The sequence below is a fragment of the Monodon monoceros genome, unplaced genomic scaffold (genome assembly GCF_005190385.1).
Source record: "Monodon monoceros isolate NGI ecotype Baffin Bay Population unplaced genomic scaffold, NGI_Narwhal_1 Super_Scaffold_18, whole genome shotgun sequence".
NCBI lineage: Eukaryota > Metazoa > Chordata > Mammalia > Artiodactyla > Monodontidae > Monodon > Monodon monoceros.
This window is the reverse complement of record NW_021703774.1, coordinates 74,015,165-74,086,919: the sequence shown is the minus strand read 5'-3', so window position 1 is coordinate 74,086,919 and position 71,755 is coordinate 74,015,165. Positions and strand designations below refer to the sequence as shown.

Genomic DNA, 71,755 nt, shown 5'->3' with positions numbered 1-71,755 from the left:
TTTGCCCATTGACTAATGATTTTGAAGATCTTTTCATGTGCCTATTGACCATCCAAATATCTTTGGAAAAGTGAGTGTTCACCTATTTTATCCATTTTAAAGTTGAGTTGTTTGTTTTCTTATTATTGAGTCTTGAGAGTTCTTTATATTTCTGGATGCAATTCATTATCAGATATTTGATTTGTCAATATTTTCTCGCGGTCTGTGGCTTATCTTTTCATTCTCTTAACTCCGTTTCAGAGAGAAGAATTTCTTAATTTTGATGAAGTCCATCTTATGGATCATAAGTTTGTAGTTCTATCTAAGAACTCTTTGCCTAAAACAAGGTTCTTTGCCTTTCCATGTAGATTTTACAATCAGCTTGTCATTATCTATTTAAATCCTGTTGGGATTTTGAGTGTCATTGCTTTAAATCTATGAAAAGTTTGAGGAGAATGGACATTTTTAATAATATTGAGTTTTCTAATTAATGATCATAGTGCCTTTCATCAAGTTGAGCTATTGTTTGTTTTCTTTTATTTATCCGTATTTCAATGAACAAACAAACCTTCTACTTATTGTCTTATGATGGCGACTGCGGACATCAGAGAAGAAACTATGTCTCCTAACACAAACATGAGCAGGCACGGTACAGCTGAATAAACCTTTCAACTTATTTAAGGAAGTTCCTCTTTGTTCCTTATTTGCTGAGAGTTTTATTTTGAATTGATGTTGAGTTCTGTCAAATGCTTTTCGTTCCTCTGTTGAGATGATTATATATATATATATATATATATTTTTTTTTAGAGGTACGTGGGCCTCTCACTGCTGTGGCCTCTCCCGTTGCGGAGCACAGGCTCTGGAAGCGCAGGCTCAGCGGCCATGGCTCATGGGCCCAGCCGCTCCGCAGCATGTGGGATCTTCCCGGACCGGGTCACGAACCCACATCCCCCGCATCGGCAGGCAGACTCTCAACCACTGCGCCACCAGGGAAGCCCCCAGATTATATGTTTTCATTATGTTGAGTACTTTTAGATTGTACTGTGGACATTTTGAATATTATATTGTGAGACACTGGGTCCTGTTAAAGTCCTCTGAAAATTATTTCCTAGCGGGCAATCAACCCCTTCTAGGTTCAGACTGCAAGTTCTGTCTCACCTTCTATGGGCAGTAGTTCCAATGTCAGTTTAGTGTTCAGGGCCTTTGATGTGTTGTTTGGGTCAGTCCAGCAACTATGTCACTAGGTTTAGTTTGCACTAGCTAGTGTTTTATATGGTAATTCAGATCTCTAATCCTTTGCCATGATTCCTTGGGTCTGTTCCACACATGTTCAGTTTGGGGATGAGCCCTGGGATTTTTGACAGTTTGTAGACAGCTTTCCAGCCTCTCCCCTCTCTGGCATTTCTTCCCTACTTTCCAGTTCCCAAGTGTCCTTTTTCCAAGTCCCTCTGTTCAGAAAGATTGGGTTCTCCCAGTCGTTTCTCCTGTCTCACTGTCTTGCAGTTCCACACGACTGGGGCTACTTTAAGAGCAAGGAGGCAAGAAAATTGAGAAAGAAAAAAAAAGAGGTGACACTCTTCACACTTTTTAGACGAGAGGTCCCTTTTGGACTAGAGAGCTAGATTCTCGTTTGTGGTTAAGGTCCCTGCTCAGCTGCCTCGACAATACGGTTCTGCAACTGGGCTGGTCTCTGGGCAGGGTCAGGAGAGAAAAAAAAAGAGAAACAGAAAAGAAGGGAAGATTCTCTTTACAGTCATCAGCATGCAGAGGTCCCCTGGTCCAGTCAGGTGCTTAGAAACAGGTGGTTTCTTCTAAAGTATTTACTCCTCAGTGGCTGCTGCAGGGTCTGTGTGAGAGGAATAATGGGACTCACAGCCATGGTCCATCAACCAAGCTTGTGGGGGAAATGAAGGTTACAGCTGAAGAAGTATAGAATACAGCCGGGCAAGTATCCTGTGTGCTGGGGAACAGGACGCATCATGGGGACAATTCACCACACCAGCAACAGTGTTCATTGTTGCTCAGGAAAGCCTGCCAGGCTACTCCTCTAAAGACACGACCTGAGCCCTCCTGGAAAAATTCTTTCAGAGCGTTATGAACAAACATGTAGGTATAAAAAAATAAATAAAATTCTAAAATTCTAAATAAATAAATAAAGTAACCCCCCCCAAAAAAAACAAACATGTAGGGTATTATGGCTCTGTCAGATAGGCCCTTGTATTTGTAAGGCATGAAATGGGACCTGCTCAATTTCCTACTAGCCGTCTCTATTTTTGGTTCACAGGAAATCATCATGATAGGAAGGATGAAGACAGACAGGAACCACTGGCACCCAGGTAACTCTGAATGATGAAAGGGCTGATAATGGAATGGTGAAATCTAGGGAGGATTCCAGAAGCAAGAGACCCAGAGGCCAAAGGTCCCAGATCCAGGAGAAACCAGAAACTGCTGATTGTACCTATTTCATTCGTTCATCATACAATGATACGTCCTATTAATCCATGTTTTCTGTTCTCTTTGCAGTTCTTGTATTAGTTACCATTTCTTAGTAATTCCTCAAGCTGGGTTAACTAGAGTCATTCTGACCTAAAGGTAAACCAGCCAGAGATCTCTGGTTTCTATTTTCTAAAAACCTGCATGGTTAAAAGCTAAAGTGAGATGCCTATCTGGTTTCTGCACAGTTTCCTGAGATATGTTGGCAGATGTTTCATAGCCAGAAATATCTTGAAAAATAAAGTCAATCATATCAAACATTTAGAGAGAGAGAGAGAGAGGTCTAAAAGCTGCAAGAGCCCTAGGAGGTTACATTGCCTCAGCAGCCATTATTCAATGGACTCCTTCATATACTATTACATAAAATTTGTCCACAGCATTTTAAAGCCAATATTATAGGTCTCTGTGTGTTCGATGTGTCAGAGTGTATTTTAGAGGAGTCGTTGAGTCTACTTCCTCATCCGCGTTATGAGGTCAGTACACTGAACACTTGCTGCTCTCTCTCCTACCCCAACTCCAGGCACACTATAACCCCAGTCAGAAGTGGATTGTTATGCTTTCTCTCTCTGAGAGGATGGCCCCTTTGGTTTCTGGTGCCTCTTCCATGAGCTTCAGATCAGGACCAGCTGTGAGGCTGTGGTTCCAGGTTGCCTTAGTTTAATCTCCTGTCTTGCCTGCCCTCCACCCTCCTTCCTCTCCATCCCCCACCCAGGCTCAGCAGGGGGCTCCAGGAGGAAGAAGTGAATGAAGTCCTGGAGGACTCACTGGATGAAAGGTATCTGACTCATTCCAGTCTCCACGACTCCCACCAGCCTCCCAGCAGCAATGCCTTTGTGTGTGATGTGCAGGAGGCGACCTCTGCTGTGGATGTAGCCAGTGAGTACTCCCAGTTAAAGAGAATAACCCCCAAAAACCAGAAGACTGAATAATAAAGCTCTGGTAGCTTTTACATGCTCACCACCTCTGTCTACGCTGATTGAGATCATCTCTGCAGGCAGTCCCTAAAAACTAACTTTGAAAAAGTGATTAGGCTGAACACAGTTCTGGGTCCAAGGTTTAAGTACAAAAACTTACTCCTTGGTGAGTCTGGTCATTTGCATTGTTCCTGGTCCACTCCTCACCTCCGTCCCTCTGTCCCCCACTGGCATATGCAAGCTGAGGAACCCCAGGCAAACCAGAGCGCAGAGTGAAGGGATAATGGCAAACTCTCTGCCACCCTTCAACACATGCACGGAATCTCTCTAATAAACTTCCTTCTTTAAGATGAAGCATCTTAGCTTTTCTGAATTGTTCTTGCTATTTATAGTTCCGGAACGGTGTCCCTTAGGCTTTTCTAGCTGTCCAAGAATATTGGCAGTCTTGCCCATATTTGGGGCCCACTTATCATGGTTCCTGAGTTCAAGCACCAGTGTCCATCTCCCCTCAGGTGGCTTGTCTCCCCATGAGGTTCCATCTTAGTACTAGAATATCAGTGGTGTCCCTAAGGCCAAGGCTCTGATCTTGGCAACACTTGGGTAAATGGCCAGGGTTCCCATTCTTTGTGCAACACAAGATTTGGTGGGGTTATTTTTGTTTGTTTGTGGGTTTAGTCTCAGTGCAGTATTCTAATCTAAACCAACAACTGGCATTATCTACTAGAGAAATGGCTGAATCTAGCAGCAATGCCACTAGCATGCCCCTTTCCAAAAAACCCACCCAAACTAGCCAGTGAAGCTCCTCCATGAGTAAGAGGCCCTGGGTTAACAGACTCATTGGTGTATGTGTGCACACTAAGACCTCAACTTTCATCTCCTTTCCCCTACTTGAATGACTTTCCTTTGGGGACAAAAGTTTGGATTTTTAGAGGACAATACATTTTATATTCTCTTCTAGGCATGAGAAAGAAACTATCTTAATTTGCTCACTGTTAACTGAGTTTTTCATAGTGATATAAACCACATCAGGTTTTGTCTTTTTGCCAGAGATGGGTATAAGTACGTGTCTTTTGTTACTCAGTCCATTCCCTTACAAAGGTATCTTCACTCCTGCTTCCCATTTCACCCTGTGGTGCAGACGGAGGTCTTTGCCATCTCTTAAAGATGTTCAGTCATAAATCAGATGGGAGAGGTATTTAGGAGAGAGGAATACCTTCCTAGTACCCACAAAGTCATACTGAAGAGGGGGCCACTCCTTTCCCAGTGCTAGACAAGACCTACTCAGAGGCCTTCAGTGTTTTCCCACCTTGTGTCAACCTCCCTTATACTTCCCAGATCCTTGTGTAGGAGGTGGCTGTATGGAGTGAGCTTGGCCCTGAGCCACGCTTTGTTTGAAAGCCTAAGGGCTCTTAAAGGAAGCTACCTGGTGTTCCCTGATGAGAAGATGAATTGGCAGAAGAATGGTGAAAGGCAGGGATCTTGCTGAGAGGCCCCAGCCACCCCATTACTGATAAGGATTTTCCACCTTCTACATCATTCCGTGTCCTGGGGGAATGGCTGCAGTAGATGAGATCCAGAACCTGTGCCAGCACCTGAAGGAAATCCTTTTCATCAATGCCAGCCTTCCAGAAAAGTTGGAACATCATCTCAGCATTCCTGACCAAAGAAATGGTAGGGGAGGCCCAAGTTTGCCTCCTTCTGGCCATGTGTATCTCTCTAAGGACCAGTCTCCTGTGCAGGGCTTCACAGACTTCAAGAGCTTTGATATACCTTACTTCACTTACTTCTTATAAATGGCCCAGCTAGGCAGATGGGGCAGGTCCTATTAATCTTACTTGATAGGTAAGTAGATTTAAGTAAGTAAAATCTGATAGATTTGCCCCAAGGCTGAGCTATGCCTCCATCCTAGAGCTGTCTGACCTCCAAAGCCATTCTTGTGACTCCTGTGCTGTATACTTTCTGCTCTTCTCCTCTTGTGTGATCGTCATTCAGCAGAACTCAGGTTTCTGAGCTCTTTTTCCAGCAGAGTGAGGGTCTCCACGGCTGCCATGCTCACCCCCTCCCTTTTGTCGTGGTCACTCTTCATGGTCCCCAAGGTGGTTCTTGTTCCCACATCCTCCTCTTAGATTGCATTCACACAGAGGCCATCATTCCACAGTCTTGTGCTGGGACAGTGACCTGGCCCCTTCCCACACCAAAGGTTTCTTTCTAATTGCAGCCGCTAGGTGTGATAATACGTATGAACATTCTGGCATTTGTTAAGGGCCATGTGAAAGTTAAGCTTCTGCCCCATCACGCTGCAGTCCCAACCCTTGAGTGCCAATTTTGTTCTGAGCCGAGACAGAAGCACAGGACAAGGAACTGCAGAGAGCATCCTCTTAAGCAAATGTATGTAACTTGTCTAAACTGTGATTATTTCCTGGAACAGGATGCACTTCTCACTTCTACAGGCAGGTCTTGGAGTCCACTGCCCAGCTGTACAATGAAAACAGACATCAGGAAAGAAAATCAGAGCCTTCTGGCTCACCTGAGTCATATTCCAGAGTTAAGTGGTCAAAACCCACAGGGTGAGATCACTCTCAGATCACTCTTTTCTCTTGCCACATCTGGGTATCGAAACAAAAGATGATGGGGAGACCAAAACTATTTCACAACCGAGAATTCTCATAGTTTTTTCAACCTAGAAAGGTGCTCCCTCTACAGGTCCCCAAGACTCCAGGCTCCAGGAATGAGTAGCTCTGGGAAATCCACCACTTAGTTACAAAATTCACCCTATTATTGAAGCCTGGATTCCAGTCCCAGGTTTCTCAATTTACAGGTCATGTGGCTTTAGTTACTACTTAACCTCTTGACCTACTGTTTCCTCATGGGCAAAGGAACTGTACCTGAATGGTATATAGGTTCTGGTACCAATTCCAACGTGGTAAGGGAGATTTCCCCTTCCACAGGTTAAGGGTTAAGCATTCAGGCCTTCAGGCCTGCCTCACACCCCCATACCCTGTCCATTTCTGAGGGCAGTTGAAAGCCCATGTTGTTACCTGTACTTCTGACTGACTGGCTAGAAATCAGAGGATAGCACCACCCACTCCTCAGGTTCAATTAATTTCCTAGAATTGTTTCTCACAGAACTCAGAGAAACATTTTACTTACTATCAATAGATTACTGGTTTATTATCAAAGGATATAACTCAGGAACAGCAAATGGAAGTGATGCATAGGGCAAGGCAGTGGGGAAGGGTGTGGAGCTTCCACGCCCTCTCAGAGCAAGCCACTCTCCCAGCACCTCCATGTGTTCACTAACCCGGAAGCTCTCACAACACTAAAAACCCTCCCAGGAGGTGAGGAGCTGGGACTGGAAATTCCAACCCTCTAATCACAAGGTGGACCTTCCTGGCAACAAGCCCCCCACATTCCTTGCTTTCCAAAAGTTACCTCATTAACATAACACAATAACCTTTATCCCTCCATCACTTAGGAAATTCCAAGGGTTTTAGGAGCTCTATGCCAGAAACAGAGATGAAGACCAAATATACATTTCTTATTATAAATTACATTACACAGGTGGTGTCTGAGAGCCTCCTGGTTTCACATTCCAGGGCTGTTCCCTTGGCACCACCCTCCTATTTAAAAGGAATCGGACATGGATTTAGGAGCCAGATTTCCATTCAAAATATCCTCTCTTTCCTGTTTCTGAATGTGCATGCTTGAAGCTAGGCACATCTCTCCTGAGAGGTGTGAAAGGCCTTCATTTTTCTCCACAAGAGTAGAATGGAGAGTAAACTGATACTGAGGAGGAGGTGGTAGGGATCTAGCTAAAAGCTGCTTAAAGCTAAAAGCTGCTTAAAGGTGCAGCAGCTTTGAGCAGGGCTATCAGTATTTTGAGCTGGTGGGGGCCTAAGTTCCACACCACAGTGCAGACAGTATCTTTCAGAGGACTTTCCCTCTAATCTGCTAGCACAACTTTCTCTTTACAGACTGTAGGCTTACCGCCATAGCTTATCCACTCAACTGCATTCAGGTGGCACGTGGACTCTTTCCTCTCTTAGCTCTCAATCAAACCTCAGTTTGGTATCAGCAGAACCTGATAGAAAATTCTCAGTTTTTGTTTCCGTTTTCTGTTTCAGGTAACAACTAATGCTGGAACTATGAAACGTTCCGTCTTATTTCAACAAAGCATAGTCACAAACATTTCCCCAATTGATGAGAAAAACAACAAAACAAGCAAAATTCCAAATCTGAAAGGAAGAGCAAGATTTCACAGCCACTCCAGACTTTTACTCCAAATGGATAGTTTGATTACAGAAATCACAGCCCTTCAGCCTGCAAATGTGATAACTGCCTAAGGAACACCAATACCTAGATTCTCAGATAATCTTGAGAAGCCCTAACCCTTTTTCCTTCCCACCCCCATCCTGTGGATAACTGGAGTCAGCAGCAGCTGGAAGAAAATGGCAAGGATTTGGGTGAAGAATAAGCCAGAATAGTGTCGCTGCAGACCATTCATGAGCTCTTCAGCACATGTCCTTTTTCCTTGAAGGTTGGGGGTTTATAAAGATCCTAGAATAGAGTCTATTTTATATACATTCTGTTGGCTATCATCTTTTTGTGCAAATCAAAATTATAAAGCTTTCTTTCTTCAGCTTAAAGCAGGAAACTCAAACTTTAAAGTGCCCACTGCATTTATACCCCAGAGTGATAGAAACCAGGTCTGAGTGCATCATTTCATTCCAAAATTAAATATTATTGTACACCTGCTATTACAAAGAAAATATTCATTGTGTCTCACCCTCTGGGAACCAAGATACTCAGACAAAAAGTTCTGCCCCCACAGTTGGGCATCTGTAAGCAGAGCCGCGGTCTCGTACATATCCACCTAACGGGGGACCCAAGGACACAGTGATAGAATCTCTGCCAGAGAAGGATCCTGAGAGCTTACTGTTCACTGTTGTATTTCCGATACACTCTAACAAAAGTTCCATCCTAGAGGTCTCTGTTTAGGGCCCACAGAGAGAGAGATAACATACCTAGATGGAACTGGTAGCTTTCAAATATCTCCACTCTCATTTGGATTTTTTTTTCTAAAAATAAATTCCTCGTACCCTCTGTCTGTCTTTTGCTATCAAATATAACTTCAGGACATCTCATTCAGAAGCTTTGAAACATATAAAGTAGCCTCCAACTTACCAGACTTCTGGGTTAGAAGGCTGATTCATGTAAGGAGGACAAATCCTAGGTGGCAGGAAGGGATCCTTTAGATGGGTTTGTACAGCACACTTCTGACTTACATTTTTTTGTATGAGTGGATGGCATTGAGCACTGACACCCTTCTGCAAGGGAGAGAGACATTGAGAGCCAATTTTTAGTCCAGGACTCAGCTCTTCACAGCCTCCTGTGTTTTACAATCATTTCCCCCCACAATTATTTACTTTGAAAAATTTCAAACCTACAGAAAATTTGAAAGAACCATACAATGAACACCTCTATTCTGTTCATCTAAATACAACAATTAACATTCATTTACTCCTTTTCTCTGTCTGCACTCACCCACCCACCCATTCATGTTGCTTTAATAAATGCAGACAAAATGCCCACTTCTAAATACTTCAGCATGTATTTCCTGGTGTTAAGGGCATCATTCTATGTAACCATAATACAATTCAATTACCAAATCATAGGACATTAATACTAATTCAATACTATTATCTAATATATGCTCCAGGTATAAATTTTACAATTGTTTAAAAATGTCATATGCATGTGCATGTATGTAGATACAGATGCATTTAACATATGCATCTATATTATACATATATATGAGCAAGAGATTAAGAAGTGTGTGTGTTGTGATACTGGTATCTTCCCCTGTTCTAATTAATGTTTCTAAATTACACTTTGGTCCTTATTACCTGGAACTCTCTCCTGATGTCTTTGTTTTTGTTGTTTCTGATGGCATTGAATTTCTGAAGAGGACAGGCTAATTATCTTGTTCCGTGTCCTACATTCTGATCAAACTAAACATTTTTGGAAAGATCAGCAGTAGTATTTGTGCTTCCTGCTGCATCCTGTCAGGAAGCAAGTTGTCGAAGAACAAAGCAACAAAATAGTGTGAATACTTTTCGTCGAAAATATTAAAGGAAACACACCATCTGCCAGCAAGGTTAAGTCTGTATTGTGCCTGTAGTCCTTCAATCCAAACCACAGTGTCTGCCATCTATCTTGACAGGAACTGAGTCTTTAGGTTTGCTTTTAACCCCAGCACTGACTGCGACCGTTATTTGCAGCCACAGAGCAGGATTTACTGAAGACTTACCAGCGCAACACGATCCGAAGAAGGGAAGGAAAACCCACAGTGAACAAACCTACAGCCAGGCCACTGGGAACCTTGGACGGGCCCCATGTCTGAGCATGCTCAGAAGCTACTCCCAAATGTGAAATGCCTGCTCTCAAGCAGTCTGTAGCTTCCACTAAGGAATCATGCCATCATAGACATTTTTTCTAGTTGAGATATTTTAAATATTAGTGGGGCTTCTAGGGAGAAATTAGCTTAGTGCATTTAAAATAAAATCAAACTCCTTGCCCTAGTCTATACCGGCTTATCTCCATCGCCCATACTTCTGTTTTTGTGGTTTGTCAGGGTTTTTCTTTTTATTGCAGTATAGTTGATTTACAATGTTGTGTTAGCTTCAGGTGTACAGCATAGTGACTTAGTATATTTGCAGATTATACTCCATTATAGGTTATTACAAGATGATGGATATGATTCCCTGTGCTATACAGTATACCTTTGTTGCTTAACTATTTTATATAGTAGTTTGTATCTGTTAATCCCATACCCCTAATTTGTACATCTCTTCTTCCCACTCTCCTTTGGAAACCACAAATTTGTTTTCTATGTCTGTGTGTGTTTCTGTTTTGCATATGCATTTGTTTTGCTTTTTTAGATTTCACATATAAGTGATATCATATAGTGTTCATGTTTTTCTGTCTGACTTATTTCACTAAGCATCATATTCTCTAGGTCCATCCACATTGCTGCAAATGGCAGTTTCATTCTTTTTAAAGTCTGAGTGATACTCCATTGTGTGTATACACACACACACACACACACACACACACATTACATCTTCTTAATCTAACACTCTGTTGATGCATACCTGGGTTGCTTCCATGTCTTGGCTACTGTGGGGGTGCTGTGAACATGGGGGTGCACATATCTTTTCAAAGTAATGTTTTCATTTTTACTGGACATATACCCAGGAGTGGAATTGTTGGATCATCTGGTAGTTCTATTTTTAGTTTTTTAAGGAACCTCTATACTGTTTTCCATAGTGGCTGCACCAATTTACATTCCCACCAACAGGACACAAGGATTTCTTTTTCTCCATATCCTCACCAGCACTTGTTATTTCTTGTCTTTTTGATAATAGCCATCCTAACAGGTGTGAAGTGATAGCTCATTGTGATTTTGATTTGCATTTCTCTGATAATTAGTGATATTGAGCACGTTTTCATGTACCTCTTGGCCATCTACATGTCTTCTTTGGCAAAATGTCCATTCAGATTCTCTGCCCATTATTACCTGGAATTTTTTGCTATTGAGTTATATAAGTTCTTTGTGAATTTTGGCTGTTAATCTCTCAACAGATATATGATTTTCAAATATTTGGTAAGTTAACTTTTCATTTTATTGATGGTTTCCTTGGCTGTGCAGAAGCTTTTTAGTTTAATGTAGTTTCACTTGTTATTTTTGCTTGCGTTCCCATTGCTTTTTGTGTCAAATTCAAAAAATCATTGCCAAGGTCAATGTCAAGGAGCTTACCATCTGTGTTTTTTTAAAGGAGTTTTATGGTTTAGGGTCTTACTTTTAAGTCTTTAATCCATTTTGAATTAATTTTTGTGTATGGTGTAAGATAGTGGTCCAGTTTCATTCTTTTGCATGTGGCTCTCTAGTTTTCCTAACACCATTTTTGAAGAGACTGTCCTTTCTCTGTTGTATATTCTGGGCTCCTTTGTCATAAATTAATTGTGTGCTTATTTCTGGGCTCTCTATTCTGTTTCATTGATTTAGGTGTCTGTTTTTATGCTGATAACATACTGTTTGATTACTATAACTTTGTAATATAGTTTGAAATCAGAAGGCATGATACCTCCAGCTTTGTTCTTCTTTCTCAAGATTGATTTGACTATTTGGGAGCTTTCGTGGTTCCATACAAATTTTAGGTTTGTTTGTTCTATTTCTGTAAAACATGCCACTGAAATTTTTATAGGGTTTGCATTGAATCTGTAGATTTCTTTGGGTAGTATGGATATATTAACAATGTAAATTCTTCCAACCCATGAGCATGGAGTATCTTTTCATTTATTTTGTGTCTTCTTCAGTTTTTCTCATCAGTGTCTTATAGTTTTCAGTATACAGGTCTTTCATCTCTTTGGTTAAATCTATTCCTAGGTATTTTATTATATTTGATACAGTTGTAAATGGGATTGTTTTCTTAATTTCTCCTTGTGATTTTTTGCTATTAGTGTATAGAAACAGCAGATTTTTGTATTATTTGTATTGTGATTATATCCTGCAACTTTACTGAATTCATTGATTAGTTCTAACAGTTTTTTGTGGAATCTTTAGGGTTTTTTATATAAAATATCATTTGATCTGCAAATAATGACAGTATTACGTTTTCCTTTCCAATTTGGATTTCTTTTCTTTCTTTTCCTTACCTAATTGCTCTGGCTAGGACTTCCAATGTTATGTTGAGTAAAAGTAGTAGAGTGGACATCCTTGTCTTTTTCCTAATCTTAGAGAAGAAGATTTCATCTTTTCCCCATTGAGTATGATAATAGCTATGAGCATTTAAACTATTTTCTTCTTTGACTATTGGGCCTACCTTTTATCTCTGGTGTAAACCCCACTTGGTTATGGTGTGTAATTCTTTGTACATATTGCTGAATTCTATTTGTTAAGATTTTGTTAAGATTTTCCATCTATATTCATGAGGGAAATTTGTAGGATATTAGAATATTTATATATTTATGTAAGATAGCTATAGTTTTCTTTTTGAACTTTTCCCCCCTGGTTTTGGTGTCAGGGTAATACAGGCTTCATAGAATGAATTGAGAAGTGTTTTGTACTCTCCTATTTTCTGGAAGAGATTGTATAGGATTGATATTAATTCTTCTTTAATCTTTTGGTAGAATTCTCCAGCACAACCATCTGGGTCTGGGATTTCTTTCCTTGGAATATTTAAATTACAAATTGACTTTCCTGAACAGTTATAGAGCTATACAAACGATCAGTTTCATATTGAGTGAGTTGTAGTAGTTTGTACTTATGAGGAATTTGTCCATTTCATCTACGTGGTCAAATTTATCTGTGTAGAGTTTTCCATGATATTCCCTTATTATCCTTTTGATATCTGCAAAATCTGTAGTGATTGTAGTCTCTATTCATTCCTGATACAAGGTACTTGTCTTCTCTCTTCTTCCTTTGTCAAGTTTATTGATCTCTTCAAAGAATCAGCTTTCATTTTATCTATTGCTATTTTGTTTTTAATGTCATTGATTTCTGTATTTTCTTCCTTCTGTTTGCTTGATTTCTTTTACTTTTTCTTGTTTCTTGATGTGGGACCTTAGGTTATTGATTTCATACCTCTTTTCTTTTCACATAAATTTCACTTTATTTAAAACATATGAAAGGGAGTATTTCAAACCACACTAAACATAATAAATATATAACTTGCTTTTTTGAAAATCTGCAGTATACATTCAAGGAAAGGCTAAACTTCCAATGCCAACTGTATATGAGACAAAATTAAACGTTTACAATCATCAGTTTCCTAAAAGTGCTATTTTTAATACCTATAAGAGGAAACTCATTCTAGTGCTTTGTTTCCATCCAAACATCTATATACCTCTTTTCTAATGTAACTTTTAGGGCCTTAAATTTCCCTTTCAGCACTGATTTAAGCTGTTTCCCACAAGTTTTGATATGTTATATGTTCATTCCATGTTTTAAAACTGCCAAATGCCCTAAGGCATAGCCTTTGCTACGTAGTGGCTAAAACATAAATGCGTGATTAAAATATTGAACTTAAAGTGAATTGAAAGAATTAAGCGACAGAGATAGAAACCGGAGGAATCCCTTTCGCCTGGAGGATACCGGAGAGATCACCTTTGATAACCCGAGAAGCGCGCTGAGGCAAAAGGGCTTGAGAGGAAAGAGCGGGAAGATCCGGAGCATCTGAGCAGAGGAGAGGGCGGGGAGAGACGTTCCTACGGTTCCCTGAATTCCAAGCACGGTTCATTTCCAAGAGCCGAGAGCGCTGACCGCTGGCTCCGTGAAAAGAACCACCGAAGCTCGAGTCCGCAGCCCGGGAATCAGGCGTGCACACTGCTGGGCGGCGCCTGAGGCTCAGAGGCACCTAGCCCGCGGCTCCTGCGGCTTCCGGGAGCTGAGGAGTCAGCGTAGGCGACCCCTGCACCCGGGGGCATAGCTGTGGAACTGGAGACCCTACGTTGGATGCAGCATCCCAAAGTCAAACTTGTGTGTGGGGGTGCGGTGTCCCATGGTCCTCGCTTCCGGAAAGGCGAGGAACCTTAACCAGGGCCTGTCTGGAGCCGCAGTCTCCTTGCTTGAGGGACCACTGGTGCTTCCAGGTTTATTCTTCAGTTTAAAAGGTTGGTGGCCAGAACAGTGGTGGCAGGACCTACAGTTTTCACAGATGTATCGTTAAACTCACGCATTTGGCTTGTTTCCGCAGTGTAGTGATTATCACGTTCGCCTTATACGCGAAAGGTCCCCGATTCCAAACCGGGTGGAAACAGTTTGATTTTTCCGAGTTACATTCACATTTTAAAAACAAAAAGGAGGCTAGGGGTATGGGGTGAGGCAGCAGACGCAGCTGCATTTTCAATCCCCAAGAAACATGGGAGGCATTCCGTTACCACCTGAAAGCCTACTCAGGACTACGAACAAGGCCTCCTTTGTCTGAGTCACTTTGGAGACCAAGCCACAAACAGTTTCTCTAAGGACAGCACAGGACAAAGCCAACTTCAGGTTACCTTTATGTCCAGAAATCCCCTCATCTCATCTGGCGCCTAAATCTCCTCTACACACTGACACGTCTCTGAAAACCAAGGAGTTCATCCCCGTGAAGCACACTTGGCTTTCCCACAGCTCAGCACACTTGTGGAACAATATGATTTGAGTGACAGAACAAAAGAGACCGAACCCAACTCTGCACCGGGGGCTGGAGCCAAAGATGGGTAGATAAAGAACTTCAGACTCCACGAATTGAGTTGTCGTGGCACAAAAAGGAGCCGGTATACGTGCCATTATCAGGAGAGGCCCCGGAGCCAGGTCAGAGATAAGGAAGTAGACAGAATCGCTCATCACCCGCGGAAAACCAAGTCAGCACCTGACTCATAAGGAAACTGAGGTTCAGAAAGAGAGCATGACCTTGGCTCTGCCGCACACAGCGCTAAAGCTAGACCAGGATGGAACCCAGCCAGTTACCTTGCGGCCTGGCCTCAGTGCCCAAAGCGTCGCCCAGCACAGGACAGGTAAAAGGTGATGAGCAGTGGGGCAAGGGCTGGGAGGCTTGCAGACCTGCCTTCAGCCTTGGGCCCTGGGAACCCCCAATTCTGCATCTCTGAAACCTAACCTCTACTTTCATAGTTATCACCTGGAGAGGCGAAATTCGGGCTCCAGTGTGGCTCCCTGATGGTCTAGTGGCTAGGACTCTGCAATTTCACAGCTCCAGCCCGGGTTCGATTCCCGGTCAGGGAAGCTCTTTTCTCAGCGTCTCCACTCAAAGGAGTCTTCCTCTTCAACCCCACAGGTGTGTTTTGCCACAAGGTCCAGATGCAGAAGTGCTTCTGCACTGAGCCCCTAAACTCCAGTGAGGTCCTGCCTCAGGATTCTTGGCATCGCCCAGGCTGGAGGAGGTGAGATGTGATGAACAGCCAGGGCTGAGCTGCCTCGCCTTCATTCTCCCTTCATCTCAGGAATTTAATGTCTTGCTTTCAGAGTTTTTCATCCAAAGAGGACCTGGAACTTGAGTTCCCAAAACAGTAAAAAACATAAAACATTTGAAACATACCAAAAAATTGAAATACTAACATCGTATATTCTGTACCTAACCGTGCAGAGTTAACATTTTCCCACGTTTGCTTTCTCATTCTCTCTCCATATATATGAACTGCGACACCTTTTGGAGTAACTTGCAGACATTGCAACTCAAGATCACTGGTGCGGCTGCTGTTGCTCCTTTCCTTCGGCATCTCCCTCAAAACCAGCTTCTGCGGGACATGTCCTCCAAGACCAGGGGAAGCCTGTGTCCTCGCGAGGAGGCCCCTCTTGCCCCTTCAGGAACCTGGAGTCTGTTCTCTTCAGGCTGTAGAGAAGCTTCAGGTGGTGTTTGATTTGGCTCTCCCCCCGAACTGCAGGCCAGACACGTTCTGTGCTAGTAGGAATCCCCCCGGACCGGCTGCCCTCCAGTCTCCTCCCGGTTGCCTTGGCGGGCAGTAGGGTCTTGGGTCAGCCTGAGCGCTGGAACCGCCTACCTCGGGAAAGGCCCTTCAGGGAAGTGCAGCTGCCCCTTGGCTGTTGCCTGGCTCTCGGTGCCCTGTATGGAGCGAAAAGAGTTCTGACCAGACAGAAAGTTGAAGGATGTTTCCTCTAGTAGGAGGATGAGGGGAGCAGATGGGAAATGTGTTAAAGGGAGGGGAAGGTTTTGAAGAGCTTCCCAGAATTGACTGCATCAGTGCTGGCAGAGGGTGGGGGGAGGGGGGTGGTAGTGGCTGCTCTGTGACAACAATGGCACTTAGTCTTGTCTTGTCCTGGCCTTGATCTGGTCCCAGGTCCAGTCTGAGTCCAAGCAGACAGAGGCATCCTGGTTTGCAGAACATATTCCATTGTGCCTCTCTCCAAAATGGGTAGTCACTGAGCTTCTATTTCTAGGATCCCAGTGGATGGTGTCCATGTGGTTTCTTGAACTTTCTTTCTTGTCTGAAAAATTCTTTATCTCTACTTCAATTCTAAATGGTCATCTTGCTAGGTGGAGTATCCTGGATTGTAGATTTTCCCTTTCAGCACTTTTAAATGTATCATGCCTTTCCCTTCTAGCCTGCAAATATTCTGCAGAAATAGCTGATATGGGGCTTCCCTTGTGTATGACTCATTGTTTTTCTCTTGCTCCCTTTATAATTCTGTCTTTGTCTTTAACTTTTGCCATTTTAATTATGATATGTCTTGGTGTCGGTCTGTTTAGGTTCACCTTGCTTGGGACCCTCTGTGCTTCCTGTAACTAGATATCTGCTTTCTTCTTCAGGTTCGGGAAATTTTCAGTCATAATTTCTTCAAATACATTTTTGACCCTTTTCTCTCTCTTCTCCTTCACAGATCCCTGAACTTGCTTTCTTGCTGAAATGTAAATCAGGGGAAATTAAAAAGTAGATAAATTAGTGGCCTAGATAAATTAGTGGTCTCCATGCCAGGTATAAGAAAAAAAAATAAGTCGATAATAAAGATGAATCTCAAATACTTTTAAAGACTTTAAAGAATTCTAAAAATTGACATAATAGCATAGAAAATATTTATGTCATGTCATATTTCTAGAGATAACTCCTTTTATGCATCACACTGGTTTAATAATTTTGGTCTAAAAACTACTTTACTTTGTCTTTCAGATTTTCTAATAGTGTAGAAAATATTGGTAGCAGAGTATTCTAGTTTATACACACCTTGGATTTATGTTCTCTTCTAAATCCTCGTGACACTGAATTGCCTAATTTTCCTCTACTGGTTTTACTTGTCCAATAAGAGAACTTTAATTCCAATAAATATTTAAGTTTATAAAATTTAAAATTATGTGTTCCAGTAAATTAAATATACCATTTAATAACTTTTAAAAGGAGATTAACTCTTATAATTCTAGAAATCATTGTAACAATTATTCCACTTACAATTTGGGGGTAAATGTTTTTAGGTGTCATTCAATATATGATTCCAACATTCATTTCTCTATTATGATTCAGCTCAAGTTGTGTTTTTAAGATCTATCATGATCTTTAAGTGCCTAGACTGATATTAAATTAATTAAAGTATAATATTTGCCTGGAGAATTTTTAATTAAGATGGAAATAACAAAACCCCGTTTTTATATAATGCTGGTGTGTATTTTTATAGATTACAGAGTGGCCATAGGTTAACAGGTTAAGAGGATGTGGGGGTACCTTTAGAGTATGTTGGTGAGAACAGCCATCATGTCACTTGAAGAAATGTAAAACACATGAAGTATCTTCTCCAGGAAGTAAGGAGCTGTCACTGAAGACCAGCTGTTTTCATGAAGGGCTTGTTTATTTAAAAAAAATTTTTTTTTGGTTCTTGGTTACCTGCCTTCTAGATCTGGATTCATCTATTTTTCCATTCTTCTTTATGCTTCTTTTGTGTCGAACACCACTGGTGCCCCTAGGCCCAGGTGGGCAGAGGAGCCAGGAACTACAGGGCTTGAACACATTATGCTCCCACACTTTTTGATGCCTCCAGAAGGGGGCGCCACAGGCAGAGACCTTGGGTTTGCTCAGGATGCTGCATCTCTCCTGGACCAGGGCCTGACACTTCGTAACACCTAATAAGTGCTCAGTGATTGAAGGAATTCTAACACAAGGTCCTAGAAAGCTGAAGAGGAGGAAAAGAATGTGGGTGGATTGGGACAGTCTAGAGTATGAGGGCCAGAGTGAGACAGACAGACAAAAACACCCACAAAGAGAGTAGAGAGAATGTTCAAGAACTGGATTTAGAGTATAAAAGCCTAGGAGCTCATGTGTGCTCGTGAAATTCAACAGAAGAACCAAGAGAGGGTGAGCCAACAACTCTTGGTATCCAGGTCTGCACCAGAAGCATTGTCAGGTGCAGGATTCTGTTGCTTCCAACGTTCTGTCTCAAATGGAACATTTTTTTTTCAGAAATAGACACACACTGTCAAGGAATCATATAGAGACAGCTATTGGATTACTAACCCAACTTTGAGTAGGAAGGTGACCAGTCCACAGATTGTGAGTGTCCAAGAAGGCAAATAGCAATTCACAAAGGGAAGGGAAGATGAATAAATGTCTGGGACCAGTGGTTATTCCCCTCCAGTCGATCAGCTATTTGGCAGGAAGCAACCTGGGGTCATTCTGGTCAATCTTTTCTGGACCCAATTTAGTAGGTCACCACCAAAACCCATAACAACTACTGAAAGACTTTCTAAACATCTTGGAAGTTATCAGCTGAACATATGCAATATGGTACCTCTGGGTAATGTCCACATTGTCCTTCTGCCATATTCCCTGCTTAGTTGAGTCAGGAGTCCAACACCTGTTGTAAGAGTATCAGATAGATTTATAGAAAGTTTGCTGTACTAGAAAGACTATGAAGAAAAAGGATCTTTCACTGAGTTGTAAAAATACATTGGTCTATAAAGCGGCACACCTCCTATTGAAGTTAAACTAGGAACATGTGAAGAGCAGCCTTCAGCTTCTGGTAAAGGTGGAGTGACAGAAATGAGATTTACTTTTCTGCCTGAAACCTGACCCTACCCTTCTCCCCTGTCCCCAAAGAAAACAAAAAGACAAAAGGCATAAAATATTAGTTTTCAAGACACTGGAAATCAGGCAATAAAGGGTAGAAATCCCTGAGAGATGAGAAACAAATATGGTGAGCCCTGCCATTGGCCCAGCTTACTGTTTTCAGAGTCTCCAGGCTGAGCACAAGGAGGGGATCTGAGGCCAACTCCTTGGATTGTGGCGATGAAGCTGAGTATCAATGGGGAACAAGGGAGCTAGAGTTCATAGGACAGATTTAGTGATGAGAGAGATGAACAGAGAGAATCCAGGCATTTGGAAAGGGTTTCCTTCAAGTAGTGAGTGGAGTTCTGATACAAGCATGCTTGTGGAGATCTGCCTGAGACTAAAAAAAGAAACTTTGAAAAATATCATGAGACAGTGCCTGGTGTACAGGCAATTGTACTCTCTCCCCACAGCCAGACTGAACTACTCATAAGAGCCACGGAGAACGCTCAAAGAAGGTTGTGACTTACTAGTTGGATTAGTCAGCCTTAGACTGACCTACCTAAAAAATAATAAAACCAAGATTCAAAGGGATCAAACTGTTTACAAATCACTTAACTCTACCCCAGAACAAAACTCAAGAAGATTTATAGGAATACCAAAATAGCCAGTACACAAGAAAGTAAATTTTGGCTATGTCTGGTATCCAATCAAAGAATGTGAGGCATGCAAAGAGGCAGGAAAACATGATGAATAAGGAGAAGAATGAATAGTCAATGAATCAAAACTGAACGAGAACTGACATGATGGTAAAATCAACAGAGAGGACTTTACAACCTTTATCATGACTGTGTTACACATTCCAAAGAGTTGTAGAAACGTGGAACATATAAAAATAGCCAAGATAAAACTTTAAAGATGAAAAACGATAACTTATTCTTTTTAAATTTTTTAAACAGCTTTGTTGGAGTATAATTGCTTTACAATGGTGTGTTAGTTTCTGCTGTATAACAAAGTGAATCAGCTATACATAAACATATATCCCCACATCCCCTCTGTCTTGCTTCTCCGCCCCACCCTCCCTATCCCACCCCTAGGTGGACACAAAGCATCGAGCTGATCTCCCTGTGCTACGCGGCTGCTTTCCACTAGCTATCTATTTTACATTTGGTAGTGTATATGTGTCCATGCCACTCTCTCACTTCATCCCAGCTTACCCTTCCCTCTCCCCATGTCCTCAAGTCCATTCTCTACGTCTGCGTCTTTAATTCCTGTCCTGCCTCTAGGTTCTTCAAAACCTTTTTTTTTTTTTTAGATTCCATATATATGTGTTAGTATACAGTATTTGTTTTTCTTTTTCTGACTTACTTCACTGTATGACAGACTCTATGTCCAACCACCTCACTACAAATAACTCAATTCATTTCTTTTATTGGCTGAGTAATATTCCATTGTATATATGTGCCACATCTTCTTTATCCATTCATCTGTTGATGGACACTTAGGTTGCTTCCATGTCCTGGCTATTGTAAATAGAGCTGCAATGAACATTGTGGTACATGATTGTTTTTGAATTATGGTTTTCTCAGGGTATATGCCCAGTAGTGGGATTGCTCGGTTGTATGGTAACTCTATTGTTAGTTTTTTAAGGAACCTCCATACCGTTCTCCATAGTGGCTGTATCAATTTACATTCCCACCAACAGCGCAAGAGGGTCCCCTTTTCTCCACACCCTCTCCAGCATTTATTGTTTCCAGATTTTTTGATGATGGCCATTCTGACTGGTGTGAGGTGATACCTCACTGTAGTTTTGATTTGCATTTCTCTAATGATTAGTGATGTTGAGCATCCTTTCATGTGTTTGTTGGCAATCTGTATATCTTCTTTGGAGAAATGTCTATTTAGGTCTTCAGCCCATTTTTGGAGTGGGTTGTTTGTCTTTTTGATATTGAGCTGCATGAGCTACTTGTAAATTTTGGAGATTAATCCTTTGTCAGTTCCTTCATTTGCAAATATTTTCTCCCATGCTGAGGGTTGTCTTTTTGTCTTGTTTATGGTTTCCTTTGCTGTGCAAAAGCTTTTAAGTTTCATTAGTTCCCATTTGTTTATTTCTGTTTTTATTTCCACCTTCTCTAGGAGGTAGATCTTGCTATGAGTGATGTAATAGAGTGTTCTGCCTATGTTTTCCTCTAAGAGTTTGATAGTGTCTGGCATTACATTTAGGTCTTTAACCCATTTTGAGTTTATTTTTGTGTATGGTGTTAGGGAGTGTTCTAATTTCATACTTTTACATGTACCTGTCCAGCTTTCCCAGCACCACTTATTGAAGAGGCTGTCTTTTCTCCACTATATATTCTTGCCTCCTTTATCAAAGATAAGGTGACCATATATGCGTGGGTTTATCTCTGGGCTTTCTATCCTGGTCCATTGATCTATATTTCTGTTTTTGTGCCAGTACCATACTGTCTTGATTACTGTAGCTTTGTAGTATAGTCTGAAGTCAGGAAGCCTGATTCCTCCAGCTCCGTTTTTCATTCTCAAGATTGTTTTGGCTATTCGGGGTCTTTTGTGTTTCCATACAAATTGTGAAGTTTTTTGTTCTAGTTCTGTGAAAAATGCCAGTGGTAGTTTGATAGGGATTGCATTGAATCTTTAGATTGCTTTGGGTAGTAGAGTCATTTTCACAATGTTGATTCTTCCAATCCAAGAACATGGTATATCTCTCCATCTATTTGTATCATCTTTAATTTCTTTCATCAGTGTCTTATACTTTTCTGCACACAGGTCTTTTGTCTCCTTAGGTGGGTTTATTCCTAGATATTTTTTTCTTTTTGTTGCAATGGTAAATGGGAGTGTTTCCTTATTTTCTCTTTCAGATTTTTCATCATTAGTGTATAGGAATGCAAGAGATTTCTGTGCCTTAATTTTGTATCCTGCTACTTTACCAAATTCATTGATTAGCTCTAGTAGTTTTCTGGTGGCATCTTTAGGATTCTCTATGTGTAGTATCGTGTCATCTACAAACAGTGACAGCTTTTCTTCTTCCTTTCTGATTTGGATTCCTTTTATTTCCTTTTCTTCTCTGATTGCTGTGGCTAAATCTTCCAAAACTGTGTTGAATAATAGTGGTGAGAGTGGGCAATCTTGTCTTGTTCCTGATCTTAGTGAAAATGGTTTCAGTTTTTCACCATTGAGAACGATGTTGGCTGTGGGTTTGTCATATATGGCCTTTATTATGTTGAGGTAAGTTCCCTTTATGCATACTTTCTGGAGGGTTTTTATCATAAATGGGTGTTGAATTTTGTTGAAAGCTTTTTCTGCATCTATTGAGATGATCATATGGTTTTCCTCCTTCAATTTGTTAATATGGTTAATCGCACTGATGGATTTGTGTATATTGAAGAATCCTTGCATTCCTGGGATAAACCCCACTTGATCATGGTGTATGATCCTTTTACTGTGCTGTTGGATTCTGTTTGTTAGTATTTTTTTGAGGATTTTTGCATGTATGTTCATCAGTGATATTGGCCTGTAGTTTTCTTTCTTTGTGACATCTTTGTCTGGTTTTGGTATCAGGGTGATGGTGGCCTCATAGAATGAGTTTGGGAGTGTTCCTCCCCTGCTATATTTTGGAAGAGTTTGAGAAGGATAGGTGTTAGCTCTTCTCTAAATGTGTGGTAGAATTCACCTGTGAAGCCATCTGGTCCTGGCTTTCAGTGCTTGTGATTGGTCTGTTTATATTTTATATTTCTTTCTGGTTCAGTCTCGGAAGGTTGTGCTTTTCTAAGAATTTGTCCATTTCTTCCAGGTTGTCTATTTTATTGGCATATAGTTGCTTGCAGTAATCTCTCATGATCCTTTGTATTTCTGCAGAGTCAGTTGTTACTTCTGCTTTTTCATTTCTAATTTTATTGATTTGAGTCTTCTCCCTTTTTTTCTTGATGAGTCTGGCTAATGGTTTATCAATTTTATTTATCTTCTCAAAGAAGCAGCTTTTAGTTTTATTGATCTTTGCTATTGTTTCCTTCATTTCTTTTTCATTTATTTCTGATCTGATCTTTATGATTTCTTTCCTTCCGCTAACTTTGGGTTTTTTTTTTCCTCTTTCTCTTATTGCTTTAGGTGTAAGGTTAGGTTGTTTATTTGAGATATTTCTTGTTTCTTGAGGTAGGATTGTAGTGCTATAAACTTTCCTCTTAGAACTGCTTTTGTTGCATCCCATAGGTTTTGGGTCATCGTGTTTTCATTGTCATTTGTTTCTAGGTATTTTTTTGATTTCCTCTTTTATGTCTTCAGTGATCTCTTGGTTATTTAGTAGTGTATTGTTTAGCCTCCATGTGTTTGTGTTTTTTACAGATTTTTTTCCTGTACTTGATATCTAGTCTCATAGCATTGTGGTCAGAAACGATACTTGATATGATTTCAATTTTCTTAAATTTATCAAGGCTTGATTTGTGACCCAAGATATGTTCTATCCTGGAGAATGTTCCATGAGCACTTGAGAAGAAAGTGTATTCTGTTGTTTTTGGATAGAATGTCCTATAAATATTAATTAAATCCATCTTGTTTAATGTATCATTTAAAGCTTGTGTTTCCTTATTTATTTTCATTTTGCATGATCTTTCCATTGGTTAAAGTGGGGTGTTAAAGTCCCCTAGTATGATTGTGTTAGCTAGGACAATTTTAAAAGGCCTATCGTGGGAATGTTTGAAGTCCCTGAAATGACCTGCAGAAGTTTCTTGAAGAATAAAATTTTGAAGAAACTAGACAGAAAATATTCCAATTATAATGAAAATTATAAAGCCACCTATCCAAGGAGGCAAATGAACCCTGAGCACAAAGAATATGAAGAAAGCCACACCTAGCACATTACTATTAAACTGCTCAAATCCATAGGAAAAGGAAAAATCACTAAAGCAGCCAAAACAATAAGACATACTACATACAAAAAATAAAGGCAGTGGAGCAACATCTTTAAAGAACTGAGAGGGAAAAAAAAAGTCAGCATGGAATTCTATGTGTCTTCCCTCACAAAATATCTTTCAAAAATAAAAGTGAATAATGACATTTATAGACATACAGATGCTGAAAGACTTCATCACCAGGAGATCCACACCACAAGAAATGTTAAAGGAGTCCTCCAGGAAGAAGGAAATTCACACCAGATAGAATTCTGGGTGTACATAAAGGAATGAAGGACAAAAGATATGATATCTGCATGGAAAATATATAAGATCATTTCTTATCAATGAAATATCTTCAAAAACATGGGACAGTTTAAAGAAAAGTAAAAACCTTAGATTTGGGGTTTATAATATATGCAAAGTAAAATGCATAAGGGCAATAGCATAAAGGCAGGCAGGTGAGAAATGTGAAGAGGAATGACATCACTTGAAGGCAGGCTGTGATAAGGTAGAAATGTATGCTATAAAGCCTAAAGCAGTCGCTGAAATAACAAAAGAGTTATAGCTGATAAGCCAACGGAAGGTGAAAGAATGGAACCATATGTAAAACCATGTAAACTCTCTTATAGAACAGTTGCCCTTCTGGCACTCCACCCATACACATGTGTACAAGAATGATGAGTGCAGTATTGTTTGTAATAATAAAAGCATAGAAACAAATTAATTTCAAAGGTATATGTAAAGGGTTCAATAAATACTAGTACAAACAATGGATAAAACTTCACTGTTAAAAGGAACCCAGAGGGTAACGATGAGCTGACGACTCTACCCTCTTTCCAGGAATCCTGGATTCCAGGTGACCTGTGTCCTTCGGGGGTCTTCTGTGAGGATCAGAAGAGCAGCAGTGATCTTGGCTTAGGTTCTCTTGCTGTGGACAAGACACGGGTGACAAGAAAAGTAAAGGAGGCCTTCCTCTGAGTTTACGTAGAAATGATGTATGAGGCAGAAATAACTGCAAACCCTTAAATTACATATTGAAAAGGCCACGAAGTCGTCCCTGGGTGGGCTCGAACCACCAACCTTTCGGTTAACAGCCGAACGCGCTAACCGGTTGCGCCACAGAGACGCGGGGAAGCATCCTCTTTCATCTATGTAGAACGTAAGCAGTCCCAAGGTAGGCGGAGCCACCCGCCTTTCGCAGGACAGCGGCGACGGCTCCAAAGGCTCGGACAACGGGAGAGGAGGAGCCGACGCAGCGTGCTCCTTCCGGTGGGGGAGCCGTGCGTCGGGCTATCCCGAAGGCCCAAGGACAGCCGAGCGTCCCCGCCGCGCCTTGCTCCACACCCGCCGCAGATATCGGCGCCCCGGAGGCGCCCCCGGGCCTGAGCTGAGGGGGGCCGGAGGGAAGCTGCGTGCCCGATGGGTTCCTTGACAGCTCCCCGTTTGCTCCTCCTTCACTCGACCATCTCCCCAGCTGGGCAGCGGTTTAGTAGATGTGGTCGGCTTGGCTGCAGCGGGAAGGAGATCAGGTCCAAAGAGCAAATGTGAAAAGGAGCGAAAGAAAGCAGACGCATGGATGAGACAGACCTCCCAGGAAGCCTGTGAGGCACAGGCCGGATCTTGAGAGATTAAAATTGTTTTTATTAAGTAACTGAATAGGGAGGGAGAACCGGAGAAGGGCGTGAAAGAGAGAAAAGCACGAGCATGTGTGTCTAAGAATTAAACAGCAAAAATAATGTGAAAATATTTATGTCAAAGAAATTACCTGTTGGCCTCTGGTGCATCGTGACTGTACAGTGATTAGTGCTGTGTTGTGGCTGCATCAACCTCGGTTCAAATCAAAGTTACAGCAAGTTCGTGTCTATGACCTGTCTTTTGGTTTGCTTTTAATGCCAGCACCAGCTGCGCCCTTTAGCAGCGTTCAGAGAGCAGTTTACTGCTGGCCGCCGAGCGCGATGCGGTGAGAAGAGCAGTAAATCCCACAGTGCACAAACCCGCGGGCGCCGGTCAAAGCGAAACCTAGGACGGTTCCTTGTCTCACTGTTGAGCAGGACATATCCCCAAAGTTGAAATACCGCCTCTCAAGGATCCTTGTCTGTATCTTCCACTAATAAAATAGTGTGGTCATAGCCGTTTTACTGTTAAAGATAATTCAAACACAAGTGAGGGTTGTTACACTAAAGGAGAATGAGTTTTTAATGAGTTTATAGTAAAATGCGAACTAGTTGTTCATTGTCTACACCAGCTTGCCTTCGTTCACCAGTCACTAATTTTGAACTATAGTTCACGTAGAGTTAAAAGCACATATCTTCATGCAAGGCAGAAATAGAGACACAGATGTAGAGGACAAATGTATGGACACCAAGGGAGAAAAACCTGGGGGGGGGGAAATGGATGAACTTGAATATTGGGATTGACATATATACACTAATTTGTATAAAAAACTAACAAGTTGTGGAATTTTAGCAAACGTAATCATCACCCAGATCAAGTTATAGAAAATTGCCATGATCCCAGAAGTATACTCTGTCCCTTTCCAGGCAATTGTTACCCTATCTCATTTAGTTAATTACTATTGTGAGGTCTATTGCCGAAATTACTCTTGCCTGCTATTGAAATTCAAATGAATGAAAGCATTTTTTTGTATCTGGCTTTTTAAATACAACATTATGTTCATTAAACATAACCATATTATTGTGTATATCACTTCTTAATTTTGGTATTATTGGAGTAATTCTGGTGTTATTGTTTTCAATGAATATTCTTGGTGCATTGATAAATATTCTATACCAATCTTTTTGTATACTTATGCATTCATGGAAGTACTGCAACTGCTGGGTCGTGGAGTAGGTACAAGATTAACTTTATTAGAAACTGACAAACAATGCCCTAGAATGTTTTCAAACCAGCAACTACAGTTGCAGTTTCTGTGCATTCTTGTCAGCATTTGGTGTACTAATTCTTTTAGATATAGCCATGCTGGAGGGTGTGTAATGATATGTCCTTATAGTACTAATGTGCATTTCCCTAATAAATAAAAATGTCAGGAATATTTTCTTATAACTTCTGGCCGTTAAGATATCTTCCTTTGTGATCCAGGACGACCCTGGCTTAGCCTTTCCAGGAAAAGGAAACAGGGTCAGGTGGTCGGTCGCTGTGGTGCAGGTGGATCCTTCCGAGGCAGCTCTCGGAGACAGAGACCCAGGCTCAGTGTGTTCCCAGTGGCGACACGTGCAGATCCAATGACTGGCACAGCATCAGCGGAGAGTGCCCGTCCTCCCAGGCCTTTGCCATCTCCACACACTCATCAGTTGAGCGAGGATGGAATATATTGTTTACATATTCTCTTTCATTCGAGTCACATTCATTTCCCTGAGTAATTTGACTTTTCAGTTCATCTCACTACCACAAACGGAAAACTGTTATCGGTGCCATAATCAGAAGGTAGGTGTAAAAATGAATACCAAAAGGATGGTGATCCAGGCAACTTCTCCAACTGCTCTTGATTCAAATCCCTGTGGTCTGCGCTTCCCTGGTGGCGCGGTGGTTGAGAGTCCGCCTGCCGATGCAGGGGATATGGGTTCGTGCCCCGGTCGAAGAGGATCCACATGCCGCGGAGCGCCTTGGGCCCGTGAGCCGTGGCCGCTGAGCCTGCGCGTCCGGAGCCTGTGCTCCGAAACGGGAGCGGCCACAACAGTGAAAGCCCCGCGTACCGCAAAAAAAAAAAAAAAAAATCCCTGTGGTCTCTACCAGACAATGAGCATGTTTTCCTTTTTCCCTTGGACACTCACGCTGAAGACCTATTGGGACAAATGTTGCTTCCACTGTAGGACAAGAGGATAGCCAGGGAGAGGGAGGGGGAGAGGATGTGGACCAAGTGTGCAGAGGCAGCGGGTAGAGTATGTAGATGAGACAGAGCTGAGGCTGTGGGTCCCTCCTTCTGGAGCCACCGCTGAAAGGTGGTTAGTCTGATGGGCCGGGCTGTGGGTGGGTTTATGAGAGGGTGTGGGGGTGGATGGGAGAGGTTTGGAGGGTCTTCGCTTGAATTCCTTTGGGGAGAGCAGTTTAGAAGAATGGCAAAGGGCGGGTGGAGGGGAGGGTGGTGATCCTGAGCGAACACTGGAGGGGTGGGAGCCTGCACTGGTGCCTGCAGGGTGTGTGCCCCTAGTTACCTGACAAAAGAGTTGTCATGATCTTGAAGGTGTTTCCCCAGGGTGTAAGGCTTATCCACTGCACTCCTGAAAAGCTGATGGCTGCGATTTCCCCACCTGTGGGAGGGAATTGGTGCTGGTGGGATCGGGGGTTTGAGTTGCCGCTCTCTCCTGATATCCCTTGGTTCATGGCAGACGACGTCTCTTCCGTGATGCCTCACTGTGCTACGCCGACCCAGGGCAAGAGGCGCGCCACACTGTGTTCAACTGCCTCGGAATTCCGGTGAGCAGCCGCATCTTCCTGGCCCTCCTATTTCGTGACCAAAGTGTATGGATGGGTCCTGCTTCTTGCGCCAAGCCTCCTGACTGTCCTGCCTGTGTGTGCGTGTGGGGTGCCTGTGTGTGCGTGTGGGGTCCCTGTGCGGCACTTTGCTGGGGAGGCCCGCTGGCTGGCAGGCACGAGCAAGAGAGAAGCCACACCACAAGGGTGGTGAAAAAACATGGGAGACGTTGCCCGGAGGCCTCGCGCTCCACAGTCCCTTTGGGGCAGGTCAGAAGGAGGTACCGCTTCCGGGAACATGGAGGCCAGAGGCCTGCCTTCGCAAGGAGGCTCCCGGGACCAACGGCGCTTTCCCTTCCAGGCCTAGCCAACTCCATGGCCTCTCATAAGGCTTCCCCTTCTCCCACCTCTTTCTCTACACCAGCTGTGTTCTTCGGGAGTGTAAGTCACCCCTCCCAACAAGCAGAAATGTCCCAACATACCTCTAGTGATAGGGAAAGGAGTTGGATCAACGTTTTCTAACAAGAGGAAGAGAGAGCACTTGTGGTGGTAGGAGGCAACACCTTCTTTGTTTGTTCTCTTGGCAGACACAAGGGCCCGGAATCGAAGCTCCTCATTGAGGGATTGGGTGGCATAGCCCAGGAACCTGGCCAGGTAGGCATCTCTCCCACTGCTCCTTAGGGAACAGCAGGAAATCCTGCGGCGTCCACTCTTACCCAGAAGAGATGCCCAGAAAATGCTCCAGTAGAGCCCAGAATCTGTGCACTGAACCACTTTGGAGTGAAGCTCCCACTGTCGGTTCTTCCCTCAGTGGACCTTGGAGAGTGGAGAAATGATTGAAGAGGATATGCCCTTCAATGGCAGTAAAAATTCTACTTTTCTCTGACTTGCCTCACTGTGCCCCTCCACTCCCCCAGTCTAGCATCTCTAGGATAGAAGGCACTGGTTTTGCTTTCCTGGCTGATTTTTTGGTCCATGGCTCCTTTACCTTTAATGGATATTTATTCTCATATTCACAAGTTATAGTAGAAAGGCATTCATATGAGCCTTTCCCAATGCTGTAGTTTGAAACCACCCCAATGTTCATCATATGTGAAATAGTTTTACATTAGTGTAATGCTTATCATTAACACCAAAATTAAGGTGTGAGAAACACAAATATATATATATATATATATATATCAAAAACATAATAATGTTGCTTGATAATAGCTAGATAGAAACTTGTATATTCAGACACATGAACTTGAAGAAAGGGCAAGCCTAATTTGAGACGAAGACATCAGAATTGTTTAAAGTATCAGGGGATGGGTGGGCATTGCCTGGAAGGTGTATCAGAGGGCCATGCTTGAATGACAAAAAATTTCTATGTCGTGATCCTGGTGATGATTGCACATTTCAATATTCAAATAGCTGCCCATTAATGATATGTGTATTTTGTTCTGTGAACACACTTTAATAATTTCCTTTTAGGGTAAAAATTGGAGGTCGGATGTCAGAGAATCCAGTGAAGACGATGACTGGATTGGAGTACATTGTAAACTGTTTATTTAAAGTCTGGAGCCCAGATCCCATTTGGAGTTGCAGGGAGATTCTGAAGATTCAGATCACTCCCCAAAGGAGAGCCATTCATACCACCCTTGATCATGACAGGAGTGACCCTTCCAAATGAAACTAAGATAAAATTCGAGGTTGAATTTTATACATGAGCCAATCAGAGTTTTACGGAGCCCAAGGCTTTGTGTGCAGTGTCCAATGAAGCTAAGACTTAAGCTTTGCTTTTACCATTTGTCTTAGGGTTCTGTCCTTTTTTTTTTTTTTTTTCAGTATAGTTTTTAGCGCTTGTTATCATTGGTGGATTGGATTTGGTTTTTGGTTTGGTTGCTCTCTTCTTTCTTTCCTTCTTTTTTTTTCTTTTGTTTATTACTTTCTAATTTTTTATTTTTAATAATAATTTTTGTTTTTATTTTAATAACTTTATATATTTTATTTTATTTATCTTCTTTTTTCCTTTCTTTTTTTCCCCCTTTTCTTCTGAGCCATGTGGCTGACAGGGTCTTGGTGCTCCGGCCGGGTGTCAGGCCCAAACCTCTGAGGTAGGAGAGCTGAGTTCAGGATATTGGTCCACCAGAGACCTCCCCACATAATATCAAACGGTGAAAGCTCTCCCAGAGATCTCCATCTTAATGCTAAGACCCAGCTCCACTTAATGACCAGCAAGCTACAGTGCTGGACACCCTATGCCATACAACTAGCAGGACAGGAACACAACACCACCCATTAGCAGAGAGGCTGCCTAAAACCATAATACGTTCACAGACACCCCAAAACACACCACCAGACACAATCCTGCCCACCAGAAATACAAGATCCAGCCTGATCCACCAGAACACAGGCATCAGTCCCCTCCACCAGGAAGCCTACACAACCCATTGAACCATCCTTACCCACTGGGGGCAGACACCAAAAACAATGGGAACTACAAACCCGCAGCCTGTGAAAGGGAGACCCGAAACATGGTAATTTAAGCAAAATGAGAAGACAAAGAAATACACAGCAGATGAAGGAGCAAGGTAAAAACCCACAAGACCAAACAAATGAAGAGGAAATACGCAGTCTACCTGAAAAAGAACTCAGAGTAATGATAGTAAAGATGATCCAAAATCTTGGAAATAGAATGGAGAAAATATAAGAAACGTTTAACAAGGGCCTAGAAGAACTAAAGAGCAAACAAACAATATGAACAACACAATAAGTGAAATTAAAAATTCGCTAGAAGGAATCAATAGCAGAATAACTGAGGCAGAAGAACGGATAAGTGACCTGGAAGATAAAATAGTGGAAAAAACTGCTGTAGAGCAGAATAAAGAAAAAAGAATGAAAAGAATTGAGGACAGTCTCAGAGACCTCTGGGACAACATTAAACACACCAACTTTCGAATTATAGGGGTCCCAGAAGAAGTAGAGAGAAAGAAAGGGACTGAGAAAATATTTGAAGAGATTATAGTTGAAAACTTCCCTAATATGGGAAAGGAAATAGTCAATCAAGTCCAGGAAGCAGAGAGAGTCCCATACAGGATAAATCCAACGAGAAACATGCCAAGACACATATTAATCAAACTATCACAAATTAAATACAGGGCTTCCCTGGTGGTGCAGTGGTTGAGAGTCTGCCTGCCGATGCAGGGGACACGGGTTCGTGCCCCGGTCCGGGAAGATCCCACATGCCATGGAGCAGCTGGGCTCGTGAGCCATGGCTGCTGAGCCTGCGCATCTGGAGCCTGTGCTCTGCAACAGGAGAGGCCACAACAGTGAGAGGCCGTGTACTGCAAAAAAAAAAAAAAATTAAATACAAAGAAAAAATATTAAAAGCAGCAAGGGAAAAACAACAAATAGCATACAAGGGAATCCCCATAAGGTTAAAATCTGATCTCTCAGCAGAAACTCTGCAAGCCAGAAGGGAGTGGAGAGAGATATTTAAAGTGATGAAAGGGAAAAACCTATAACCAAGATTACTTTACCCAGGAAGGATCTCATTCATATTCGAAGGAGAAATTAAAAACTTTACCGACAAGTAAAAGCTAAGAGAATTCAGCACCACAAAACCAGCTTTACAACAAATGTTAAAGGAACTTCTCCAGGCAGGAAACACAATAGAAGGAAACGACCTACAAAAACAAACCCAAAACAAATAAGAAAATGGTAATAGGAACATACATATCGATAACCACCTTAAATGTAAATGGATTAAATGTTCCAACCAAAAGACAACTGGCTGAATGGATACAAAGACAAGACCCATATATATGCTGTCTACAAGAGACCCACTTCAGACCTAGGGACACATACAGACTGAAAGTGATGGAATGGAAAAAGATATTCCATGCAAATGGAAATCAAAAGAAAACTGCAGTAGCAATTCTCATATCAGACAAAATACACTTTAAAATAAAGACTATTACAAGAGACAAAGAAGGACACTACATAATGATCAAGGGATCAATCCAAGAAGAAGATATAACAATTGTAAATATTTATGCACCCAGCATAGGAGCACCTCAATACATAAGGCAAATGCTAACAGCCATAAAAGAGGAAATCAACAGTAACACAATAATAGCAGAGGACTTTAACACCCCACTTTCACCAATGGACAGATCATCCAAAATGAAAATAAATAAGGAAACACAAGCTTTAAATGATACATTAAACAAGATGGATTTAATTGATATTTATAGGACATTCCATCCAAAAACAACAGAATACACTTTCTTCTCAAGTGCTCATGGAACATTCCCCAGGATGGACCATATCTTGGGTCACAAATCAAACCTTGGTAAATTTAAGAAAATTGAACTCTTATCAAGTGTATTTTCTGACTACAATTCTATGAGACTAGGTATCAATTACAGGAAATAGTCTGTAAAAAACACAAACACATGGAGGCTAAACAATACACTACTAAATAACCAAAGATAACTGAAGAAATCAAAGAGGAAATAAAAAATACCTAGAAACAAATGACAATGAAAGCACGAAGACCCAAAACCTATGGGATGCAGCAAAAGCAGTTCTAAGAGGGAAATTTATAGCAATACAATCCTACTTCAAGAAACAAGGAACTTCTCAAATAAACAACCTAAACTTACACCTAAAGAAATTAGACAAAGAAAACAAACAAGCTCCCCCCAAAGTTGGCAGAAGGAAAGAAATCATAAAGATCAGTTCAGAAATAAATGAAAAAACAATGAAGGAAACAATAGCAAAGATCAATAAAACTAAAAGCTGCTTCTTTGAGAAGATAAACAAAATTGATAAACCATTAGCCAGATTCATCAAGAAAAAAAGGGAGAAGACTCAAATCAACAGAATTAGAAATGAAAAAGGAGAAGTAACAACTGACTCTGCAGAAATACAAAGGATCATGAGAGATTACTACAAGCAACTATATGCCAATAAAATGGACAACCTGGAAGAAATGGACAAATTCTTAGAAAAGCACAACCTTCCAAGAATGAACCAGGAAGAAATAGAAAATATAAACAGACCAATCACAAGCACTGAAATTGAAACTGTGATTAAAAATCTTCTAAAAAACAAAAGCCCAGGACCAGATGGCTTCACAGGTGAATTCTATCAAACATTTAGAGAAGAGCTAACATCTATCCTTCTCAAACTCTTCCAAAATATAGCAGAGGGAGGAACACTCCCAAACTCATTCTATGAGGCCACCATCACCCTGATACCAAAACCAGACAAAGATGTCACAAAGAAAGAAAACTACAGGCCAATATCACTGATGAACATAGATACAAAAATCCTCAAAAAAATACTAGCAAACAGAATTCAACAACACACCATACACCATGATCAAGTGGGGTTTATCCTAGGAATGCAAGGATTCTTCAATATATGCAAATCAATCAATCTGATAAACCATATTAACAAATTGAAGGAGAAAAACCATCTCAATAGATGTAGAAAAAGCTTTCAACAAAATTCAACACCCATATATGATAAAAACCCTCCAGAAAGTATGCATAAAGGGAACTTACCTCAAGATAATAAAGGCCATATATGACAAACCCACAGCCAACATCGTTCTCAATGGTGAAAAACTAAAACCATTTTCACTAAGATCAGGAACAAGACAAGATTGCCCACTCTCACCACTATTATTCAACATAGTTTTGGAAGTTTTAGCCACAGCAATCAGAGAAGAAAAAGAAATAAAAGGAATCCAAATCAGAAAAGAAGTAAAACTGTCACTGTTTGCAGATGACATGATACTATACATAGAGAATCCTAAAGATGCCACCAGAAAACTACTAGAGCTAATCAATGAATTTGGTAAAGTAGCAGGATACAAAATTAATGCACAGAAATCTCTTACATTCCTATATACTAATGATGAAAAATATGAAAGAGAAATTAGGGAAACTCTCCCATTTACCATCACAACAAAAAGAATAAAATACCTAGGAATAAACCCACCTAAGGAGACAAAAGACCTGCATGCAGGAAACTATAAGACACTGATGAAAGAAATTAAAGATGATACAAACAGATGGAGAGGTATACCATGTTCTTGTATTGGAAGAATCAATATTGTGAGAATGAGTATATTACCCAAAGCAATCTACAGATTTAGTGCAATCTCTATCAAACTACCAATGGCATCTTTTACAGAACTAGAACAAAAAACGTCACAATTTGTATAGAAAAACAAAAGACCCAAAATAGCCAAAGCAATCTTGAGAATGAAAAACGGAGCTGGAGGAATCAGGCTCCCTGACTTCAGACTATACTACAAAGCTACAGTAATCAAGACAGATGGTACTGGCACAAAAACAGAAATATAGAGCAGCGGAACAGGATAGAAAGCCCAGAGATAAACCCACGCATATATGGTCACCTTATCTTTGATAAAGGAGGCAAGAATATACAATGGAGAAAAAACAGCCACTTCAATAAGTGGTGCTGGGAAAACTGGACAGCTATATGTAAAAGAATGAAATTAGAACACTCCCTAACACCATACAAAAAAATAAACCAAAATGGATTAAAGACCTAAATGTAAGGCCAGATACTCTTAAACTCTTAGAGGAAAACATAGGTAGAACATTCCATGACATAAATCACAGCAAGACCATTTTTGACCCACCTCCTAGAGAAATGGAAATAAAAACAAAAATAAATGGGAACTAATGAAACTTAAAAGCTTTTGCACAGCAAAGGAAACCATAAACAAGATGAAAACACAACCCTCAGCATGGGAGAAAATATTTGCAAATGAAGCAAACCACAAAGGATTAATCTCCAAAATTTACAAGCCACTCATGTAGCTCAATATCAGAAAAACAAACAACCCAATCCAAAAATGGGCAGAAGACCTAAATAGACACTTCTCCAAAGAAGATATGTAGATTGCCAGCAAACACATGAAAGAATGCTCAACATCGTTAATCATCAGAGAAATGCAAATCAAAACTACAATGAAGTATCACCTCACACTGGTCAAAATGGCCATCATCAAAAAATCTACAAATAGTAAATGCTGGAGAGGGTGTGGAGAAAAGGGAACCCTCTTGCACTGTTGGTGGGAATGTAAATTGATACAGCCACTATGGAGAACAGTATGGAGGTTCCTTAAAAATCTAAAAATAGAACTACCATATGACCCAGCAATCCCACTACTGAGCATATACTGAGAAAACCGTAATTCAAAAGGAGTCATGTACCACAATGTTCATTGCAGCTCTATTTACAATAGCCAGGACATGGAAGCAACCTAAGGGTCCCTCAACAGATGAACAGACGAGGAAGATGTGGCACATATATACAATGGAATATTACTCAGCCATAAAAAGAAACAAAATTGAGTTATTTGTAGTGAGGTGAATAGACCTAGAGACTATCATACAGAGTGATGTAAGTCAGAAAGAGAAAAACCAATACCGTATGCTAACACATATATGTGGAATCTAAAAAAAAAAAAGGTTTTGAAGAACCTAGGGGCAGGACAGGAGTAAAGACATAGAGGTAGAGAATGGACTTGAGGACACGGGGAGGGGGAAGGGGAAGTTGGGACGAAGGGAGAGAGTGGCATGGACATATATACACTACCAAATGTAAAATAGATAGCTAGAGGGAAGCAGCCACATAGCACAGGGAGATCAGCTTGGTGGTTTGTGTCCTCCTAAAGGTGTGGGATAGGGAGGGTGGGAGGGAGATGCAAGAGGGAGGAGATATGGGGTTATATGTGTATGCATAGCTGATTCACTTTGTTACACAGCAGAAACTAACACACCATTGTAAAGCAATTATACTCCAATAAAGATGTTAAAAAATAATAAAATCTGTTTCTTTTTGTGTAAAAAAGCCTCACTGCTGTTTGAAACATTTCAACAACAACAACAAAAATTCCCTATATGACTACACCATTTCCGTCGTCGAAGCCACACACGAGTTTCATTTAGAGCTTCAACCTGATCTTTAGGTATTTTCCCTTAAATGGTGAGACGTGGTTTAAGTGCAGAGCGCTTCAGCCTAGTGCACTGTTGGGTTGACCTCCGTTCTCCTGACTTTACTCCGTTTGGTGACTAAAGAGTTGTTCTGGTAACAGATACAACGCAGAAAAAAAGGGGAACACTGCCGTGACTCGGATTCGAACCGAGGTTGCTGCGGCCACAACGCAGAGTACTAACCACTATACGATCACGGCGCGCTACTGAGCCGGCGGCGAGGCTAGTTTTTGCGTTACTACTTTTAATATAAATTGATTCCAATTATTTAGCTGTTCTGTTGTTGAAAACTGCAAGTATTCGTGAGTTTCCCTCTCGTCTTCCCTCCGTTATTCCCTTCGCATTCTGATGCATTTCTCATCTCCCCTGCGTCCAGCCGGTGCCTCAGATCAGGTCTCCTGGGAAGTATCTTTGCTTTGTCCTTGCCTCCCTTGCTTCATTCCCTCCTCCTTACATTTCCTCTTTTGACCAACCCTCCCCACCGCCTTCTTCCGGCTCCCGGCCCACCTACCTTGGCTGAGCTGAGGGAGGGCAGCGCCAGTGGCTCAGACTGTCGGGTGAAGGCGGAGCAAAGAACCGAAAGAACCGTTATGAGCCCATGGGGCATTCAGCTTCCCTGAGTCCCACTCGGCTCAAGCCCGGGGTGTCGCGGCCCCGGGCAACTCCGGGGCACTGGCATCTGCGGCGGGTGTGGAGCAAGGTGCGGCGGGGACGCTTGGCTGCCTTTCTGCCTTCGGAATCGCCCAATGCACGGCTTTACCACGAGTTTCTCTGGTTTTCCGAGGCTTTGGAATCAGCACAACTGTTCTGCGAAAGGCGGGTGGCTCCGCCTAAAGTGGAAGGCGTGCTTGCTCTCTGTGGGATGAGGTGGGGAAGCAGGGAGAGGGAAGGTAAAGTTCAGGTGTCTCTGTGGCGCAATCGGTGAGCGTGTTCGGTTATTAATCGAAAGGTTGGTGGTTCAAGCCCACTCAGAGACGCCCCTCATGGCTTTTTTAGGATGTAATTAAAGGGTTTGCAGTTATTTCTGTCTTGCACATCCTTTCACATAAACTTGAAGCTAGGCCTCTATTACCCTCCTTTTCACCTATGTCTTGTCCGTAACAAGAGAACCTAAGCCGAGATCATCGCTGATCCTCACAGAAGAGCTCTGAAGGAAACAGGTAGGTCACTTTGTCATCTCATCATTACCCTCTGGGTTCCTTTTAACAGTGAAGTTTTGTCCCTTGTTTGTACTAGTATTTATTGAGCCCTTTACATATAACTTTGAAATTAATTTGCTTATATGCTTTTATTATTACGAACAATACTGCAGTAATCATTCTTGTACACATGCCTATGGTTAGAGTGCCTGAAGCACAATTGTTTTATGAGATATACACGGTTTTTTGTAAATGGTTCCATTCTCTCCCCTTTGTTGGCTTATTAGCTATAACTCTTTATTTTGTTATTTCAGCGGCAGCTTTAGGCTTTAGAGCAGACATCTGTAACTTACCACAGCCTGCCTTCAAGTGATGTCTTCACTTTTCTCCCCTGCTTGCCTTTATGCTATCGTTGTCATTCATTTTACTTTGAGTATGTTATAAACTCCACAACCCAAGGTTATTACTTTTCTTTAAACTGTACCATGTTTTTAAAGAGATTTAAATAATGAGGGGAAAAAGGTTATATATTTTTCACGCAGATACCATTTCTGTTGTCCTTCATCCCTTTGTGCATATGGAGATTTCCCTCTGATGTGAGCTTCTTTCTTCCTGGAGGACTGCTTTAACCTTTCTTGTGGTTTGGGTTGCTGGTGATGAAGTCTTTCAGCAATTGTATGTCTGTAAATATCGTTATTCACCTTTATTGTTGAAAGACTTTTTTGAGGATAGGAGCCATAGAATTCCACGTTGACTTTTTTCTCTCAGTTCTTTAAAGATGTTGCTCCACTGTCTTTTTCACTTGCTGCAGTGCTTCTGATGAGAAATCTGACGTTATATTTATTTTCTGTATGTAGCATGTGTTATCCCTCTGGCTGCTTTTGAGATTTTTTTCCCAAATGATTTGAGCAATTTAATTATTATGTGACTAGGTGTGGTCTTCTTCATATTTATTGTGCTTGAGGATCACTTGACTCCTTGGATCAGTGGTTTATAATCTTAATTGTGGCTGGAAAATTTTCTGTCATTGCTTCTAAAAAATGAGTCTGATACAAAGCAAATCTGATACATGGTAGCAGTAGGTCCTGAGGAGGATCAGCAGACCCATGTAAGGCAACTACTCAGATGTTATAGGGAGACCTTCGAGCTTCTTCAGGTAAGTGGAGGTAACCTACTCAAACAAGAGAGGAAGGGCTGCTTCTCAGGTAACCTGAGGCTCGGGGCAATTTAGGGTTTCAAGAGCCCCACCTTCATCAGAATCAATCCATAAGACCCCATCCCAATGATACCAGTCCTTCTTAATAAATTCCCTGACTTTAACATAAGAGATTCTGTGATGTTGAAAATTCAATTTAGGTTTAGTTTGCAGAGCTCGGGCCTACAGTGATACTACTAGACAAGGTTTTAAGGTTGTTTTGTTTTAAATATGGTTATAGAATCTTTCAGGTCCCTAACCTAAATCTTGAGCTAGGAACTTAGGACCTTGAGCTCATCATTTTGTTTCCCCAATTCCTCCAGTTTACATGTAAGTAACCAACCCATCATACTCATATCTTCACTAAAATGTTCTATGGCAGCAACTCTTTGACCACTCTAATCCTTACTTTCTATGAGAATCTAAATACAGGTGTCTGCAGACGATGATTTGGGAAAATGTTTTGCTACTGCATGCCATGAACTGAAAGTGTTCTCTGACATCAGGGTCATTAATAATTTCACATCTAATCAGGTCCAAGATCCAATTCCAGATGATATGGAACCACTCCATTTATTATCACTCAATTCTAACCAAGCGTGTCTCTACAACAATGCTAAACATAGAACAATGGCACCACACAAAGATGACTAGGAACTTCAGCATACTGGATTTCTGCTACCATGCCACTTTCTTGTGCCCACACACACAAACTCAAACACACATCTTACTCCCTCCACCCAAATATTAAATCAGGCATTTGTACTACCTAGGTTTTCAACAAAACAAGGCAAGGCTTGAACCGCCTTGGAGGCCTCAGTTTTCTGTCCCACTTGCCTCACCATCCTTCTACTTCCTCTCATTAGATTTTCATTTATTCCTGCCCTCCTGCAGCATGTCCTTCTTCAAGCCCCTGGCCCTCTCTCTCAGGAACAGGGGGTAAATGGAGAATTATGATATTGTTGACATTACTACAGGCTTGTTCCCTGGATAGACATCAACTCAAAGAAGAACATTTGTCCATCCCAGGGTATTTTGTAGAAAAAAAGCTTAGAAAACTAACACTTGAATATTTGCTTTTCCTACAAAGGGAAATTTGAAGTGACACTGCTGGCAGCTGTGAAGTTAGCTCTGGGTGTTAAGCTAAAATGGAAGCCTTTGCATTCACCATGGGGCTGAGGAGAAATGGCAGTCAAAACTGGTTGGAAGGAGGCTTCTGAATCCATAAGACATATCACTTCTACCAAAGAGAAGTAATGTTTCCACTTCTCAGTTTGTAGATGGAATTTACAGAAGCTTTCATTCTGAGGGAGGTAAGGAACAAGTTATGGGAGGGCAGTTGACTGTCAGTCTCGCCTTGAAATCATTTAACTAACAGGTGTTCTCATGAGCCCCAAAATGTGTTCCATGACATGACTTCCTCTGTCATGTCTCCAATGTCTGAAGCCTCCCCAGGCTCCCAAAGCTAGAGAAGTTTGAAAGAGGAGAGAATGAAAGAGACACAAGCCTAGGTTCTTGTAAGCACATTCTAGAGTATGGTACAAAGACTTCAGGGTCACCAGTCCCTTGGGCTATCAACTAAGTGGGTTTGGTGGCATAAACCTACCTGGAATCAAAGCTTCCTTTTGAATCTTTTCAGGTAGATTCCCTACATGGTTGAGTTTTGCTGTCATTTCAGCAGTTATCTCATCCTCTTTGCCCTTATCGTTTAAATCAGATAACAAAAAGCCCTAATTAGTAGAGTGTCGGTGGACATAATAGAAATATTTTCATCTAAGCTCTGGAAATTAAAGGTAAAATTTGCCCTCAAAGTAGTTTTCTTATGTTGCCAGCATTTGGTTCTTTGTAACTGTGTATCCTTGGAAGGCAGGCTTGGTGTGCTCCAAACTTGTTTCCAGCTCTTGCTTAGTTCAGTGAGCTTAGATCTATCTCTAGAGTTCCTTTGGAGTCCAAGGATGCAAGATGTCTCTTATATTTCTTGTATTTCAAACATGACCTTTCTGAAAAGAGCACATTGTATTTTAAAAAAAAAAGTGATTCTACCCAGTTTTTGAGTGAACATTTTTCACGTTGAGGCAACCTCTCCACTGTAGTGCCCCACTCCTTCCTGAATTCAGTGCTGCCTGCTGTGTCCAAATTTAGGGCATGTGATGTCCAAAATTCAACTGCATTCTACACCAGGAGCAATATCTCCATGAGAGCTCAGCACTCCATAGGCTCTTGCTTTGGGGCTGTATTGCCTTTCCCTGGAAGAAAGGGCCCAGGATTTTCACAGCCTGAATTCAGAATCCCACATCTCAGTCGGGACTCCTGATTTGAGAACAGAACACCAACTGAAAGTTTTCACCACTTGGACCTTGGAGCTCCTGGAAGCTGCGGGAGCTAGGGGACGTGCACAGATCCGAGGCATGAGACAGCTCCTTGCAAGCCAGGAACTGTGGGACTCCTCCCCTCCCCCACCTTTTCCTTCCTCTTCATTACATTGCTCTGCCAGGTCATTCCTCTCAAATTTCAGTGCCTCTTTCTTGTCTTTCTCTCAGAAATAGGAGCTCTCTCTGGCTCTTGTCACTTTGTTCTATTTGATCAAATTTCAAGTCTAATACTTTAACCAGGCCTTCATGTTTTAAACAGTTCCCTAGCCAAGGCTGAAGGTCTCAGGGCATTTGGCTGCTTTAAAATGGTGAATATCTGTTCCAAGTCAGCCCTTGATTACATGTTTGAATTGGACAGAAGACCAGCCATGAAGCCAAGTGTCAATTATTCACATCACTGGGCCACCACCTAGTGCAGGGCCAAGCCAAGGACCAGGAAACACAGACTACCATGTTGACTCTACTTTCTCTTCTTTCAACTTTAGATTCTTTGTTTTGATGTAGATAATGATGTTTTCTAAGGGAGCAATTGCGTTTCTATCTTCCCAATACCTGTGTCATCTAGTTTCCTGTCTTTAATTTACTTTCATATGTGTGTATTTGTTTATTTATGCTGACCTACAGGTCATCAAGTGAGATATTTTACTCAGGATTAAGGAAAGCATAAAAGACAGAGAAGCTTCCTTAAGACAACTAAAGTTTGTTCCCTTGGTTGGTTCTTCTTACAGGAAAGTATCTCAGATGGAAAGCAGGCAGAAACTGCTTTTGTGAAAGACTCATGTATCCTTTTTCTCAAGGGTGTCTATGGAAGGACAAGGGAAAAAAATCAAGCGTGTCCTTGGATTCCTCTGGGATCCTGGATATAGAAGCTTGGTTACTACCCTATGTTGGGGAGAGGCACAGTTGAATATGAACCACAAATCAGGATGCCTCAGACTGGAGCCAGGACCATTTAAGACCAAGCACCATTGTTACCTGGGTTGTTAAAGCATAGATTCCGTAATTAAATGTTAAATAATCTAAATATATGAAAGTCACTTAACAGTTCCAGGGTGATTTAGAGTAGAACAATGTTGTGTTCCTCCAGAAACTTGTCTTACTAATCTCCAGATTCTCAAAAAGACATTCCCAAACTATTTTTTTTAAATTTAATGAGGTTATCTTATTTTTTAAAAAACAGACTAAGCACCATTATTACAAGGCACCACCTACCTGACAGCAGTGATACAGACAATTCTGGAAAGCTCTTGAGAATTATCCCCTACTTTTGATAATTTTCCACCTGCTCCCCTCATACTCCCACCACAGAAAGATTCTTCACCTTTTCATCGAGTCAGAACCCTTTACAATGTTGGTAGGAATGTAAAACGGTGCAGCCACTATGGAAAACAGTATGGAAATTCTGCAAAAAAGGAAGAATAAGACTCTGCCATATGATCCAGCTATTCCACTTCTAGGTATTTATCCAGAAAATACAAAACCAGTCATTGGAATAGATATATACACCCATACATACACCAAAGCATAATTTACAATAGCCAAGATATGGAAACAACCCAAGTGTCCATCAACAGGTGAATGTATAAAGAAGATGTGGCATACATACACAATGGAGTACTATTCAGCCTTAAAAAAAAAGAAATCTTGCCATTTGCTACAACATGGATGGACTTCAGGGTATTATGCTAAATGAAATAAGTCAGGTAAATAAAGACAAATACCGTGTGATTTTACCCATATGTGGAATTTTTTAAAAATTTAAATGAATGAACAAGCCATACAAAAAGAAACACATAGGTACAGAGAACAGAGTAATGGTTACCAGAGGGGAAGGAGGAGGAGAGAGGGGAAGTGAGTAAAGTAAATTGTTATAAACAAACAAACGAAAATCCTAGCAGGAGAGAGAGCCAGGCAAGAAGCAAGGGGGCAGCTGCACTTCCCTGAAGGGTCTTTCCCAAGGTAGGTGGTTCCACTGGGCAGTGGACTCAAGACTCCACAGCCCACCAAGGCAACCAAGCAGAGTCCACAGGGCAGCAGGTCCTCGAGGGAATACCAGCATAGACATGTTCCTCCTACAAGCTCAAGGTGTGCCTGGCCTGCACTATCAGGAAGAGCGGAATAAATTTCCACCTGAAGCTTCTTATAGCCCGCAGAGAACAGGGCAAGAGGGACCTCCTTGCCAGGACAAAATCTTACCCTGGCCTTAGAGGACAGATACCACAAAAGCTGGTTTTGAGGGACACGGCAAAGAAGGAAGCAACAGCAGCCCAGTGATCTTCAGTTGAGATGTCTGCGAGTTACTCTCAAATGGTGTAGCAAATTATGTACATGGAGAGAGGCTGAGAAAGTAAATGTGGGAAAATGTACATTTTGCTGAAGAATATATGCTGTTACTATTCTTGCAAATTTTCGTAGGTGTCAAAGTTTTGTGTTTTTTTTTTGTTTTTTTTTTAAGGAGTAATTCGTACTCAGGTCCCGAGTTCTCTTTAGATGGACCCTGAAAGTGAGACTGTAGGTATCTGAAATGAAGGAAGGCGTGGAGGCAAGGGGCTGCCCAGGATGCTCATCACACCTCCCCTCTCCCAGCCTGGGAGAAGCCTTGGACCTGGGGCCCACCTCACTGGCTTGAGGATTCAGTGCAGAGATCTACTGCATCTGCACCTTGGGGCACATTACACTTGTGAGGAGGAAGTGAAGATTGCTGGGTGCTGAGATGCCACAAAGAAGGGAGAAAAACCAAAACAACAAAACCTAAATCTCCCTGACCGGGAATCGAACCCGGGCCGCGGCGGTGAAAGCGCCGAATCCTAACCACTAGACCACCAGGGAGCTGCTCGCATAAAGACTTGTAAGTGATGGTAGGAAGCCTATAATGAGTGTCTGCTGTCTCCCGCCCTCCTGTTCTGAGTGCTGCACCTCCCTCCAAGGAACTGTACCCGAAGAACGTTCCCTCCCTGCTTTCTCCAAAAGAGGAGCCCCACGCGAAAGGCCGAGCGCTCTGCGGGACAGTGGACGCGCCCGCGAGGCCCGCCGGGGCCGCAAGTCCCGAGCGAATTGCCCCGTCTGGGCCGCACCTCAGAAGTGCCCTGGAGCCGCGCCTTTGCCAGGCGACCGCGTGTGGAGAGCAGGCCGCCGGGGAAGGGGCTGTAGAGACAGGAGGGGAGGCGCGCGGGATGAGACCCCGGGATCCCCAACACCATAAAAGACTCCCGGCGGATGCAGGATCGGGGACGGCTGGACGGAAAACGCTTTCAAACAAGGCTGCGCGCCCAGACCTGGATTCCGGGTCTTCCCCTCACTACCTGCGGCGCCTGCCGTTCTCCCGCTTTAGATGACGCCAACTCCAGGTCCTAAGGCTCCGACCAAGAGTTGTCTCTCACGCAGCGTTTTCCTCAGACCCCACATGCAGTTAGTTAGGACTTCGTGTTTGCTTCTCAGTCCAGGTGGACTTTGGCCTACACAGTCCCTCCCTTTTGCCACTCTGGACTTGGGCAAACGATTCTCCTGATAAAGGCGGGGAAATCAGTGTAACGCTCGGCTCCCTCACCCTGAACCTCGGATGGGGGCGTTGGGCGACCCTTGCGCTTTTTCCTGGGCTGCGTCCCTCTTCCGGGCCCGTCCTCGAGGCCAGGGCCGGGGCCGGGTGCCCTCAGCGCGCTTCTCTCGCCGGCTCTGGAGCCCCGCGCCTTCCCTTGCGACTGCAGGGAGGCTCCAGGGGCCGCCTGATCGGGTTTGTGGGCCCCAGCGGCGCGGGTGTGTGTTTGTGGTCCCTCGGGGGCCCGCTGTCCCTCCGCCCCTGTCGGGAAAAGGACGACCGCCCCCTCGTCCTGTCCACGTGGGACGGCAGCGCGCCGGACGCGACCGAAAGACGGCGAATCCGTTCCTCTGGCTGCGCGTGGGAGGTGAAAACTGGAACCTGGAGGGGAGGGAAAAGGGGGAAAACCTCACGAAATGTCCTGCTCTAAAGCTATTTTCAAGTCCGCCTCTTTGGGGATTCAGCCCTCCAGCGCTGGCGAGGATGCTGCAGTCCGGTCGCACCCTCGACGGCACTTGGAGTCGACGCGCAGCAAGGCAGAGCCCCGCGGCTTGGGGGTCAGTGCGCACGCTGCCCGCGCCTTCCTCGGGGTCGCAGCACTTGAACCTCACGTGTGAAGGAAACGCGATGACCGCCACAACGAGAAAGAAGGAAAACAACGACTGGAGAAAGTGGCACAAGCTTCCACAAACTTGTAAAGCTTTACTTTTAAAGGAAACCAGACAGGGAGACACAGACACACAGACAGACAACGTTGCATTAAAGTCTTTCAGCGAAAAGAAAGTTGTCGGCCTGCTGGCCGTGTGTGAGGTGAACACGAAACCCCCTCCAGACACCGGCTTTCTGGCAAAACCGCCTTTACCTCTTTGTCTTCCTAGGTTAAAATTCGCTCTCCATGACCTGTTGAACCGGAGAATTGTAAAAGGCAAATAAAAGACGTTTCAGACATTGTAAAAGGTAAAACAAAACTGCTGCTCAAGAAGAATGTCAAGTACGATGAGGGAGGAATGAACAGCCGTGAGATCGGCGTGGACCGCGCCTGCGTCCTCCGCGGCTTTCTGCTGGGCCTGGTCTTCAAGCGAAGTCAATACAGGCCGGGAAGCGCGGCTCGGCCTGCGTTGACGTTCGATGTTTTTCCAACAGCCAAACGACCTGAGACGTCAGCCTTTGCTACGGTTCCTGCTAAACGTGAAAGTGTGATTAAAGTACTGGACTTCAGCTAGACGACTAGAATAAGCCACAGCGGCAGGAACCTGAGGGAGCCCGTTTGCCCGGAGACGCCGGAGAAGGGCTGCTACGAAAGGGCTTTCGAGGAAGGAGCAGAGGGGAGGGAGGGGAGAGAGGGGAGGGAGGGAGGGCGGGTCCTATGGTTCCCGGGTGGATTCGAAGCATCGATCATTTCCGAGAGCCCAGAGCACTGACCGCCTGCGCCGTGAAAAGGGCCACCGAGGCGCGGGTCCGCAGCCTTGGAGGGGTGGTGTCCACGCTGCTGGGATGCGAGGTCGCCTGGGGCTCAGGCTCACCTAACCCCCGGCTCCTGGGGCTTCCGAGAGCTGGAGAGTCCGCGGGGGCGACCCCTGCACTCGGTGCATAGCTGTGTGTTGGATGCGGGATCGGCAAGTGAAGCTCTGGGGGCCCCAGGGACCTCGCTTCGGGGGAGGCGAGGAACCCTAAACGAGGGCCTCTCGGGAGCTGCAGTCTCCTTACCTGAGGGCACGCCAGTGCTCCCAGGGTCTTTTGCTTTCGAAAATATTTGTGGCCAGTCGTTGCAAGAGATACAGTTCTTGGATGTGTCATGAGGGGTCTGAGATAGAGCTGTTTCCGTAGTGTAGTGGTTATCACATTCGCCTAACACGCGAAAGGTCCCTGGTTCGAAACCAGGCGGAAACACACGGCTTCTTTTCTGAAACTTAACATTCACGTTTAAACACCAAAGAACGGGGCGAGTGGGATGGATTGAGGTAGCGCGTGCAGCTGTATTTTTATCTCCCCGAAATACAGGAGGAGTTCCCTTATTGCCCGAAAGCCACTCAGCACTAGCAGCCATCCCTCCTTTGTCTGCTCTATGTCGCTTTGAAGACAAGGCCACAGACAGATCAAGAAGGGCACAGGACAAAGCCAAGTGTTAAGGTTATCTTTACATTCGGAAATCCCCTCACCTTCTCATGCGGCAACTAAATCTCCTCTACACGCTGACACGTACTTTGTCTCTGGAAACAAGAAGTTTATCCCTGTGAAGCTCACTTGCTTACCCCACGTCAGCAAGCTTGCGGAACACGTTGATTTGTGTGACAGAACAAAAGAGACCGACCCAACTCGGCACCGGGTGCTCGACCCAAAGACACGTAGACGAATTTCAGGCTCCAGAATTGCAGCTGGTAGGGGCACGTAAAGGAGTCCTTACACGTGCCATTATCAGGAGAGCCCCTGTAGTGAGCTCAGAGATCAGGAAGTAGACGGAATCACTCATCAGCCTCTGAGAGCCAAGTCAGCACCTGACACATAAGGAAACCGAGGTTCAGAAAGAGAGCATGACCTTGGCTCTGCCGCACACAGCGCTAAAGGTAGACCAGGATGGAACCCAGCCACTTACCTTGCGGCCTGGCCTCAGAGCCCAAAGCGTCACCCGGAACAGGACAGGTGAAAGGTGATGAGCAGCAGTGCAAGGGCTGGGAGCCTTTCACAGCTGCCTTCAGCCGCGGGCCGCTGGGAATCGCCTCCTTTTCTGCTCTGCCATTCTCAAAATTCTAACCTTACTCTTACAGTTTTCAACTGGAGAAGCCAAATTATGGAGGTTTTTTATGTCTGGTTGCCTGGTAGCTACAATTTGGCGTTTCACTGCTGGGGCCCGAATTCGATTCCATGTCAGCAAAGCTCTAAATTGCGCTAAATCTTCCTCTTCCCGAACAGAGGTAGTTTGCCAGAAGGGCGATGCAAGACCTTCCTCAGGGTTCCTATTGCCAGGCACCCTCCATGTGGGGGAGGGGAAATGTGATGAACCACCAGGGCTTCTGCCCTCCACTCCACTCTTTTCTTCCTTTATTTCAGAAACCTAGTGTCTCATATATGGAGTTTTCATCCAAAGAGAACCTGGGACTTAACTTCGAAAAACTCATTAAGAAAACAAAAACATAAAACCTTTTAAATACACAAAAATTTTGAAACACTAACATTGTCTATTCTGTACCTAATCTCACAGTTAACATTTTCCCACACTTGCTTTCTCACTCTCTCTCCATATACATGATTTGCTACACCATTTGAGAGTAACTTACAGACATCTCAACTCAAGATCACTGGTTAGGCCACTGTTGCTCCTTTCCTTTGACATCTCCTTCAAAACCAGCTTCTGCGGGACCTGTCCTCCAAGGACAGGAGGAAGCTTTGTCTTCGTGAGGAGGCCCCTCTTGCCACTTCAGAAACCTGGAATCTGTTCTCTTTAGGCTGTAGAGGAGCTTCAGGTGGTGTTTTATTCGGCTCTCCCCTGCGCTGATGTTCGATGTTTTTCCAACAGCCAAATGACCTGAGACGTCAGCCTTTGCTACGGTTCCTGCTGAAGGTGAAAGTGTGATTAAAGTACTGGACTTCAACTAGACGACTAGAATAAGCCACAGCGCCAGGAACCTGAGGAAGCCCCTTTGCAGGAAAGGACACCGGAGAAGTGCTGCTGCGAAAGTGCTTGTGAAGAAGGAGCGCGCGGGTCAAGCGCACCAGAGCAGGGGGGAGGGAGGGAGGGGAGTGGGAGGGGAGAGGGAGGGAGGGAGGCGAGGGCGACTCCTATGGGTCCTGGGTGGATTCGAAGCACCGCTCATTTCCAAGAGCCGAGCGTACTGACCGCCGGCTCCGTGAAAAGGGCCACCAAGGCGCGGGTCTACAGCACTGGAGGGGCGGTGTCCACGCTGCTGTGAGGCTGGGTCGCCTGAGGCCTAGACGCACCTAACCCCCTGCTCCTGAGGCTTCAGGGAGCTGGGGAGTCTGCGGGGGGATCCCTGATCTCCGGCGCTAGGCTGAGGAACTGGAGACCCTGCGTTGGATGTGGGAGCCTGAATGTAGTCTGTGGGAGCCCCAGGGACCTTGCTTCGCGGGAGGTGAGGAACCCTAAGCTAACACCTCTCGGGAGCTGCAGTGTACTTGCCTGAGAGATCGCAGGTGCTCCCAGGATCGTTTTTTTTTTTGGTGGGCCAGTCGTGGCAAGACATAATACATTTCTTGGATTTTGTTTGTTTGTTTTGTTTTGCGGTACGCGGGCCTCTCACTATTGTGGCCTCTCCGGTTGCGGAGCACAAGCTCTGGACGCGCAGGCTCAGCGGCTATGGCTCATGGGCCTAGCGGCTCTGCGACATGTGGGATCCTCCCGGACCGGGGCACGAACCCGCTTTTGCTGCATCGGCAGGCGGACTCTCAACCACTGCGCCACCAGGGAAGCCCTTGGATGTTGTTTTTAAGCGCCTGCTTGTGTTCGCGTGGTTTCCGTAGTGTAGTGGTTATCACGTTCGCCTAACACGCGAAAGGTCCCCGGTTCTGAAACCGGGCGGAAACAAATAAGCGTTCCTTTCTCCCCCCTTTTTTCTTTCCTGAAACTTACATTCTCGTTTAAAAACCAGAAAGGGGGCGAGTGGGATGGGTTGTGGCAGAATTTGTAGCTGCGTTTTTCTCTCCCCAAACCCAGGAGGAGTTCCGTTACCACCTGAAGCCTACTCAGCACTAGGAGCCAGCCCTCCTTTCTCTCCTCTGAGTCACTTTGGAGACCAGACCACAGACATTCCAAGGAGGGCACAGGAGAAGGCCCACTTCAGGTTATCTTTAAATCTGGAAATCCCCTCAATTTCTCATCTGGTGCCTAAATCTCCTCTACACGCTGATACGTATTATGTCTCTGAAAACCAAGAAATGCATCCCTGTGAAGCAACCTTGGCTTTCCCTCACCCCAGCACACTTGCAAAACAATTTGATTTGCGTGACAGAAGAGGACGAATTCAACTCTGTACCAGGGGCTCGAGCCATACACGAAGATGAAGAATTTCAGGCTCCACGAATTGAGTGGGTCGGGGAGGAAAAGGAGCCGGTAACGTGCCTTTATCTGGAGAGCCCCCAGAGCCATATCAGAGATCAGGAAGTAGACAGATCCACTCATCATCACCCGCTGAGAACCATGCCTGCCCCTGACTCATAAGGAAAGTGAGGTTCAGAAAGAGAGCATGACTTTGGCTCTGTTGCACACAGCGCTAAAGCTAGAGTAGGATGGAACCCAGCCTGTTACCTTGTGGCCTGGCCTCAGAGCCCAAAGTGTCGCCCAGGCGGGGAGTGGTGAAGCGTGATGAGCTGCATTCAGACCTGGGCTCTGGGAATCGCCTTTTTTCTGCTCTCTGCATCTCTAAAATCTAACTTTTACTGGGGTAGACAGCCTATCTCCACTTTACTTAGTTATTCTGGGGTTTTATCTTGTTTCTTCATTTGGAACATATTCCTCTGTCACCTCATTTTGCCTAATGTACTTTTTTTATTTCTATGTGTCTGGTAGGTTGGTTACATTTCCTGGTCTTGGAGAAGTGACCATTTGTAGGCGACTTCCTGTGGGTACCAGCCACCCACTACCTTCTCATCACCAGATCTATATGCTCTAGGGGTGCCCTGTATGTGGGCTGCATGGGTCTTTCTGTTGTGCCTGGCTGACCACAGTGCATGGTCTGGTAGGATTAGTTGGTCCCTGTCTCTTTGGTTGTCAGGCCCTGCCTTGTTTGGAATCTGCAGCCGCTACTTGGCACTGCCGGGTCAAGAGGCAACTGGCTGTGGAACCCCCGTGGGGGGGCGGGGGCTAGTGCTGTCTCACTGGTGGGTGAAGCCAGGTGCTAGGGCTACTGCTAGTGCTGGCCCACCGGTGGGCAGAGCGGGGTCCTGGGGTTTGGCTGCAAGGCCCAGGAGTCCCAGAGCTGGTGTCAGACTGCTGGTGGATGGGGCTGGTTCCCGACACAGCTGACTGTGGGGGTTCCGGGTGTCCCGATACTTGTGTTGGCCTGCTAGTGGGCGGGGCCAGGGTCCAGCCAGTCCCAGGGCTGGTGAAAACATGGGACATTTTAAAGAAAAGTAATAACCTTGGATTGTTATTATTTGGATGGTTATAAGCCTTGGGTTTATAACATATGCAAAGTAAAATGCATGGCAACAAAAGTGTAAAGGCAGGCAGGGGAGAAATGTGAACTGGTATGACTTCACTTGAAGGCAGACTGTGGTAAGTTACAGATGTCTGCTCTAAAGCCTGAAGCAATCGCCGAAATAACAAGAGTTATAGCTAGTAAGTCAACAAAGGCAAGAAAATGGAATCATATACAAAACTATGTAGAATCTATGATAGAGCAATTGCTCTTCTGGCTTTCTACCCTATGGACATGTGTACAAGAATGATGACTGCAGCATCACATGTAATAATAAAAGCATAGAACCAAATTAATTTCAAAGTATATGCAAAGGGGTAAATAAATACTATACAAACAATGGAAGAAACTTCATTGATTACAGGAATTCACAGGGTAGTGATGAGTCTACTCTTGAGGATTTTTCAATTCCCAGTAACCTGTTTTCCTCCTGAGCTCCTCTCGGAGGATCGATGATGATCTGGGCTTAGTTAGATCCTCCCGTTGTGCACAAAATACAGGGTACAGGAACATAGTAGTGGAGGAGCCTGTCTCGGCCTTTGAGGGAGAAGGTGTATAGAAAAGGGAGGACCCCGAATCCTCTGCATTATAGATGCCGGAAAGATGCGTCCCTGAGTAGGCTTGAACCACCAACCTTTCAGTTAACAGCCGAACGCGCTAACCGGTTGCACCACAGAGATACCCATACTTCACTTTTCCTCTCTCCTCCCTCACCTCATCCCCAGCGAGAGCAAGCACGCCTTCCACTCTCTGCCGAGGCACCCGCCTTTAGCAGTGCAGTCGTACCTGCTCAAAAGAGTCCGGGAAAACCGGAGAAACCCGTGGGAAAGCCGTGCGTCGGGCGATTCCGAAGGCAGAAGGGCAGCCGAGCGTCCCCGCCGCGCCTTGCTCCACACCCGCCGCAGATGCCAGCGCCCCGGAGACGCCCGGGGCCACGAGCTCCCAGGCCTGAGCCGAGTGGGGCCCAAGGGAAGCTGAATGCCGGGTGGGCTCCGTGACGGCTCCCCGTTTGCTCCGCCTTCACCCGACCATCTGCCCCGCAGGTTTAGTAGGTGTGCTTGGTATGGCTGCGTCGGGAAAAAGATCAGGTCAAAAGAGGAAACGTGAAAAGGAGCGAAAGCAAGCAGAGGCATGGATGAGACAGCGAGACCTCCCAGGAAGCCTGTGAGGAGGCTCGGGCCAGATCCTGAGAAATAAAAATTGCTTTTATTAAGTAGCAGAATGGGGAGGGAGAATCGGAGAAGAGCATGAAAGAGAGAAAAGCGCGAACATCTGTAGGTGTCCAAGAATAAAACGGCAAAAGCAGTGTGGATATATTTACCTTCAAAAAATTACGGGAAGTGCAGTGACTGCCAGCCTGCCTGTGGCGCATCATGACAGTATGGTGGTTAATACTATGTGGTGGCCGCAGTAATCTCGGCTCAAATCCGAGCTATAGTAGGATGGTGTCTGTGACTGGTCTCTCGGTTTGCTTTTTTTTTTTTTAAACATCTTTATTGGATTATAATTGATTTACAATGGTGTGTTAGTTTCTGCTCGGTTTGCTTTTAATGCCAGCACCAGCTACGCCCCTTAAGAAGCGGTCAGAGAGCAGAGTATACCGCCGGCCACACAGCGCGATGCGGTCAGAGGAGGAGTAAATCCCACGGTGCACAAACCTGCGGGTGGCGTTGTCTCACCTCTGAACAGAAAATGTCTCTAAGGGTGAAATACAGCCTCTCAAGGAGGCTTGTCTGTACGTTCCGCTAATTAAACAGTGCCGTCATTACCGGTTTTCTGGTAAAGATCATTCAAGTATCAGTGTTGGGTTTTTTTCTAAACGAAAACGAGGTTTTAATGAGTTTACAGTAAAATGCAAGCTAGTTGTCGTCAGCTACACCAGCTTGTCTCCATCCAACATCCACTAATTTTTATGGGAACAGTAAATCATTGAGCTACAGTTCACATAGAGTTAAAAGCACAAATCTTTAAAACATAGTTTTTTGAATTTTAGCAAATGTAACTATTACCCAGATCAAGTTATAGAATATTGCCATCATCCCAGAAATGTCCGCTGAGCCTCTTTCCAGGCAATTCCTACCTTCTCTCTCTTAGTTGATTACTATTTTGAGGTCTATTGCCGAAATTACTATTGCCTGCTATTGAAATTCAAATGAACGAATGTATTTTTTTGTATCTGGCTTTTAAAATACAATATTATGTTCATTAAACATAACTATATTATCGTGTATATCACTTCTTAATTTTGGTATTGTCGAAGTAATTTTGGTGTTATTTGTTGTTATTTGATGAATATTCTTGGTGTTTTGATGAATATTGTATACCAATCTTTTTGTATACTTGTGCATTCATAGAAGTACTGCGACTGCTGGGTCATGGAGTAGGAACAAGATTAACTTCATTAGAAACTGACAAATAATACTCTAGAATGGTTTCAAACCAGTAACTATGGTTGGAATTTCTCTGCATTCTTGTCAGCATTTGGTGTAGTAATTCTTTTAAATATAGCCATGCTGGAGGGTGTGTAATGATATCTCCGTATAGTACTAATGTGCATTTCCCTAATGAATAAAAATGTCAAGAATATTTTCTTATAACTTTTGGTCATTAAGGTATCTTCCTTTGTGATCCAGGACGACCTTGGCTTAGCCTTCCCAGGAAAAGGAAGCAGCGTCGGGTGGTCAGTCGCTGTGCAGGTGGATCCTCCCGAGGCGTCTCTCCGAGACAGAGACCCAGACTCGGGGTGTTTGGAGCGGCGACACGTGCAGATCAATGACTGGCACGGCATCAGCGCCCCCTTCCGGCCTCCCAGGCCTTTGCCGGCTCCACGCACTCCTCAGTTAAGCAAGGGCAGAGAACTGTCAGTTGAGACAGCGCAATGGCTGCGGGTTGGTCTGTTTGGAGCCGCTGCTGAAAGGTGGTCGGTGTTGTGAGCTGTGCAGTGAGTTCTCCTGTATGTGTGTGTGTGTGTGTGTGTGTTGGGGGGAGATTGGGGAGGAGATGTGGGAGGAGAGGTCTTCGCTTGAATTCCTTTGAGGAAAGCGGTTTAGAAAAACAGCGTGGGGCGGGTGGAAGGGAGGGTGGCGACCCTGAGTGAACCTTGGAGGGGTGGGAGGCTGCACTGTGCCTGCGGGGTATGTGCCCCTAGTTACCTGGCAGGAAAGATGCCATGATCATGATGGTGGCTTTCCCAGCGCGACGCTTGTCCATTGCACTCAGGTAGTGCTGACTTTAGAGATTTCCCCAAATGTGGGAAACTTGACCTCGGAATTTGTGCTAGTAGGGGTATGTATTTGCGCTCTCCGCTATCTCTCTGTGTATGGCAGGGGAGTTCTCTTCCGTGGTGCCTCACTGCACTCTACTGGCTCAGGCCCAGGGCGAGAGGCTCCCTACACCCAGGGCTCCAACCCACATCTTCCTGGCTTTCCTATTCCGGGACCAAAGTGTATGGATGGGCCCTGCTACTTGCTTCAGGCCTCCTGTCTGCAGGCTTGCCGGCAGGCATCTGCAAGAGAAAGGCCACATGGCGGAGGTGGTGCGGAAGCGTGGGAGAAGTCACCCAAAGGCCTCGAGCTCCACAGTCCCTTTGGGGCCAGATCGGCACCCCTTCCAGGAACATGGAGGCCGGAGGCCTGCCTTCGCAAGGAGGCTCCGGGGGCCAGAGCGCTGTATCCCTGCCCCGGGTTAGCCAACTCTTTTGGTCTCTCACCCGGCTTTCCCTTCTCCTTCCTCCTGTTCCACCCCAGCAGCGTTCTTGGGGACAGTAAGCTGTACCCTATCACCCCCTAACCCACGCGTAATGACCCAGTCCCTTCTCCAGTGCTTATGAAGAGAGCTGAATCAACGTTTTCTAACAACGGGAGGAGAGAGAACCTGCGGCGACAGGAGGCAACCCGTTCTTATGCTGGTTCTTTTGGCACAGCCCATTGAGGCGCCCGGCTCAGGAGCCTGGAATCGTCCCTCCTGCTTGAGGGACCTGGGTCGCACGCGGCCCACGGAACCGGCCAAGTTGGCGTCTCTCCCACTGCCTCTCAGGGAACAGCAGGAAATCCTGCGGGGTCCACTCTTACCCAGAAGAGACACCCGGGAAATGATCCAGCAGAAGCCCGGACCCTGCTCGATAGACCACTTCGGAGCGACGCTTCTGTCGGCCGGTTCTTGAGAGGAGAAATCATTTAGGACAAGGCGTTCTTCAGTGTCTTGTCTCAGACAAGAGTGAAGCAGGGTGATTCTTCCAAGAAGCTGGCAGTCCTGATACCTGTGGTCTCAGAGAGGCTTGTGGGGCAAGAGCGCCCTCTCTCGACCAGGGTTATCCAGCTGTTTCGGCCTCCGCCTCTTCCTCCTCTTCTCCTTCCCCTGTCGTTTTCTATCTTGGTGTTCCTTGAGTGCTTATCTTCCTTTTGTGCCTCGGAACCTCTCACCCTCTACCATGGATTACACATTTTCCTGGGTTGTTCTGAGCTTCAAATAAGGAAATGTATGTAAGAGTGCCACAAATGCTCAAAAATTTTGATCTCATTATTTTATCAGTAACATCATCTGAATCATCAGGATTGTCTAACTCCCTTTTTAACAATTGCATTTTAATTGTCTGAATATATTAATGCACATTTAAACACCATATAATTTTTGAATAATAAATTGCTTCTGATATTTTAGTATCAAAAATAATGCTGTAGGGCTTCCCTGTGTCGCAGTGGTTAAGAATCCTCTTGCCAATTCAGGGCACACGGGTTCGAGCCCTGGTCCGTGAAGATCCCACATGCCGCGGAGCAACTAAGCCCGTATGCCACAACTACTGAGCCTGCGCTCTAACGCCTGTGAGCCACAACTGCTGAAGCCCGCGCACCTAGAGCCCGCACTCAGCAACGAAGACCCAATGCAGCCAAAAATAAATAAATAAAATAAATAAATTCATATAAAAATAATGCTGTAGAAAGTTCTTACTTGTAAATCCTTGGCAATTCTGTAGGACAGACACTGTCCTTTATTCCACCCTGTAGCCAACCTGTCAGTGTTAAATACCTTTAACAAAAATTTTACAACAATCAAACGCTTGGGGCCAATTGCCTTCGCTTGTTACCGTCTCAGTTCAAGGACTCTAGGTAATTGGCACAATACCCTGGATTAGCTAAAATGGAGAATTTTTTTCTCACTCTCTTCTGTTTTGTCTCCTTTCTTCAGTTCTTAGGTAACAACATCCTAATAAAATGGTTGGCAACAACAACACAAGTATATCACTGTATCTTGGGGAAAGTTAGTGCTTTCCTTGTTCATATGCTTGTCTACCCAATTTGTGCTTGGAGCCAAGGAAGAAGAGATCTGCCATGGGCTCCACTCTTGCACTCTTCTGGCTGTGCCTTCTTCCATTAGGCAAGGATCATGTGGACCCAAGAGGACATTCCCACATGGTGCCCATGTCCTCCCTCCCCCATAGGGCTGTCAAATGTGTAACGAATCCCAGAGTCCCTTGCCCAAGTGTCTTTTAGCTCATGTATAGAGACTGTGGATCTTTCTTCCTCGCACTGTCAAACTGAGGGCAAAATGTACTTTTGTTTGTTTGTACTCAAACCTAGGGCTTGTGGGCAATGTGACATCAAGAGACCACTTTTTAGGGAGAGCTAATGGATGTAGCATGGATGTGTTGGAGGTGCTGGATACAATCTGGTTCCAGCAGGCCAGTAGGCAAGTGGTGATGGATGTTCTCACCATGCTTCCTTTTTCTGGTGTGTCACTCCAAAAAGTATAGGAATTCTAAAATCCTATACATTCAGGTGATTATAAACGTATAGTTTTCAAAGTAAGAGAATACAATCTATTTCAGTTTCAACTGAGAGATTTTTTTTAAAAGCTTGATCAGTAGCTTTAAAAAAGATAGACCCATGGTAGATGCCAAGCTTGTCACTAACATTTGCAGGTGTCAGTGCAAAAAATAAAAGGAGAGGCATCAAAGCTGCTTACACTCTGAGGTTGGAGTGCCAAGATAGCTTCTTTCATATTCTGTTCCAGGGGGCCTTGAGTACAGGAAACATGGAAGTCAAGTTTTAGTCCCAGACTAACTTGAGAAGTCATATAGGAGGTCCTCACTACATTAAGCTGGGACCCCAAAATCTTAAGCCCTCAGGGGTAAGGGTCATCCGATCTAGTCCTGTCCCTTCAAATCCCAGAGCTCTTTGGACAAGGCAGCCTTGGTGCCACAAACAGTATAAAGAAAAAGAAAGTTTTAAAAGTTCATGAGAAATCGTGGCCACAGACTTGACCTCTAGCAGATTTAGCCTTGAGTACCCACAGCCTGGGTAGTCTGAGAAACCATAAGACAGCAACTTGGTGTGTTGTTTCCCAGCTGGTAACAAACCTCAAGAGCCTATTAGAGGAGAACATATTCAGAGGAAAATATATTCATTCTAGGGCTGTAGAGGTGTCTACAAATAACATTTCAAGAGAATCAACTAGTATCTAGAATTCAGTTATAAAATATAAGAACAAAATCTCATGTATTTGGAATTTTAGAAACACTTCTACCAATCCTTGTATCAAAGCAGATGTGAAAATTAGAAAATATTCTGTATCAAACAAAACTGAAAATACTATGTATATGCAGAAGGTGCAGCTAAGCCAGTCTTTAGAGGACAATACACAGATTTAAATGTAAATTATGAAATTCAAGGCTGATTTCTGAAGAGCTAAATCTCCATCTCATAAAGTTACAAAAAGAATAATGACAACAACAAAAGCAGATAGGAGCAGAAATTATATATAAAACCAGGAATTTTCAAATTAGAAATAAATATACAGAAGAAAAAGTATAAATGGTTGGCTCTTTGAAAAGACTGCTAAAACTGTTAAGAGAGAAGAAGGAAGTCATTGCTGCTGAACCTGTAGACATATGGGAACAATAAATGAATCTCATAAACACATATATGCCAACAAATTAAAAATTTGAGAGGAACTGAACATATTCCAATAATGATTCTGGGGGGAAATGAGCTAGTCCTACAAGCATTAAATTTTTTAAAATCAGAATTTAAAAATCTTCCTGCAAAGAGAGCTTCAGAACGAAAAAAGTTCATTAGAAGAAATGATTCCCGAGCAAATAAATTCCAAAAGTATTAAAAGATGGCATATTTTCTCCAACTTATTTTATGAGTTTATATTGGAACCAAAAAACGGCAATGAAAAAACAGAAATTATAGGTCTGTCTTATTGCTGAATATAGCTGTAATTAAAAAAAATAAGCAATGTATTAAAAAATATATATTGTGAGAAAATTGGTCTTATCCTGGAAAACAGTTGATTCTTGTTAGAAAATAAATTAATCTAATTTACCACATTAACAATGTAAGGGAGAAAAATAATAATCACTAAGATACAGAACAGGTGTTTGAAAAAATTCACCATCGATTTACCATTTTTTAAAACTTAAGCATAATAGTATAGAAGAGAACAGACCTAACCTGCCTACGGGTAGTTTCAAAAACAAAACCAAAAGAAACACACAAAAAACCTTCAGCGAACATTATAGCTGATGATAAAATACTGGCTTTCCCCCCTCCCCCAACCCTTACCAATCAGGAACCAACAGGAATCAGACAAATAGGCCTCACTCTGACCACATCTTTTCACCACTGCGATGGAGATATTAGCCAGTGAGGAAAGGCAAGAAAAAAAAAAGAAACAGTATAAGATGTGAAGATGACCAAAAAACAAATAACCCAATCAAAATATGGGCAGAAGACCTAAATAGACATTACTCCAAAGAAGACATACAGATGGCCAAGAGGCACATGAAAAGATGCTCAACATCGCTAATTATTAGAGAAATGCAAATCAAAACTACAATGAGATATCACCTCACACCAGGCAGAATGACCATTATCAAAAAATCTACAAACAATAAATGCTGGAGAGGGTGTAAAGAAAAGGGAACCCTCTTGCACTGTTGGTGGGAATGTAAATTGATACAGCCACTATGGAGAACACTATGGAGGTTCCTTAAAAAACTAAAATTAGAGCTACCATATCATCTAGCAACCCCATCCTGGGCATATATCTGGAGAAAAACATGGTTCAAAAGGATACATGCACCCCAGTGTTCATTGCAGCATTATTTACAATTGCCAAAATATGGAAGCAACCTGTGTCCATCAACAGATGAATGGATAAAGATGTGGTACATATGCACAATGGAATATTACTCAGCTATTAAAAAGAATGAAATAATGCCATTTGCAGCAACATGGATGGACCTGGAGATCATCATACTAAATGAAGTCAGATAGGAAGACAAATATCATATGATATCGCTTATATGCAGAATCTTTAAAAAAAGATACAAATGAACTTATTTACAAAACAGAAACAGACTCATAGACTTAGAGAATGAAATTACGGTTACCGGGGGGAAGGGGGGGGAGGGATAGATTGGGAGTTTGGGATCAACATGTATACACTTGAAAAAAAAAGTAAAGATGAAAAATGAATACTATAATTATTTACATATATGAAAGATAAATTACTAGAATTATTAAAAGAACTGAGTTTATCTGGTATATATAAAATTTAAAAATCAGAGGGACTGAGCTAAATTAAGGGTTTAAGAAGAAAAGGTATTAAAAACGTTATAAATATTCAACAATTGTAGCATGCAGTTCAATCACATGCACTGGGGAGGGGACGGGGGAAATGAAATATGACACCTACCTCTACCGTAACCAAAATCATTTCAGTGTGGATTAAGTACCTAAAATGAAATGAAACTTAAAATGATTTTAATTGGTATTATGTAGCAAGGTACTTCTACGATCTCAAAGGTAAGCAAGGATTTTAAAAATAAGACAAAAAGACTAATTCTTAATGAAGAGACTGATCAATTTGAATACATCAAGCATCTCTGTTCATCAAAACACAGAATAAAGAGTAAAAAGACACGTCACAACTTGGGCGAATGTATCTGCAGTCAGCATAATCAACTGGTACTGAAGATATTTAATGAATTCTTACAAAACAAGAAGAAACAGACAGACAGACCTATAGGGAAATCAACAAGGTCTTGGGGGGGGAACCCCTTATATGAGAAAATCCAAGTAGCTAACAAACATGTATTGGTGCTCAAATTCATTACCAATAAGGGACATTAAAAGGGAAACCCACATGAGATAACATTCAGATTGGTGAAGAAGAAGAAGGAGGAGAAGGAGAAGAAGAAAATAGGAGTGGGGATGAGGTAGAAGGTTATTACCTGTTAAAGTGTGGGAGGAATTGAGGAATTGCCATCGTTTTATACTAAAAATGTGGAAGGACAATCTCAGAATATGGAAACTCTTGAAAATGAATAAATCATGTTTTTCTTTAAAACAGAAAGGGTGGGTAACTCCCAAAATGTCACTGATCTTTGATTCCCCTACTGTTAGGTAGGGGAATCCTCCACAGATTTGGGGGAAAATTAATCACTCCTAGTCTTAAGGCAGCCACACCCCTAGTACCCTCAAGTCGGAATCCTTTAGAAGGAACCTCCAAGAGCTATAAAATAAAACCGGATAAACATATCCCAGATTCTGTTGCTCATTTTCCCTTAAAAAATAATATATATATACAAATTTTCAGGCTAACACCTGTTGACACACATTGCCAGGTACACAGGATCCTTCCTGCAACACCGACAGGCCCCTGGGACACGCAGAGACCGAAGTGGTTGACGATGTTAAATTTAGCACAGTGTCCGGTGCACAGACTCGAGAGGCCTCTCCCCACCTCTGTGCAAGGCCTCCTTTTCGAATCCCCCCTCCTGTCCACGCGGATTCCTCCCCACACTCCTTCCTCTTCCTTGGGCTGCTAGCGCCTCCCTGGACACTGAGGTGTCTGCTGGGCCCCGCAGATGCTCTTCTTTTGGGACCTTCCTCTCTTGATTCTCGCTCTCCGGTGAGACATGGCCCAGCCGTCAGCCCAAGGTCCAGAGAGTGAATCAGTGACCTGATGGCTCTTTGGGTTCCTAGGATCTTCCAGGAGAAAAACTGAAAGTAAGGTGGCTGCTGCGCTGCGAGCCAAAGGCTACTCTGTATGCCCAAACACCTGAGGGCCACAGGGCTCTGCAAAGCCCCAGTTTAGCTCGACTCCTTACAGTCTTCTGCTCAGAACTGCCTTGAGGATTTTAGTTCTCATTTTCCTACTCCTGGTGGCCAGAACCACGGAATTTTCGGACTTGACTGTGCACCACGCAAACAAGGAGGAAGCGTGAAAAGTCAGGGAGGGAAAAAAAGAGAAAAGCACTGTGCATTGGCTGGGAATCGAGGCTGGCTCTCCCGCGTGGGAAGCGAATGTTCTACCACTGAACCACCAATGCTTCTCCCTGGCCACGTCTCTGACAGCTCTCCAGAAAGCATCTCCAGAGCGACCGAAGAACCGGGGGCGGCGAGATAAAAAAGTTCCAAAATAGGCTTACCCCTTTGTCTTTGGAAGACAGAGCTCACAGACTGACAGGCACCCAAAGCAAAGGCTTGCGAAAGAGACTCGCAATCAGGCAACAGCATGGAGTGGGGACAGTCAAATGAAAATATCAAAATATCAGTTTTGTCAGCTCACATCACAACTCTGATAATTTCACCCATTGATACTTTTCTAAAAATAAGTCTGCTCCTTATGTAAGCAAAGCACCAAAGCCTATGCCTCATATGCATCTCAGAGTCACAAATGCTAAAACTAAGCACAACACCGAGTCCAATTTAGGAGATTAGATTCTCCCATATAATCAAGCATTGATTGCAAACTTAATATTAATTACTCTTTTAATGATTATGGTACGTCACATATCCATCCAAATACTTTGAACACCTTAAAAAGTAGACACATATTATTGTTATAGTGGTTACAAGACTGACTCATTATTCTTGTACAAAAAAACAGTTACAAAGAACTAACTCCGTTAACCAATGTGTTTCTTCTTTATCTCTATTTTGATTCTGGCTTTTTTCTAATTCCAGTCTAATTCTGCTTCTGTTTCTTATTTCTTCCCTGGATTAGAATTTTAGACCGAACAATTCTACTCCTGGGTATATATCTGAAAGAAAAAAAACACTAATCTGAAAAGATACATGCAACCCAATGTTCATAGTAGCATTATTTACAATTGCCAAGGTATGGAAGCAGCCTAATTGTTCATCAACAGATGATAAAGTAGATATATATAATACTACTCAACAAACTAGTGAATATAACAGAAAGAAGCAGAAGAAATATTAATATATTGGCCTTCTGATGAAATTGAAATACAGAGAGATTTCTTTCCCAATTTTTCCTGGGGGAAATTACACTGAAGAAAGGAACCTGGGAGGGGGCTCCCCCACATGTTGGGACTTAGGAACCATTATGACTTTCGGAAAGATATGAGCTGCAGACATGCAGTCATGCTTCTCTTGCTGAGAAGCCAAGCTAGGTGGAGGCTGAGTCAGAAACTTGAGCTCAACAAGGAAAGCGACCATCCCCTCGACCCTGAAGAGCTTTGGCTCTATCTGCCCTCTGCCCAATACCAAAGACACAGGCCAGCTCTGGCCATCATGCCTTCATTTACCAACTACATCAACCAGATCTACATGTATTCCCACACATCTTTCTAAACTACAAACCTGCACTTTCCACTCATAACTCCTAAATCACAAGTCGATGCCTCCTGTGCGTCTCAGAGTCACAAACGCTAGAACTCAACACACCAGTGAGCTCCCTGTCAGCATCACACATCACCCTCTGCCTTGACACTCTGTGATCAGACCCAGGCACAGTGTCTCCCCAAGAGTAGTGTGCACTGTCTCTCAAGCGTTTCAATCAATCACCAAGACAACACCCAAATCTGTTCCTACCCTTACCTAGTGTGTTTATCCTCACCACGAACCACCCTGTTGTCCAAACCAGACCTTGCTACCCTCTTTGGATATACTCTCTTATCCTCCTGGCACAGAAGTTTATGTGCAGTATAATCAAGAGATCGTGCTTAACTTTATTGGGTGCACCACTGGCTTACTGCCACTCTATGCCTACACTCTTCCACCCATTAATACATTAATACATTCCATCCGTTAATACAACCAGATAAAAAGCTGGCCTCCCTACAGCCAGTCTAATCTACACTAATCCATTTGCCACACTGTATCCTGAGCGACACTTCCGCAGCCTAAATCTGGACATGCCTGTTGCCTAAAGCCACCTAGCATCCCCATATTCCTTCACTAAAATGTCTTATTACCTCTATGACATGTACTCTGCTTGCCCCCCTTCCTTATCATCAGAATATCTCTTGCCAATTCTCAAATCCAACAACAGTGAAGTACTTGACCTGTCAGGAACTCTCTCACTCTCAGGGACTTGCTTCTCTCTACAGGGGATGGCCTTTCACAACTCCCTCTTTGTTCTTCAAATTCATTCTCATCCTTCAGGTCTCAGTTCAGAAGCCTTTTTCCTCTGGAAAGACTTTCCTGACTGTCAGAATTGAATATGTGATGTGTCAACTTTTATTTTGGCATTAATTGTGTTCTAACAAAATCACATTTTACTTGACTCTGTCTTCTGAAGACATATTTTCATATGAAAAAGATTCATATTTCCCAGAAAACTAAGGTTGTATACGTAAATAAAATATTCTCAGGAGGTAGAACAGTGCCTAGCATAGTTTATAGTCTAGGGTTGTTAAATAATGAAAGAGAGAGAGAGGAGCAAATAAGGAAAGTTTCTCTCTCTCTCTCTCTCTCTCACACACACAGACACATACACACTCACAGATAGACAAAAGAGAAAAGAAATTTAGCTAGATAGGCATAATGATTAGTCTGCAAAGTAGCAAAACTCCAGCAGAGCAATTGAAAAGGGTAGAGAATACAATGATCAAGAATAAAGTTTTGCTTGAATGTAAGGTAGTAAAAAGACCTTGAGTGGATCTTCAGAGTTGAAAATAAGTCAAGAGCTGGAAAGGAGAGGGGAAGGATATAGTGTGATGTGGTGAAGGGAATAAACCTTGGAGTGAAAATTTCACTTAATGCTCTTGTGTAGGTCTTGTAAGACACAAGAGTTTGAAAGCTGCCCATTTTGATCCTTAGGCTTTTCTAGGGACTTAAAAGAGATGCCAAGAGAGGAGAGAGGCTCTGGGGCCCTGGAGTGATTGTGCGTGGGTTAGTGCTTGGCCTGTGCCAAGCTAATTGTAAACAAAAGAATAAAAAAGGAATAATTTGGATATCAGAATATCAGACAAGGCAAAGGGCAAAAGAGCTTTACATTAGATAGAAGAGTAACATTCTAGCATCTACCCAGAATCGAATGTAATCGTTTTTCTCTGGCATGCCCTCTTCAAGTGGCCAAAGAGGGTGGGGCTAAAGGGAAGAAATCTTGAGGGAAATTTTCACTTATTCACCCTTTTGTAGGTCTCTCTCAAACACAAGAGCTTAAATTCAGGACCATTTGATCCTTGGCCTCTTTCAGCGACTCAGAAGAGCATCTTATCTGGTTAATTTTATTTATTCTGAAGAGAATAAATTCACTTAACTGTCCACTCTATTAAATTTTGTTATAATTTATGTTACTGTAGTTGAATCAGGGCAGGAGGAAATTAAATTGCTTAAAAAAAAAAAAGCCTTAGGAGGAGAGAGGTTTAATAGTCATTCAGATCTGGAGTAACTCAGGCACATCCCCAAACCTCCAGCCTCCCAGACCGTCCCTGAGTCCTGAACGCCTGTTTAGGGAAAGAACTTGTGCTTGTCTCAAGATTGGGGGGAAAGGGTTTGGGAGACACCAAGCAATGGGAGGGCAAAAAGAATGCATCCTCAGTGAAGAAATGAAGTCCAGTATTTTGATTTGAATGCTGCAACTTGGTGGTGTTTCCTGACCTAAGCCTCCTACACAAGGCTTTGCTCTGGGTGTGGTTTTTTTTTCGGGGGTGGGGGAGCGGGTTGTTCTGCCTAATAAAGAGGCCTGTATAAACTTATTTTTAGAACTGGCTTTTCAAAGTCCTTCCCGAGACCCTGCCTGGTGACACCTAGTCTAGCAGTACAGACCAAGGCATTGGTGATTCAATGGTAGAGTTCTCGCCTCCCATTCAGGAGACCTCGATTCCCAACCAAAGCATAGCTTTAGCTGCGGGGCCCTTCCCGGTATAAGGAGCTGAGCTCAACAGAAGTACTTCTGCAGCCCTCTGAAGCCACGAAGTGATCGCGCATGCGCTAGTGCCATAGGGCAGAAGCCACCTGGCGAGAGCCTGTCTTTGAAGCCCCAAGTGTGTCTGTCTGCTGGATCTCTGCGGTTTGGAACACTTGAAACTGAAACCCTTGTTACTACTTATCCTTTCTCCTATCGTATCCTTGGACTACATCGCACTATGGAGTGGGGATCAAGAAATGAAGGTCACTGAAGGACTGTAGCTGTGACGGGAGAGTCGTCAGGGGCCCAGGGAGGCGGACGCTTGTGGGGAGGAATTCGCGTGGAGATGAAGGAAGTTGGAGAGCGGGACCTCTGACCTTCCTGGGGAGGTAGGCCCTAGTTTGCGGGTCTTGGTAAAATTAAGAACAAGAATGAGCCCGCAGTGGAGCGGCGCACCCACGAGAAAATCATTTTTATCTTGCCTTTTGGTTTTACACTTCAGCACTCCAATCTTCTGGTCAGTAGATCTTTGTTTTTGCATTATTAATACTCGTTAGAACCGTTTGAGGATTACAAAAACATGGAGCACATAGCAGAGTTGTCATATTCACTCCTTCTTTGCACAGTTTCCTCTATTACTTACATCTTGCCTTTATGTGATACACTTCTTACAATTAATAAACCAATATTGATACATTATTATTAACTAAAGTTCATGGTTTGCATTAAGGTTAACTCTCTTTTACTATCTCTATAGTTTTGCCTTCAATGTCACATAATTAGAATCATACAGTATGCAGTCTTTTCAGACTGGCTTTTCGCTTAGTAATGTGTGTTTAAGGTTCTTTTGATTATAGTCCATTTCTTTTTATTGCTTAGTATTATTCCATGTTTTGTTCAATACATTCACCTATTGGAGGGCATCTTGCCTCCAGTTTGGGGCAATTATTAATAAAGCTGCTTTAAACTTTCGTGTGCAAATTTATGTGTGGACATATGTTTTCAACAGATCTCTGTAAATACGTAGGAGGAGCACGATTATTAGATCATATTGTAAGGCTATGTGTAGCTTTTGTAAGAAGCTGTCAAAGTCTCTCCCTAAATGGCTGTATCATTTTTCATTCCCACAAGCAATGAGTGATGATTTCTGTTGTTCCACAATCTGCTGTAGCATTTGGTATTGTTCGTTTTTTGGATTTAACCATTCTAATGGGTGTGTAGTGGTATCCCATTGTTGTTTTCATTTGCAATTCCCTAATGACATAGGATGTTAAGCATTTTTTCATATGCTTCATTGCCATCTGTATACCTTCTTTGGTGGGATGTCTGTTTAGATCTTTTGCAACTTTTTAAACTGGACTAAAACATTTTTCTTATCATTGAGGTTTAAGAGCTCTCTGTGTATTTTAGATACAAGTCCTTTATCAGATACTTGTTTTGCAAATATTTTCTCTCAGTCTGTGGCTTGTCTTTTTGTTCCCTTAACTGTGTCTTTTGCAGAGCAAAGATTTTCATTTTAATGAAGTCCAATTTATCAATTTTTTCTTTCATCAATGGCACTTTTGGTTTCATACCCAAGAAACTTAGTGTCAAGCCCAAGGTCACATAGATTTTCTCCTATGCTATCGTCTGGAAGTTTTATAGTTTAACACGTTCCTTTTAGGTCTATGAACTATTTTGAGTTATATTTTGTGAAAAATGTAAAGTCTGTGTCTAGATTTGTCTGAGATTCTCTTGCAGCTTGGCTTCTGCATAGAAATTATGTATGCCATTAGATGCACTCAAGAGAAATTGTAGGAGTGAGAAAAAGCAATCTTCTGCAGCTGTTGCTGGTGGCACGTAAGGTTATGGAACCATGAGTGTTTAGACACACCTGTGACTGGCAGCCATATTCTAGTGTCTAGTCACCTTTTTAGTGCTCTTCAGTGGCAGTAAATATTCCACTTCTCTATGACCTGCCTCACTGCTCCCCTTCACTCCCCCATACTAAAACCTCTAGGATAGAAGGCCATTGGTCTTGCTTTCCTTGCCAATTTCCTGTCCATTGCTCTCTTTCCTTCAGTGGACATTTATTCTCATATCCACAAATAACTAGTAGAATGGCATTCATATGAGCCTTTCCCCAAAGCTGTAGTTTGAAATTACCCAAATGTCCATCATTTGTGACATGGTTTTACATTAGTGTAATGCTTATCATTAACACCAAAATTAAGGTGTGAGAAACTCAATAACATACGTATATATCAAAACATAATGCTGCTTGTTAATAGCTAGATAGAAAAATTATATATTCATTCATATGAACTTGAAGAAAGAACAAGCCTAATCTGAAGGGGTAGACATCAGAGTAATTTAAAGTAGCAGGAGATGTACAGGCATTACCTGGAGAGTATCAAAGGGCCATGCTTGAATGATAAAAATCTTCTGTCAATCCTGGTGATGATCACACATTTCAATAGTTAAATAGCTGCCCTTAATGGGGCATTTGTCTGTAAACAAATTTGATGTGTGCATTTTGTTCTGTAAACACACGTTAATAATTTCCTTTTAGGATTGGTGGGCGGACGTCAGAAAATCCAGTGTAGACCATGATCGGTTTGCAGTATACTGTAAACTCTTTAAAATCTGTTTTATTTTGTGTAAAAAAACATGACTGATGTTTGAAACATTTGCACCAAAAACCAAAGCCAAACAAAATCCCCGTGTGACTACACCATTTCCTTCGTGGAAGTTACACATAAGACTCATTTAGAGCTTGAACCTGATCTTTAGATATTTTCTCTTAAATGGTGAGACCCGGAGCACATCCAGAGCTCTATAGCCTAGTGCACTGATGGGCTGACCTCCGTTCTCCTTACCTTACTCCGTTTGGACAAGCCAGCGACAAGCTAAGAGTTGCTTTGGTAGATACAACGCAAAAGATGGGGAAAACACTGCTATAACTCGGACTCGAGCCGAGGTTGCTGCGGCCACAACGCAGAGTACTAAACACTATACGACCACAGCGCGCCACCGTGCTGGCAGTCAACTGCACTCTTGCTCTTCTCATTTTGACATAAATCCGTTCCAGTTACTGCTCTGCTTTGTTGTTGGATAACTGCAGGCACTCCTGATTTTCCTTCACATCTTCCCTGCGTTATCCCCTCCCAATTCTGACGCATTTCTCATCTCCCCTGTGTCCAGCCCTTGTCTCTGCACAGCCTTCCAGGAAGTTATCTTTGCTTTGTCCTTGCCTCCCCTGCTTCATTCCCGCCTCTTTATATTTCCCTTTTGAGCAACCCTCCCCAACCCCTCTTTCCCGCTCCCGCGGCCAAGCCCAGATGGTCGGGTGAAGACGGAGCAAACGGGGAGCCATCACGAAGCCCACGGGGCGTTCAGCTTCCCTTGGACCCTACTCGGCTCAGGCGGGTAGGGTCGCGACCCCTGGCGTCTCCGGGGCGCTGGCAACTGCTGCGGGTGTGGAGCAAGGCGCGGCGGGGACGCTCTGCTCCCTTCTGCCTTCGGAATCGCCCGACGCACGGCTTTCCCACGGAACAAACGCGCTGCGTCGACTCCACGTCTCCGGTTGTCCGAAGCTTGGAGCCAGCTCCTCAGTCCTGCGAATGGCGGACTTGCTCTCTATTGAGATGAGGTGGGGGAGGGGAGAGGAAAGGCAAATTGCAGGTGTCTCTGTGGCGCAATCGGTAAGCGCGTTCGGCTGTTAACCGAAAGGTTGGTGGTTCGAGCCCACCCAGGGACGGGCCTCATCTTTTTAGAGTGTAAAGGGTTTGCGGTTGTTTCTACCCTGTACACTGCTCTAAAAGTGCAGAAACCCTCCATTACTCTTCTGTCCCCCAAGTCTTACGCACAACAGGAGGACGTAAGCCGAGATCATCACTGATCCTCGCAGAAGAGCTCTGGAGGAAAACAGGTCACTTGGAATCCAGGATTCCTCATCTCATCGTTATCTTCTGGGTTCCTTTTAGCAATGAAGTTTCTTCCATAGTTTGTTTGTACTAGTATTTATTGAAACCTTTCCATATAACTTTGAAATTAATTTGGTCCTATGCTTTTTTTTTAACAAATAAAAAATCATTCGTGTGCACATGTCTATAGGGTAAAGTTCTGGAAGAGCAACTGCTCTATCATAGTATTTACATGGTTTTGTATATGGTTCCATTCTCTCACCTTCGTTGGCTTATTAGCTATAACTCTTTCTTTTGCTATTTTAGCGACTGCTTTAGGCTTTACAGAGTATATCGGTAACCTACCACAGCCTGCCTGCCAGCGATGCCACACCTCTTCACATTTCTCCCCTGCCGGCCTTTATGCTGTTGTCATACATTTTACTTTGCATATGTTATAAACCCCACAATCCATCGTTGTTACTTTTCGTTAAACTGTCCCATGTTTTTAAAAAGATTTAAATAGTAATAATAATACCAATAATAAAAATATTGTCCATCAGTTTGTGTACATCCAGATTTCCATCTGGTGTGAGTTTCCTTTTTCCTGGAGGACTTCTTTAACATTTCTTGTAGTGTGGGTCTGCTGGTGATGAAGTCTTTCAACATCTGTATGTCTGTAAATTTTTCACCCTTATTTTTCAAAGAGTCTTTGGGGGGAAGAAGCATAGAATTCTACGTAAACTTTTTCTTCCCCTCAGTCCTTTAAAGATGTTGCTTCACTATCTTCTTATATCCACTGCTTCTGATGAGAAATATCATATAATCTTTATTTTTTTCCGTATGCACCATGTCTTATTCTCCTGGCTTCTTTTGAGACTCCTTCTTTTTCAATGGATTTGAGCAGTTTAATTATAACGTGTTAGGTGTGGTTTTCTTCACGTTCCTTGTGTTAGGGTTCATTTGGTTCCTTGGATCAGTGGGTTTATAATTTTAATTATGATTGGAATGTTTTCTGTCATTCTTTCTTCAAAAATATATTCTTCTGGGCTTCCCTGGTGGCACAGTGGTTGAGAGTCCGTCTGCCGATGCAGGGGACGTGGGTTCGTGCCCCGGTCCGGGAGGACCCCACGTGCCGCGTAGGTGCTGGGCCCGTGGGCCATGGCCGCTGGGCCTGAGCGCCCGGAACCTGTGCTCCACAGCGGGAGAGGCCACAGCAGTGTGGGGCCCGCGTACCGGAAAAAAAAAAAATTCTTCCATAAAATTCCCCCCCCCACAGTGTTTTCAGGGACTCCAATTATAGTAGGTCTTTTAAAGTTGCCCTACCCTTCACTTATGCATGCTCATTAAAAAATTTTTTTTGACTGTGAATTTCATTTTGGATATTTTTAAATTGTGGCTTTGTGTTCCACAGTCTTTTTTTTTTTTTTTTTTCTGCAATGTCTCATCTGCTGTTAATTCTAGCTGGTGAATATATTATCCCAGACATTATATTTTTCATCTCTGAAGTTTGATTCTCAACTTTTGTATATGTTCTACATCTCTACTTAACTGTTTGGACATGTGTAACACAGTTATAATAACTATTTTAATATCCTCTCTACTAATTTTAAATTATATCAATTCTGGTTCAGTTTTGATTGATTGATTATTTCCTCCCTATGGGACATGTTTTCCTGCCTCTTTGCATGGCTGGTATTCTTTGATTGGATGCCAGACCTTGTCAGAGTTTCCCTTTTAGGAAACTGGCTATTTTGACATTCCTATGAAACTTGAGATTCATTCTGGGGAGCAGTTAAGTGACTTGTAATCAGTTTAATGTCTTTAGAGCTTACTTTTATGATTTCTAGGTAGATCAGTCTAGGACTGAGTGGTCCCACTAGTGAGGCAAACTTCCTGAGGGCTCTTGCCAATGGCCGATGAATGAGGAGTAGTCCAGTATGGCTGGTGGGACTGAGAAAGATTTTCTGCCCTGTGTGAGTACCAGGCACAGTTCCATGATCTTTTCAGAATTTTCTTTCCTTGGCTTCATGCAGTCCCTCTGCAAGTAGACCCTGATCAGAACTCTGCTGACTACCTGAGGAAGATCTTTTTCATATGTCTGGATTCTCTCTTCCATCTCTCTCATCACTGGATCTTTGTCCTATGGACTCCAGCTACCTTGCTCTCCACAGACTCTCAGCTTTATCTCCTCTATCGAGGACCTAGCCTCAGATCCTACTCTTCATGCCCAGCTTTGAATCTCTCTGGAAGCAGTAAGCTGGGCCTGGTAGGGCTCACCTTGTTTGTTTGTCTCCTTTGTTGCCGGATTTCCAGTGTCTGGAAAACTAGCCTTTCATGTCTTTTTCTCTTTTGCTTTTCTTGGGGGCAGGGGAGAAGGGGAGGGTGAGATTTCAAGCAAGAGGGTAAATATACAATAATTTCTGTCACTCCACATTTGCCAGAAGCTGAAGGCATCTTTTTATATGTTCCTAGTTTGGCTTCAATAGGAGCTGTGCTTATTTATATTCCAATGTATTATTCCAGCTTGATGAAAGACCCTTTTTCTTGCCAGTACAACAAGCTTTGTACATCTATCTGATATTCTAAAAACGGGAGTGGTGCCCTCTGGGCTCAACTAAGCAAGAAATACAACAGAAAGACAATGTGGACATTACCCAGAGACACCTACTGCATATGTTCAGCAACTAAACCTCCAAGATGTTTAGAAAGTCTTCCAACAATTGTAATTGTTTTCAGTGGTGACCTACATAATCGGGTCCAGAGAAGACTGATTAGAATGACCTGAGATTGCTTCCTGCCAAGTAGCTTATTGGTTGGAGGTGGGGAAACCACTGGTCTCAGACATTTGTTCCTCTTCCCTTTCCCATGTGAATTGCATTTTTGCCTTTGTTGAATGCACACAATCTAATGACTGTGTGCATCCTATACCAGGGTGAGCTAGCATACTGATAACTGTCACTATGTAATTCCTTGACTATTAGTGTTTGGCTATTTTTGAAAAAACAAATTACCCCATTTGAGACAAATCATTAGAACCAACAGAATCCTACAGCTAATAATGCATCAAGT

General features: G+C 43.2%; 1 protein-coding gene and 7 non-coding genes across 9 annotated transcripts in view; 5 read left to right on the top strand and 3 right to left on the bottom strand.

Annotated features, from left to right (window-relative positions):
* Nucleotides 1-7,965, top strand: part of LOC114899782 (neuroblastoma breakpoint family member 6-like protein) — a 14,627-nt gene extending 6,662 nt beyond the window's left edge. For both annotated transcript variants that reach the window (XM_029230840.1, XM_029230839.1), the window contains exons 5-7: nucleotides 2,264-2,315; nucleotides 3,185-3,348; nucleotides 7,511-7,965. In XM_029230840.1, the coding sequence (XP_029086673.1) occupies nucleotides 2,264-2,315; nucleotides 3,185-3,348; nucleotides 7,511-7,521 (227 nt within the window). In that variant the 3' untranslated portion in view covers nucleotides 7,522-7,965. The remainder of the gene's footprint in view (nucleotides 1-2,263; nucleotides 2,316-3,184; nucleotides 3,349-7,510) is intronic.
* Nucleotides 7,966-24,891: 16,926 nt separating this feature from the next.
* Nucleotides 24,892-24,965, bottom strand: TRNAN-GUU. Its single transcript has one exon. It is a non-coding gene; the product is annotated as a tRNA-Asn (tRNA).
* Nucleotides 24,966-36,422: 11,457 nt separating this feature from the next.
* On the bottom strand, nucleotides 36,423-36,494 carry TRNAH-GUG. The gene has a single exon. It is a non-coding gene; the product is annotated as a tRNA-His (tRNA).
* A 703-nt stretch (nucleotides 36,495-37,197) lies between these two features.
* Nucleotides 37,198-37,271, top strand: TRNAN-AUU. Its single transcript has one exon. It is a non-coding gene; the product is annotated as a tRNA-Asn (tRNA).
* Nucleotides 37,272-43,757: 6,486 nt separating this feature from the next.
* Nucleotides 43,758-43,829, bottom strand: TRNAE-UUC. Its single transcript has one exon. It is a non-coding gene; the product is annotated as a tRNA-Glu (tRNA).
* Nucleotides 43,830-46,352: 2,523 nt separating this feature from the next.
* TRNAV-AAC lies at nucleotides 46,353-46,425 on the top strand. Its single transcript has one exon. It is a non-coding gene; the product is annotated as a tRNA-Val (tRNA).
* Nucleotides 46,426-53,831: 7,406 nt separating this feature from the next.
* LOC114900157 lies at nucleotides 53,832-53,993 on the top strand. Its single transcript, XR_003794774.1, has one exon. It is a non-coding gene; the product is annotated as a U1 spliceosomal RNA (small nuclear RNA).
* Nucleotides 53,994-68,464: 14,471 nt separating this feature from the next.
* TRNAN-GUU lies at nucleotides 68,465-68,538 on the top strand. The gene has a single exon. It is a non-coding gene; the product is annotated as a tRNA-Asn (tRNA).
* The last annotated feature ends 3,217 nt before the right edge of the window (nucleotides 68,539-71,755 follow it).